We start from the raw sequence: 71,904 nt of genomic DNA, 5'->3' as shown, positions 1-71,904 counted from the left end.
ATATGAAACGGTGGTATTAGAGATGTGATGAGCATTTTGTCACAAATGTGAGAAAGCTGACATTGTTGAGGCAAGAGAACGTAAATTTGACATTACCAGTTAAGAGGTTAATGGATAGAACGATGATTTTAAAATCCCATATAGCCACATTACAAAAAAGGTCTAGCAAGACACCTGTAACGAAGCTGCACATTTCGTAGCCTTGTAACGGTCATTCTCTTCGTGGGGCTTTCCCTCCTGCACATGCACGTGCTAACGTTTATGGTTTTCCCCCCTTCTTTCTCCCTTTTATTCAGTTGCGCTCTCTCTATTATTCACTTACTCTTGCGCTTTCACTTTCTTTTCCTCGCCCGGTTCCCCTTTCCCTTCTTCTCCCTGTCATAAAGAGAGAGTGGAATGCAGCGGTAATGAGTTTTCCCGCCGCGGATGAATCACCCGCAACCGCGGCAACTACGCTCGCAGCTCCGTGGGAGCAGCTTGTGCCCCGCTGGCTGTTTACCCTTGGCTCTCGGCTCACACGCCTCTCAGATTTACTGCCCTCTCCCTGATTAGCGCCATTAACTTCTCCTCTTGCACCCGCCAGGTCTATGAGCATTATTGTCACGATGGGCATTAAAACATAATTTTCCTATGTGTCTCCGTGTTTATGGGTTTGCGACAGGCCCTCCCATCTGTCGCGGAGAACGCACAGAGAGACGGCGTTAGCCTCTTCTGACAGGATCTGAAACGATAGCGTGGGTGGATGTAAGCTAGCGCTGGAGTCCTCTCAAATGAACCTCAAGTAGTCCAGTACTAGTGAGGCGAGCTACAAGTGTGCTTGTTCAACAGCGTTCGGTTATACTTCACAATTTACATTTTATGGTTGTGCATTCTATATTCCAGTGGTCTAACTGGAGTGATTTCTCTTTTAGATTTTCTGCATACTGCTCCCCTAGCATGAAAAAGGAGTGATGTCATATCTTTGTTAAAAGTTTGTCCGAGTATTAGTGTTGTTGCCCGCTAGTATATACAACTACACACTCACACTCACTCAGTTGGCAAAGTTTGAGTTTCCATCTAAAAATGCTGAGTAAAGGCCAGCTTGTTTCTCTCAGTCCAAATTTGCTTACTCTCACCTCCCACTTCCTGCAGTGTGTGTCTGGATTTGAGATTTAATAGGTTTTGGGCGGCAGAGAGATCAGACCTCACTAGTCTATTAAAGCCACTGAATTGCGTATGTGACTGTGCTGCACCAGCACCAAGGCCTTCTTGGCTACAAAGTTTGGGAGTTCCTGGGCAGATACTCCGTGCGGACCAGGGGCAGCCCGGCCACCTCCGCCACCAAGCCCAGAGAGTTTCTGCTGCCCACTACCGCAACAGCAGTTACCGGTCTCCGGTGCTGGCCAGATGTTGGCCATCTGAACCTGGTTTTTCCATCCATCTTTGTCTCCCTCATTCAGTACCTTCTGGAATTTCACAATCTTTTTATAGGAAAGCCTTGTTGTTATTGTTGTTGTTGTTGTTGTTTAAAAAAAAAACAGAATTCCAAAAATATTCAAAGTGTTAACACGATAAATGAAATTAGAATGCACTGTTGACAGGTCCCTAGTCAACACAACCGCCCCTAGTTCCAAGGATGTGCACATCCAGAAGACACCAGCTGTTTTCATTTATGTAATGGTAGGTGCATGCATGCACGCTGTGTGCAGAAAGTTTGGGTGCATAATGCATCAGGTACGGCTAGAGCAAGTTGCATACGGTATGATAGCTATGATGGAGCCTTCTTTCTCTTCCGCCAAATTATCAAACGCCTGAGCCGTGTCAGACAAATCCATCTGTGCGCCTGCTGCAATCACATAATTCTCGCAAAGATGTCTGCATGCCGCATTGCAGTCCCGTCTTCGCACGGGACTCCCGTTTTCGTTGTGCCAACCATCCTGCGTGTTTACTAAAGCTAGTGTGACGGGGCCAATTACATGTCCGCTCTCGCACGCAGACGTTCCACTATTACCAGCCAGCTTTGGAGCTGATTCAGCTGGTACGAGTGACGGATCTCCCGGTGCTGCTCCGCTCGAGCACCCAGTTGGAGCTGTATCCTTTACCTCCCGCCTCTGCCGGGCCTCGCCATGAATCGCCGGGTCCTTAGCACCCGTGGCGTGTGCGGTGTCTCTTCTCGGAAGCGTTTAGAAGGCCGAAGGACGTGCTGTTCCTTTTGTGCCATCTTTCTTCATGACTTTCTGTGTAGTGCATCACACTAGTGTTTCTTGCCTTGCGAGGTGGAATTATTTTGATCAGAAGTCATTTAATAGGGGTCAGACCTAGTTAGCATCGTATATTTATTGGAACACTTAGTGAGTGTTCAAGCCATTTTACCCTGTACACGCCACCACTTGCTGTCTGTAATAATTTAACATCAGTTAACTCTCATGTCGTTACCTCCAAGAATTATTCATCTTTTCACTGAGTCGCCCTCTTGACCGAATGGCTGACAAGGCAAACATGGTCAGCCATTTGTGGTCATCCATTTACTTACTGTAACCTTGATAAATCATGTAGTCACTTTCACCAAGACTGTTCTATTCTCTGAGGGATGATCATTAGCCAGAAATGGCATGTCGTGTGTGTCTGTGTGTGTCTGTGTGTGTGTGTGTGTGTGTGTGTGTGTGTTTTGCATTCTGTTGTGTTAGCATATACCTTGACTTGGATTTCTAGCACACTCTTCAGCAGATCAGCCAAAGGCCAAATGCTCATGGATCAGCTTCGAGCTCTGCGTGGAGAGGTATGGTGACAGCCACCTGTAAGCACACAAACGGAGGCTTCTTACCTCCAAGCTGTGGGTCTTTATCAAATCTGCCAGAGCCTCGGTAAAGGCTCCCTCCATCCCTGCAAAAGCTGCAGACACACTGTTCGGAGTCTATATCCCTGTGTGTGTGTGTGTTTGTGTTCATGGGTTCCTTGTTTGGTTGGCAGGTTGGGGCTCTGTTCTGTCTGTCCTGTGTGTGTATCCGTGTGTCTGCGCATGTGTGTGTATGTGTGTTCATGGGTTCTGTGTTTGGTTGGCAGGTTGGGACTCTGTTCTGTCTGTCCTGTGTGTGTCTGCGCATGTGTGTGTATGCGTGTTCATGGGTTCTGTGTTTGGTTGGCAGGTTGGGGCTCTGTTCTGTCTGTCCTGTGTGTGTCTGCGCATGTGTGTGTGTATGCGTGTTCATGGGTTCTGTGTTTGGTTGGCAGGTTGGGGCTCTGTTCTGTCTGTCCTGTGTGTGTCTGTGCATGTGTATGTGTATGCGTGTTCATGGGTTCTGTGTTTGGTTGGCAGGTTGGGGCTCTGTTCTGTCTGTCCTGTGTGTGTCTGCGCATGTGTATGTGTATGCGTGTTCATGGGTTCTGTGTTTGGTTGGCAGGTTGGGGCTCTGTTCTGTCTGTCCTGTGTGTGTCTGCGCATGTGTGTGTGTATGCGTGTTCATGGGTTCTGTGTTTGGTTGGCAGGTTGGGGCTCTGTTCTGTCTGTCCTGTGTGTGTCTGCGCATGTGTGTGTGTATGCGTGTTCATGGGTTCTGTGTTTGGTTGGCAGGTTGGGGCTCTGTTCTGTCTGTCCTGTGTGGTGAGCTCTGAAATGTTCCCGCCGGCCCCCCAGCTCAGCACTGCCAAGTGGAGGATCTTTGTGGCCACGCGACCCAAAGGCTTATCTGGTATGAACACACAGATTTACTTCAGCACAAACTGCTTGCTGCTTAAAATTTGTGGTCATATTTCAATACAATACTACCATATTGCCAAATAAGGTAGTAATGTGAATAGCTGATCTTTGTTAGAAGTTTTTTCCTACAACCTTTTTGTTCGTGACCACAGGCACATTGTAATGCATTTCGTCTGATATATAACTGTTGTAAACATTTATAAGTGGTTATTAACACTACTCCTGTAGCCCCTGAGGTCGAGGTAAAAGGAGAGAAAGGCTACTATCTGCTCTTGGTCCAGGGGGCGGAGACTGGCGGCCTTAAAGCACGACTCCTACACTCAGCCAATCAGATCAATGGGGCCGCTGCCTTGGCAGTGGTCAACAGTCTTATCCTTATCCGGGGAAAAGTTCCATCATCCTCAGGTAAGAATACCAAACAGACCTGACCATGTCCTTTGTAAATATGTAAGCATGGCTCCAGTAGACAAACTCTGATGTTGTTTTGAAGTGTGTGTGTGTGTGTGTGTGTGTGTGTGTGTGTGTGTGTGTGTGTGTGTGTGTGTGTGTGTGTGCGCGCGCGCACCGTGGCTTTCCAGAGGGCATATCGCACTCCCTTCCGCACACCTCCTCTCATTAGAGTTGGATTGAAGCCCCTCCACAAACATAACATGTTCACAGCAGCTGAGGCTAATTGGACCTCAGCAGTACGCAAGGAGAAAACTTGCCACACCACTCCTCGGCTCACGCGCGCGTATATACACACACACACACACACACACACACACACACCCTTCTCATATATGGAGCTCACACGACCTCATGTCACTTATGCAGCTTGCGTGTATCTAAGCCAGCCATGACTGGACCATGGGCAGCTGGTTATCAGAACAGGTCGTCAAGTGCTGTGTGTCCTCCACACTTACCTGCTATTGTAACAACACGTTTAAATGAACAACTCCCACGCCTTGATAAGCACTTAAAACGTATTCTCTTTGCCCTTTCCCCAGTGGGGCTTTCTCTGTACGTATCACTTTAGACATTCAGAGAAAGGTTGATAACAGCATATTGTATTGTCTGGCTAAAAATAAAGTTGCATGTGCCTCGGAGTACCAGATAATGCCTGTGTAGGTGTGCGGCACTTCTTTGAGTTAATATTGCATGTCAAGTCGAACAGTAGTGCTGTTGTCTGGGTTTCCCTCTGAATAGCCTTTTGTGCTATTAAAGTGTGTAAGCGTTACTGTCGCTGCCTGAGATGTTTTGTCAAGGTAATGTACTGTTTTTTGACCAGAAAGGGTGTGGCTTTGCTCCTGCTTGCCTGCGCCAAACGTGGAATTTTGCCAGTCATACCAGTCATGGCTCCAGCCAGACATCAGAAACCAGAGAGAATGCTTCCAGGAATGCTCCATGTTTAGTTCTCATTGCGAGGATGGTACAGTCTTTCTCCTGTCCTGCAGTGGTTCAGCACTCTGAAAGGAAGTGTATTGTTTTTTGTTTTTTTTTTGTTTTGTTTTTCCATCCACCTGCAAATGTTTTTAGAAATTTATTAGTGCTGATAGTATTCATCAGGAGGAAAAAAAGCATCCCATTCATTTCTGCCTCGCAATGTGGGATCTTGCGCTGAGATCGAGCTCAGAGTATCGGCTGTTTAGAACACACCTCGTGTTGGTGAGCGTTTGGCTGAGAGAATGTGGCAGTGAGATGCTGAACTCTATTAACCTGTCCTCTCTTTTGACAGGGATCGACACTGCTGACTGGCTGAGCTCGCTACCCCGTCTCCGTGGAGACCAACTCTTGCTGAGGGAGAGGAGGCTAGCCAGCATGCAAGCCAAGGTCCTTCAGGAATGCCTCCGTAAGCGGTTACCTGGGCAACCGAGAACCTCTTGCTTGAACCCTTAAATATTCACATGGCATGCTCTATGGCACTTGTGTTGGAGAAGGCCAGTCACATTCCTTTGGACACACACACACACACCCTTCAAGTCCCACCTGAGTGCTTACCTAAAATGAGAGGTAAACAGTGGGGATTTGTTACTCCTTGGCATCTGCAAGTCTAATTGTAGCTTATGAAACATGACTGACACACTACCTGGTTGATTGCAAAGCACAAGAGCCTTTTTATTAGCTTTGTGGCAGACTTCATCGCTCATAGTTCAGTCTCAAACTGTTCCATCCTGTTTCCTAACTGGCGTTATGGAGACCTCCCCCCGACACTCGTGTTGCCTTTAAGCGGGCTCCTATGCGGAGCAGTGCACGTGAATGGAAGATGTTCTAGCCAGAAAAGGGCGGCAGGGGTCTGAGTGTGACCTCGGCAGAGGTAGCGAGCATGGAGGAATGAGACACACCCCCCTCTGTGTGCTCAGGGAGGAGGGCGGAGTCCCACGGGCCTGCGGCACTGCCGCCCAATGATCTGCGAGCCCTGCTGAGGCTGGCCAGAGAGCAGTACCTGAAGATGCATGGCGCCACCCTGCCCCGGGCATCCACCCGCGTGCCCCTGGAGGAAGGGAACCGCATCTCTGTTACCAGCAGTAAACAGAAATCTTTAGGCTTTCTATACAAATATGGAACTATAATGATTTGGCAGGCTGCCTGATAGTGATGTGAGCCACTGTGTTGTTATCGATCAGGCACTAAGCATGGCCCACCCTCAGACTGGCCTGAGAGAAGCGCCCTGCGGAACTACGCAAACCTGCAGAAGGGCCGTCAGAGGACCAGGTCAGTCCTGTCCCTCCTGGACGTCTTACTGGGGTGTTCCTGGTCAGTTTATTATTTGTTTATGCTTTATATTGAAGCACATGACAGATAATATTGCCAGTACATTTGCCTCTAACAGGAGTCAGGCAAACATATGAAGGGCAGAGCAGACTTTGCAGCATTTGCTAGTTAATGAAAATGTATATTAAATCACAAGAATCCTCTTTTCTGACCGTCTCTAGCTTTTGGCCATATTTATAAAATTGTTTATAGGAGTTGTTACATGACCTTGGAGCTGGAGATAAATGTTTTGAGGTGTCAAAGTAAATGGTAGACGCGCAACAGACCACGGTCTACTGCTTCACGTGTGCCTTGTGTTTAAAAGAAACCACGGAAGATGCAATAAGACCCCTCATGCAGCTCTCCGAAGTGGAGTTGGGGACATTTTGTTGCTGGTTTTCGGGCCGATAGTGACTCACCGGTGCCCCCTCCAGGTCCACCCTGTTCAGCGGCAACTCTGGGGAGTGTCTCATGGGCCCGAAGGGAAGCCAGAGGAACAGCTCTGCGCTGATGGACGCCAGAGAGGTCCTCAGACACTTCACGCCTGATGGGCTGCCCAGTGGAGAACTGCAACCGCTGCCTGTCCTCCGAGGGTGAGTACAAGCCTCTCGCTGCACCAGAAGGTACCGGACAGGCTAAACTGCCGTGGCTCTTCTGGCTTGGAGATATTTAACTAACTACTCAGCATCGAATCCAAACTAATCATCAACTCGGTGTTCCATAACCAAAGCAATCAACACCCTAACTTTAACCTCAGCCCAAATCCTAATCATAACCTGGACTCTACTATTGGAACCATGAACTAAACTACAATGCAAGTTCTGTATGTATCAGATGATTTCATGTTTCTTGTTGATATGAGCCTTTGTATGCCTGCTATAAGGAACTATCCAAATAAAATGGCAAAATTTAAATTAAAAAAAAAAAAATTAAATTTAAAATGTACATTTATGGCATTTAGCAGACACTCCTCTCCAGAGTGACTTACAAAAGTGCTTTGTCATTTACTCATAGAATACATCCTGGCCAGTACAGGAGGTTAGAGTCCAATATACCAATGAGCTAGAGTACTGTAGAAATACAGGGATCAATGCTGATGCCTAGACAACAGTAAGTGCAATAAACATTAAGTACTAGTTAGTCAACATTAGTTCAATAAACAATACCCTACAATAAGTACTAGAGTTTTAGTTAGTCAACACAGGAGCAGGGTCAGTGGTCATTTAAATAATACACAAATAGATGGGTCTTCAGTCTGCGTTTGAAGACCACAAGGGACTCCGCTGTCCGGACAGCAAGCGGAAAATAAATTTAAAATAAAGTGTGGATCCTGCACGGAGCTGGTGAATTAGAGGGGTGGACTGACGTGTCTTGGCAGGCTTCATCCTCACTAGGGGCAGGCGGTGCAGCCGTTACCTCTTGGCAACAGTAAGGGAAAAGACTTGAAAATGAGAAGAAAAAAAACACCACATTGGAAAACAGCGACAAGAAAACTACATGAAAATTCTTCTAGAGAATCAAAAGGTTAATGGACCACCTCGAAGAAAAATGTATCCATTTTTATTCCATCGCACTAACCCACAGACGGCTTACGACTGTTCTTAGTAGACCCATCCAATCTTGGATGAGTGCATGAAGGTTTTCAGTTCTTTTTGAGCAGGGAGCACGGCAGTAGAAAATGTACCCCGACCAGACTAATGTGTTCTCACTGTGTAATTCGCCAAGATTCAGCGGCATTACCGGCGGATGGGTAACGCCGCCATCTGGGTGTCTGCATAACCCCTCTCTCTCTCGACTTGCCTGGCACCCCAGCCGCTCTGTTCTTCAATGCGGCGTTTTCCCATCGCAGCCTACTGGAAATGCAGGATTTAATTACATTTCTCGTGTTCAGTAAAGCTTGTTCATATACAAAAATCTAATTACATGTCTCATCATGGACTTGAGTTGGTAATGTGCCATTTGCTTGGGATGAATTGCTAATTGTTGAGCTAAACATGTTTGATAAATACAGTTAATGCCTTCTTAGCCTTCTTATGCATATTGGGACCTTCTCACTGATGTGTTTGTAGGGAGAATGCGTTCCAGCTGTCACGTGATCTCACTCCGCGAAAAGTGACCAACCTCCCGTTCCAGCAAGCCACCAGTGCCCACTACCACGGGATTGAGTGAGTGTGCGCAGACCAGCAAGCAGCGCGACGTTGTCCTGATTGTGCCCCCTGCGTTCGCCCTTACGCCCTCGCTCTCCGCGCTCACGCAGGTTTTGTCTGGACGAGCGGAAGGCTCTGGAGCGGGACCGGGACTTCGTGCGGCTGCAGTCGCGCCTGATCCGCTTCGAGACCCAGACCACGTGCTGCAAGGAGCCCTGCCCGGTGACGCTGGCCCTGAGCCCCATGCCCTCACCTGCCGGCCTGGCCGAGCCGGACAGCGTGCCCAACGACGAGGCACTGCAGAGCGAGCCGCTGTGCCGCAAGCACCGCACTCGCGGACCAGACGCACACGCCCACCAGCACAAGAGGTCAGAGTGCTGCGTGCAGGACTTTAGGCAGGACTATGCATGACACTCTTTTACCAGTTAAATCATTGTAAGGGATAAAAATGAATGGTAGTGATCTCATACTACGACGCTTACTATTTTCGTTGACAGTGTATCCATAATTTTTATTTTCAGACCATGTGGGTGCTATTCATAGCCGTCCCAGAGATGTAAATAGCATATTCAAAACTTCTGAGAATTTCTTTCATGAACCATTGCGTATCTGAGTGATGGAGGAAAACGATCACAGCAGTGGAATTAATCTCCCAGTAGATGTCCTGTAATTAACACCCTCTCCGGCTTTTTCACTTTCCGACGTTTATCACCCCGAGACACAGGAAGCCTTTTGCTCATTTGTTTTCTTTTACTGAAAGGGCTCGCAGATGTTCCACAAGCTCCTCCCCCTGCAGCACCAGATGTTCCACAAGCTCCTCCCCCTACACGTTCCTATTCCCCGCACATCATTCTTGGCAAAATCGAGTACAGACCCACGTTTGATGGCTTTGTCAAAGAGCAGGAAATGAGCAGGCATATAAAACGGTGCCACCTTGAGAAGAAGAGCTGTGGCGAATATCAAACGCCACACGTGGGCATGATGTAATATTTCAGCACCCCCAGAAATGTCAGTTCCCTTTAAATGCCTTTCGCACGCAACACTAATCCCACAGCTCAGTCACTGCACTCTGGCCTGCCGTCTGCCATGATAGGCTGCCTCAGCGTGCTGACTTTATTGCTTCTCCAATGGCAGGCTTTTAGAGGACTCCCAGGGCTTATGGGTTATGTTTAAGACCAGTCATCAGTTTAAAAAAAATCACCATCGAGTGCATTACTGGACTCAGCATATGATGGAACGATATTTCAGGCACAACTGAAAATAGCAAGTTGATGCAAATGGACTGGACAGGACTGAGATGTTGTTCTATCACCACCCTTCTGTCAGGCTTGTCAGACTGAACCCCCCACACACACACACACACACACACACACCCACACACACTTACTTTAATGTGAGCTAGTCAGGACTAATAATGCTTTTAGAATGCGTCAGTGTCCCGTGTGTGTGTTTTTGTTTGGTTGCCCCAGCAACCAAAATGTACTTGCTGTTTCTGTGTGCATTTTATGCTGTTTCTGTGTTGTTTTTCCTTTCTCAGGTTGGCCAAGTCTGAGAGTGGCGAGTCGCTGGGCTCTCAGGGAAGCGCAGGCAGTGGCAGACACCCAGCGACCACGGCCCTACGGCTGCAGCGGGGCCGCTCCCAGTCCGCTGGCGGCCCGGTCGGGCGCTCCGTCGACAGGCCTGCACGTGGCCAACCAGCTGGCCTGAACCCCACCCAGGGACAGAGAGAGTCCCGCTCCCAGAAACACAACCGCGTGAGTGTGGGCACACGCACACATGCAGCACACGAATGCTCGTCGAAAAGGTGCTGGTTGGTGTATTTTATGGTCTTAACCTTCTACAAAATTCAGATTTCTGATTTGTATCTTTGTAAATCTTTAATGAGGTTAGTCAAACCACATTATGTATATTGTAATCAGTCACAGGCGGAGCTGTGGAAAATATTAAACATTTCTCATCAAGTACCTTTCAAGTGCAAATTTGAACTTTAGTCAAACTGAATCTAAGATTAACTACATGGTGGCTTATTTTAAGAACACTCAACTAGCATCAGATTGTTAACATCCATGTTCTTAATGTCTGACATGGAAAGAGAACACGTCAAACAGCGTTCTAAGATGTATGTACACAAACACACACACACACACACCTGTTATTTTCCCTAACAAGCAGCAGTGTGAGACACTTCCTGAGAAGCAGGAATAGGAGTCTGGCCGTGTGATATCTCTTTGTCTCAGCTCACTGAAGACCCATATGGGCTGCGTTATTTCACAGATGCTGAAAGAGGTGGTTGCGAAGACACTGCAGCACTACGGGATCACCACCAAGCACGAGTGCTTCCACGCCTGCAGCCAGAGACTGTTTGATGTGTCTAAGCTTTATCTGAAGGTATCGTTAACTGGGGTGATGGAAAACAATACACGGTGGCACAGATGGAGGCCCGGAGCAAAAATAGTGAAGGCCACGCGATGTTACCACAAGGTTTCGTTTTTAACTCTGTGGTTCAGTGATGTTCAGAGCCTCTGATGGATTTTGCATGCCCTCTCAGGGTTATAATTGAAAATGGATTTTAGTTGTCAGCACATGTTTTCATACAGCTACTCCTGATGGCGCAGTTCATAGGGCGAGCATGTTGTGACTCCATTTTTTTATGATCACAACAGTGTGCGTAGAACTCTGCATAACCTCATAAAATAGTACTTTGAGCCTGTATGTATAGAAGATGCTCATTCAAAAGACCTTCACACACATTAGCCCACCAGACCGGCCACAGGCCGACACACATATCTGTCACGTGATATATTTCTGGAATGTCCTCATTATAGTTCTAGCCTGTTTATGGAGGCCGTTTCAGAGCAAGACCTTTACAAACAGCCGCAGCATTGTCTTGTGGGACAGCTGCAAAAACTAAGCCCTGTTCCAAATGCCAGTAGGTATGGCTGCATCTGTCATAACTAACCCTAGTCCCTGCATCCTTGTTTGGGCCAGGACCTGAAAACCTCACGGGGGCTGCATGAGGAGATGAGGAAAGCAGCTCACCGAAATGCCCAGCAGGTAAGCCGTTCCTCTAACACTTTGATGGAACTACAGAAGGTTCTTGTGAAGGCTGACCAAATTCCTGAAAACAGCCAGGGGCCTGATTTGCCCAAGATTTTGTGTGATGTACGAATGGGTCTAGTGCAGTTAAAAAAAAAACGATTTAGGTCCTCGTGACCCAAATGTCATCAGAGGTGTGGTTAGGTTGGGTTCTGTCTAAACCGCATAAACCATATATAGTTTGTCTGCATGTATGAAAGAAGGATGGGCATCGTTTGTCAGTAAAAACAATGTTATTTTTATACCAAAACTGTCCACTTTGACGTTTACAGGTGATAGACTGGGTTGTGGAGAAAGCCTCTAAAAATGACGTCTAATCCACGTCAGTGTTTTTTGGGGGTTTTTTTTGTTTGTTTTTAAAAAACAAAACAAAAAACAGGTCAGAGGTGCTGATGCTCAAGATACGATCTGATGACGTAGTGCATGTTTTGTCTTGGAATAACTAATAAAGTAAATATCTTTATAAACCCCTGTACAGCTCCCTTGTAATAGTGTTGTCATTGTAAGATATCTTTTGTATTATATGCTGTCATGTCATGCTGTATGTATTAAAATTTTTTATAATTTTTGCATTTCTGCTTTTATCATTCTAATACTCATGAATTCAAGAAATATGCATCTTAGTTTAATAAGATGGGGGAAAATGTACTTCTAGATTTGGTAGTTGGTAAGGTTAACCGCAGTGCATTGAAAAACAAATGAACACTACAGCAAAAAGTGGAAAAGACCGCGACAAGCCAGTCACCCAGGACGAGGAATAGAGCATACTCCTGCGATCGGTGGACAACTGTTTTGTTTTGCTCTGAAGACTCAAATGAGAATTTCTGCCCACTTCATTCTGCCTCATTTTAGTAGCTGGAGTTTGAGTTTCACTCAAAACAGCAGCCAGCCTTGAAATTGGCCACACATGAGTGGTCTGATGAGGGATAAAGCCACTTTAGTTACACTTCTGCCTGATACTCACCTTGGCTTAAATGACCTCATCTCTCTGGTTGGGTATTCAGTCCACGGTGTTGACACATGCACTGTATACATCCTCATATGAACAACTGAAGCATAACTCATCTTCCACCAGCCCCTTAAAGGCTCATGTTGGCTTTTTGTGGTCATTTTAATATGCCTTGAGATCCCATCAACAGATTTAGATGATTCCATTATTCCAAACCTGTCTCATCAGGCTGCTGTTGGCTTTGCAATTTAAAAAAATAAATAAAGTGGACAGCATACCTCCAGCACTTAATCTGTGGTAACACATTTAACAGCTAAACTATCTTGATTAGAGTAACCTCAAAAGGCTGAAGTGCTTATCTACTACAGCAGGAATCTTTCCCGTTTCAAATCAAAAGCTGGTCCAAGGTCAGTCTTAACGGGCACTTTCAAACTGAAATAACTGCCCCCTGGTACCCCCTGCCAAGGCATGCTGAGAGGGTCTCTCTCTTGGCAGTACAAGCGGGTGCATTCCAGCCCCACAGAGGTCTTTTGTTTTCTGCCTAAAGCCTATTGACGCCTATTGACCCCCTGAGGGACGATGGGAAATTGTACCACACTGGCAACCTGAACTGCCCTTAAAGGCAGCATGCGGTCTGAGCTGACTGGCTGTGGGAGCATAATCTGAACGCCTTGTTGAAGGGTTGCAACATGCTCCTTACTGGAGGATTTTTTTTTCTTTAGACGTAGACTGGGAATGTCTTGGGTATTTCTTGGAACAATTTGTTTGTTACCTTTGGGCATTCCGGGATAGTCCCTGGTACATTTTTCACAGCCAGACTACACCCCTCTCTAAGTGAATACAATGTGAAATTAAATCATCTGATACTTTCCTAGGCCTCTTCTGCCGATGCCAGTGACATGTAGGAGCCTGTCCTGTCCTCAGGAATGTTGGAGTGACATCCCATCACAGATGGGACAAAAGCCATCACACTGGGGGTCCCCCTCCCAAAATCCATAACCACAGTGCTAATGCTAATTGCTGGTTGACTCTGAACATGTCTCGGTCTCCTAATATGTTGGCATGGCATGGTATGTGTCTAAGAATAATTTAAATATAAATAACTTCAGATGATTTACAGATGGCCTGACTTTCTGCAATGGTTGGTATACCACTTATTTACAAAGACAATTCTTACAAATGCTGAAACCAGCATCATTATGTTTTGGCTTTCTAATGGCTTGCTCACTGTCATTAGAAGATCATGTTTTTGAATGGTGTTTTGCAACTGCGTCTGCATGTTAGGGCAGGCAATCCCAGTTGTTTGTGAAATCTGCATTGATTTTTCCTAATGGAGATTTTGTTGATATGCATTGTTGGTGACTGGCATTCAGAATGGCCTTGTTGACAAGTTCCCCCAAAAGCAGCAGACCTCCTGATGCTCAAAAACGAAGGAAACATGCACACCATTAAACTTTTATGTGAATTCGTAGGGCTTAAAACTAGTTCTGTCTAACCAGTATTAGCTGCCAAAGTCATAAGACAATAATAACTATTTAAAGACAGCCGTCATACATATAAGCCTCTTTATCATCATGTTAAGATTAAAGTTAACATTAAGTGCATAATACTTTGCAGAATAGAATGGGCTCTTAAGCAATGCTTTGCTCTTAATATTCCAATTATAAGTTAGTGTTCATTTGGAGTTAGATTTTAGTTTAACTAAATCATTGTATGTGGAGCTGATTGTGTTTCACTGTAACATCTCACAAATAAGACTGCAGCTAAAGTGATGATGGATATCTAGCATTTAAGCTTTTACTACTAGTCCTTCAGATTTTCTCTTCTGTTCTGGCCCTGTCCTCTCTGTTCACTTGAGACCTGAGTCCTTGTTTCGGAATTGACCGGTTCATGTCAGCCCATCAAGCCCAGTCTTGTGATCTTTGCTGAAAGGAAGGAGTGTAGGATGAACACTATGGGCTTGGGACAGGAGTGTAGATCCAGCTGCTGTGAACAAAACACAAGAGAAGCACATGATCTCACAAGGGAAGTTCTTGCTGACGCCAAACACTTGATGAGACAAAACATGGCAGTAAAGATTTTTTTTTTTTAATACGCCTTTTAACAAAATAACATTGTAGCAGGGATGTGAAGGTCAGGGGATCTTAAAGGGATGTGAAGGTCAGGGGATCCTAAAACTAGACGTGAAGATCTACTGCCCTGTGGAGTTTAGTCCCAATTCTATTCCAAAACAAGATCTAGTTAATCAAGCCATTTTAATATAAGACTATACAACAACCTAGACATAAAATATCACAATTTCACAGTTCATGGTGTTAACGAACAATTTAAGAACAAAAACAAAAAAAAAGAACAAAATTTATTGCAAAATCCTTTTACAAAAGCATCTTTGTACATCCTTTGTGCAAAACAGCTATTAATTGGCTGGCCAGCCTGCTTTTGTTCCAATTATGCGTGATCACAGTGTGGTCTACCAAAACAAACCGAATAGCTGCAGCTGGAGTCGGGCTGACGTTTAGAGTTTATAGTTGAAACAGAAAACATTTGCTTTGTATATCCAGTGAACGACGTATAGGACAAAAAGGAGTGGGGGATTTGCGGCTTGTGGGAAAAGCACAGTCCTGGTTTATTTTAGACTGACTTCAAAAAATTTATCATAAATTAGCTTACATTATCAGTATTCCACTGTAGTGGAATAAATGAAAATAGTGTCTCTCAGCAAAGGCACATGTGCTTTAATGAATCTAACTTCAAGTCTGTGCCTAAGCTCAGTTATGCTCAGTAATGCCATGTTCTAATGTATTAACAGCCACCACGTACGGTGGCTACAAACATGCTAGAAGGGGTAAGTAGCACTGTAACGATTACACAGGCACTGGTGTTTTCCATGCACTCAACCCTGCACAGAAAAAACAAAACAAAACAAAACAGATTACTGTAGCGTGATTTAGGGGATATCTAAAAGGAGGTAAACACAAACTGACCTACATTTTTGGGCAGTTGCTAGACAAAAGGAGAACTGGTGTAAAGAAAAAATATGAATGAGTAGATGTTAATAGACAGAAAAACTTATTAACTGGCATCTTGATAAAGCTGGCTGTGATAACTGTCCAAATCATACGCTGTGAATAACCATGACACTGTGACGCTATCCTAATGAAACCCTTCAGTAGGATCTGTATATTACAGCAAGGTGTGTTGGAACTAAACTCTCCAGGGTCGTACATCTCCAAGGCTGTAAAGAATCCCTGATCAGATGTAGCTGTCTAATAATTATAATTGTACTCACAATTTCACCTTCTTTGCCTCCAAAATGCAAATAGAGCATTCGTACTCCATCATCAGAGGACATTCGGAGTCTCTCAAAGGGGTAACTGAAGAGGGGCTGGCCTGCAGAGTCCTCCCTCTCGGGGAGCACAGAGAAGCCCCGCTCATAGTGGATCACCAGCCTGCAGTCCTGGCCTCCATACAGGCAGCCTGAAACAAGGCCAGAGTCATAATCATGTCTCCCAAGAGTGCCACAACCTGCACAGTCTCTTTCTAAGAGGCTCTGAAGAATACTCTTTCTAGACCTGTACAGTAATTAGCGTTACGGTGCCTCTGGGAAACAGCCTGCATATTTTAGAAAGACCCACTGAAGCTACTTAAAGCACTAAAAAGTCATTATAAATATAAGTGCTTGATGGGTGCTGAAAAGAATGTACAGTTCTGATGTTTTCGCCATAAAAACACAATACTACCCGCAATCCCTTTCATTCTGTTGAAAAGGGTTCTGTAATGGCCCGCTACCTTGTTAAGTCTTCATCTTAAACCTCCTTGGGTAGTCCCAGAACCTGGTGTATCCAGTATCTCCGTTCCCATGCTTCAACTGCCTCTCTCTGTACTCCTCATCTAACATCTCACGTGCTGAAACATTGCATTACCAGCTCTATTGTGTGTGTGCCAGTAAGCCACCTGCACAGCTACCTCAGTTCACCCCTGTAAAGCATTCTGAAACGCTCCTTGGCTGACTAATTGCAAGGCTTCCATGTCAGCTTTTCCCAGCACGAGGCTCTGTGGAACCAAAGGCCTTTAGGCCAGGTTATTCTGTTGCCCATCCCACCGTGCCGGAAGAGTATTTCGCCCTAGCTGCCTGTCAGAATGCGTCTACATAAAGCTTTACTCGAATATCCAGTGGGTACGCTTCTGAACAAAAAGAGGAAACCCAGAGTCCTCCAGAAGATGAGGAGGTTCTAATTCTCTCCTCTCACTTTCACCCGTCAGCCCGGCTTGACAATGCTGTAACCTTACTCTCTGCCTGAAAGCCTGATTGAGGTTTTCCCCGCCACAGGGTGTTCCCACACTCTAGCGTTCATCCCAACACAAAGACCCCACCCCATTTAACCACAGCCACAAACAGCCTGGCAAAGGAACAACAGCCCCAAGGTAGCCAGGCAGAGCATAACCAGCACGTCTGCAGTAACGCAGCGATGTTCCAGCTGAGGCGCTCAGCCGGTGTTCAAGTTATAGTGCATTATAGTGTTTTGTTTGGTCTTGTTTCTGCACCGGTAATAGTTGGGTAGGTATGAAGGGGTGGCTACGAAGGATTAGTGTCACATTAATATCCTCCAACAAACACAATGCCGTGTTATTTAAGCTTTGGCGTACACATTAGACCAGTCTGTCAGAACGTTACATGTTTGGTCGGTTCTCCTTACTTATACATATGTACAACTCATATATAAGCAAGGCAGAAATAACATGAGGTGATGTTTGTGTTAACACAGTTGTCCATTTAAAGTGATTCATGGTTTTACAGTATAACTAACACCATATATATATATATATATATATATATATATATATATATATAATAAAAAGATTTGCAGTTAACTTACCTAAAAGTGACTGCTATGTGCACCAAAAACTCAACCTTTGTCAAACAAATCCTTATAATACTGTTTTTAAAAGGCAGGGGTTCTATTACTGGCAACAAAATTACTCTAATGATCAGTAAACTGGGGCAAATAAACTATCGAGGGTTCTTGTCTAAACAAACAGAATTACAGGTTCCATGGGCCCTGAGTAAATCCCACCATCCTTCTCCATATCAAAACAGGTAGTGGAACACAGCCTTGGGTTCCACATGACCCTTTGCTATAAAACTCCCAAATATGGTGAGATGCCAGACCCGACTGCAAACTTAAGCTCTTTCATGTGGAAAAAAAAATGGAATCGAGTCCCAGCTGTTATACACTTTAGAACAACTTTATCAGGTCTGTTTTGAAATTAACCATCTGTTACCTTTTATTTATTATACTGGAATGTCTAATGATGATTAATTGGTACCATTAGAAGATACTGGCATGTCAGAATGTGTACATTGTCTAGGACAGCTTTTAGACCTCACTGTGTTATGGGAGTCCAAGTTTCTCTCCTCTGACCTTTTGGCCTGTTACTAGTTAGACCTGTTACCAGTTAGAGCCAATCAGTTATGGTCACTCGTTTTGGTAAATTCTGATTAAAAGGACCTCTACCCATATACGTACCTCTGTCAGAAGGGCAAGTAAGAACAATTTGTTCCAGAAAGTAGCTGGAGACCCTGAGTAATCAGTAGATACTAATAGTGTCATTTTAACAGAATTAGACATTCTTTCCTAAACTAAAACAAACACAAAACAAATGAAAGGCCTGTTGTATCCTGTGCTGAAAATCTGCTGTGTCTTATCAGCCTGAGCCTGAGCGGCGGAGTTCCTGACATGCTTTGACGTCTCTGCTACCCTAAAAGCACACGTTCCCTTTAATACACTTGATATGAATGACACAGAAAGTTATTCAGTCCCTGAAGGGCAAGATGTACTGCGGAGTACTTTTGGTAATGCCAATCACTGTGCAATCGAGGAAACAGGAAATGAAGGCTGAGAGCGCAAAGGTCACGAGCTAGCCAAAAACCCAGTAATCTACCAACTCCTGGGGATTACCACAGCAATTCCAGTTGCTGATGTCTACATACAGAAAACATGGTTGGAGCATGTGATTGCTTTTTAATCAAACCTGCAACCAAATTTAAGCCCAATTATTAACCAGACTCGAGAACTAACGTGCAATGTAATGCATGTATGTATGTAATACCGGATGTAATACCATTATGGCCATACTCACTGGTAGTGACTTCTTTGATCATCTCGGCTGACGCGTGGCAGCCCGTGACTATGTGTCTGGTCCACAGGGAGAGGTCCTTGCAGGTCTCGGCTCGGAACACGTGCGTCTCAATGCCCAGCCTCGTGCCCGTGCGTGTGACGAAGGAGAGCTCCCCACCGGGCTGGGGCAAACACCGATCCGGACCAGACTGCACCAGCCTAAAGGCCCAGAGGAAGAGATCAGGCAAGCTGCAACTCCCATTTACTAATGTGATGCAAGGAACATCAAAGAACATCCAGGAATGGATGTGAAATGTACAGAATAAAGAACAGAAGAAAGACCCCTGTTCAGTACAGGGCCAAATACTGGGTACTTCCTCTGCCACAATGACTGAGCAGATAAGAAAAGGCTCTGGTTCTTGTTTGAGGTTATCTTAGGCCACACAATGTCAACAAAATATTTCCACAGGCTCAGCCAATCGGAACTGCACTGTCAGTTTTACTTTGAGCACTGAAGTGTACTCTAGTTTACAAGTAGTAAAATGTCATCCCTCTTGTGTCTGTCCCTCTTTGGCTTTGACACAGAGGCCTTGTGGTTTGAAAAGGCATTTGCCATGTATGCTAAAAGATTGACTTTCCCATATGAGAAATCTCTACTGAGAGTTTTAGCCTTGGACTGTGTATCCTGAAAAACTGGATGACTGAGAGACAACATATGCATTCTTGTGTGCTGGCATCTATAGCGTGCAGCAGAGATGCTGTGTAGTTCAGATGCCTGAAGTATCCGCCCTTCTGGCGTCTGGACTATGGGTGTGTGTTGGTGCAGGGGCTGAGGGTTTGTGGCGGGTGCGCACTGGGTGTGGGGGCTGCCATTTGGGAATACCGTGTGGCCAGCAGGGGGTACGTGTGAGCAGGGCTGAGCCAGCTCTCCTTCAAGCGTGCCATGCTGTCATACAGCATCAGGTCCTTCTCTGTCACCACCACCACCACTGGCTTCCAGCGCTGCCGCTCGCTCTCCGTCTGAAACACGTGTTAGGCACATCAATGCCGAACCCGAGCGCCATGGCCGGGAGCCTCTCCCCACAGACAGCGGCTCTGATGCGCGTGGATCTGATATGAAGCGAGGAAGTTATGTGATCAATTCATTCATCTGAAAGATTGCTTGATTACATGTCTGTCTGGGGGGAAGGTCTGAAGTCTGGCGGAATGTCCTGCGGAGGCTACAGTCGCAGAAGGTAACCCTGGGCAAACTCAGCTGCTCACTTTCCAATAACAAAGTAAAGCCCCAAACTATCTATTTTTCCTGCCGGTGATGAATACCTCAATGAATGCAGTGCTCGTCTAATAATAACACACATTTGAAATGGAGAGACTTGCACTGGCTTACAGCAAATCCAGATGAGTGCAACAGCAGTACTGTGTGACTCACCCCATCAGAATGATGGTTCGCCACAGTGCTGGCTAGTCTGGGGAAGGAAATTAGCTTGCATCCCCACAAGTGCCCGAATGAGCTTAAAGCTCCCGGCTCAAATCTCAAATCTGTCTGCAATCAAAAGGCTGCGCTGAGCTAAAAATAAAACCCTTGCCCTGAGTAAATGTAAAAAACAAGCAAGATTTAATGTGCGTTTCATGCTCATGATAGATTGTTTCTCAGTGTACTGAGAGATGGCCTAGTTTAACCCGGACCTCTCCGATTTCCCACAAATCACCAGGCTCTACCCTTCAGAAAGCTGCGTGCCACGGACGAGCTAAAAAGATCACTGACTCACACACACACACACACACACACACACACACACACACGAAGGCCCCTTGTTGTGAGCCACAGCCGCAGAGTCAGTGACACGTTGGAGGCTTCCCTCCCTTTCTAAGCTGCTAATGAGAGACAGCGCTCATTAGCGGGCGGTGAGAGGAGAGGCAGTTAGTCAGGCGGCCCAACACACTGCCTCGGACCTCAGCTCCCCATGAGCCACTGTTAATGAGTGCTGGAAAGAGGAGTCCAAGATGAAGACGGCCGCACGGCCATGCCCACAAAGAGCTGCCCATCGTCGGTCGTTGGCAGAGATGGCCATTGCTATGACTGCCCATTTTGTCCAGAATGGTGCTGTATAGTTAGGTGTGGCTGTGGCCTGTAGTACAGGCTACGCAAAGTAAACCACACCGCATAATGATAATAGTATAATAAATATACTCATGAAGTTGATCGTACTCATCTTTCAAGGTGCCCTTGGCAGATGGGCAGCGTTACACAGCCCCAAAGTTTAAAAGTGACTCCAGAAGTTGTAAACCACAGCCTGAAGGTTCAGATCAAGGCTAGAGTACCTGGAATACTTCCAAATGGGCCCCAGCATCTGGATCTGTAGGCTATAAACTACTGTGGACCTGCTACGACCTGAGCTAAACTCTGCACATAAGACACTGGCACATCTGTATTCAAGGATGATAAAAAGACTTGACTTCCAACAAGCATTTCTGTACTAATTCTTTGTAAAATCAGCCAGAATATAGATAAACATTTTTTTTGTCTGACACTGTCAGAACATCACACAAAGAAAATGATCTGCATATCGGGGTCCGGGGACCACGACTCGTGGTGACGCTGACCTTCTCTGCTAGCCAGCCAAGGTGGTGTATCTCGCGACGCCCTCCAGCGCCGTTCCTGGTCGTGTGCTCCCGGAACTCGGCGACGACCTTGTCCGTGATGCGGTTGGCGGCTGACTGCAGGAGCTCGAACCAAGCCTGGGCGGTGGGCGGGTCTGAGCAGCGCAGCACGAGCGTGTGCTTCGCGTCGGGCGAATGCAGTTCCAGTTGCCTGCAGGACAGAGAACACATCAAGGCCGGATCGGTTTACCCGTGTTAGCAGATGTTTGTTTATTCTGAAAAATCCCTGTAGTCTCATGTAGCCAGCAACTTGTACATGTCATGTTCCTTCTTGTTTCCTGTAACTTCTGAATCAAGTTGAAGACTCAGCAAACTGGTTCACATCTGTGTGTTTTTCAAAAACCAGGAATTTTGAAGGGGCTCCACAGTATTAACTCAGGTTTCAGATATGCTTGGCTCATAATGGCCCTAGTAAATCTAACCAGTTTCACTGTGCTTACAGTGATCCATACCTCACTCATACATCATCCTCTTTTGTAGCCTTAACCATAGCAATCCACAATATCATTTCCAGGTGCTTCCTGATACTAAATATAGCTCCACTTATTAAGATGGAGTTTTAAGTGGGGGTGGTGTGAGTGAGCAGAGTCCAGATGGAGCTGAATGGAGCATTTGCGTTTGTCCGAGGGAGAAAGACTCTTGGAGCACACCCAAAGAGTTCTCCCCCATACAACCACCACATGGGAAATTTCAGGGCCACCAGGGACGTCTGAGCCATGTTTAGAAAGCACAGCAATCTTTTTTATGCTTTTTGTGGTCACAGGAGAGGCTGTAATTTCAGTTTCTTAAACTCTCATTCGAGCAGTGTAAGAAGGAGTGCTATCAAACTTTGACAAGCCAAAACCAGAAGCCAGTTCCATCCCCAGCCCAAGAATATCCTTATGCAGTAAGAGTGACAACCAATTACAGATAAGAGGGATATCTGCATACCTGGACGATTGTGCTCTGATAAGTTTCTGTAAATGCAACAGGCACAGCTAGAGTTTTGACCCGTCATTTTCTGGGGTTGAGAGCTGGGCTGAGTGGTCTACCCTACATATCACCAGTGATGGTGTGGTTAGAAAGTGACCGAAAGGACTGGAGATTGACTAACCCAAACTATGCATGGCAACAGATGGCCTGTGGTTTCTAGTGGCACTCCTACACCTTGTTTCTGTTTAATAAACATCTTCAATGAAGTGGGAGATTTATGTACAGATGGCTGCTGTGAGAGAAATTTCAGCTGATTATTCTGATCCTTCCTTCTCAACTCTGGCATCACAGGAAGCACTGAATATAAGGGGGGGGGGGGTTACTATTCTTAGTTCAGATTCTAACAAAACACGTGGGCAAACCTACCAAAAGTGGCAGGTCGGTCGATGATGACTGTCAGAGGAAGAGCAGGTTCCATCCCGCCCGCCACACCCGTTCACAGTTTTCAGCACAAAACAGCCGTCTAAATTTCCATCTGCTGCTGTCAGCCACATGGCACATGTCAGAGGAACGGGGGGTTAGCCAGAGCTCATGGTGATGAATGCTCGTGTTCATGCTAGATATATTCCAGTGGTAGATAAGCATGTGACCCGTGGTAGGAGGTGGGTCTTATTTGCAGCAGAAGAGGCTGCCATGTGCTGACGTTGAAACGTGGTCCATCAGTGGTGGGACTTGACAGAATAAGTATATTATGGCAGATGAGCATGTGCATGAGCGGGGCATGTGTCTCTACACACAAAACTAAAGACGAAACTACCACACAGCACTGAGCTCCACGACGTAAGAATAAGCATCATAAGACACAAGACACTGACTGCTATACTCTACACACATGTACACAATCTGGATATATGGTATAATTACCTGAAAGCTGAACTCATTCAACCAGAAAGTCAAATACGGATGTAGCTGTTAGAGAACTTATATGTGAAAGTTTCCAGAGCGAACACACAACAAAAATAAAAAAAAGGTTTTTTTTTAACAGAGGGAGATTAAAATGTTTAGAAACCAGCTTGGCCATGGAACATTACTTCTCACAGACTTCCTGTTCATGTTCTGCTAAATCTGACAAAGCACCATACTCATTTTTCAAGCTACCACACTACACAGAAATAAGAGGCTGTGTGGAGGTCAGAGAACATCAGAGAGAAGAAAAAGCAAATCATGTTCAGTTTTCCTCTTTCAGCCATTCAGATTTAATAAGTTTAAATCACCATCAACAACATTTGGTTTTGCACATGTTCACTTCCTCTGTATCCTACCTCTTTTTCTGTTGCATTACTCAGGACAAGGGAGATTTTTTAAATTTAATTTGTTATATTAGTCTATTTGTTTTTCAAAGAAAATCAGCCACTTTACAATCCCAACACATTGGGTAGCTATGAAATCCCAGGTTAACATGGACTGTTCAAAGGCACTGGTGTTCCTCTGTTAACTTCAGGCACATTTAAAAGGTGGATATAAGATAAGACCAAGTGTAGTGTACAGTGCATTATCTGCACTCTATTTGTGCTTTGTGACCATAAATTCACCTTCCAAGTAATTTCCCCTCCATAGTTAATATTTACACTGCATCACAAAGAAATGGAGATAATCATAATCCATCATTGTTAATCCACCTTTATTGAGGACTGTATAAGGGAAAAAGATCAGTTTAAATCCCCAAAGGATAAATCTTAAAAATTAGGTCTAGAACGACTCACTAATTGTTCTAATTATAGCTAATTATGTTTTGAACTGAATTTAAAGCATTAAAATTTTTCAACTCTTTAGACACATGAACTTTAGTACATGGAAAACCTGTGATGCCAAATGACCTCGACTGCCACACTGAAGACGAGAACCTCAGAATGGGGATTTTACCTGTTTTCTGGATCAGGGGTGGTCATGGCCCGGGTGACGTAGCACATTTTGAGAGGGATGCGTCTACGGTCACCCTGCAGAGATAGCGCAGGAGAGGTGGAGACTTCACAGGGTGGGCTGCCAAGTCGAGGAGATTCTGGGGGAAGGGTCTCCCATCCGATCTCAGCCACCGGAGAGCCTTTCTTCACATAAGGGGTGGCTTCTCTCATGTACTTCACTGTAACACAAGCAGAAAGGTTCTGTGGTTACGAAATGTCATCTTACTTTAGTACAAGTGAAAGTAGGAAATTTTTGTGCACCCCAAGCATTTTTACAGCTGCCATTGAAACCAAACCCAAACATATTTCCACTTAACATGTGAAATTGCATCGTTCTCACATAGTCACATCCGTGTTCAGCAGTTCTGTACACCGTGTGGCGGTGCTGGTAGGCCAGTAAAACCAGGCACAAGACCGCTCTCGGTGATGGCCTGAACAAGCCTTCTGTTAAGGATTATTTATTATGGCCCTGAATCTCAGTCAGGCCAGAGACTGAGGGCCAATTATTCCAATTCCACCTGACAAACTAATCTTGAGATTGGTGGCCTCCAGAACCAGGCAACCTGTCCAAGCATTTTGCCAGGACTTGTGAAGAAAGAATATCTCAGGAACAACAATAATATGAGCGCAAAAGATTAAACAATCCATCTAGCAATTGGGTTACTAAAATCTCTTAGCATGAAGCGAATGTCACACATCCACTGACTGAAACACATCCAACTCAATATAACAATTTTTTGTGATATGCTAAATGGTTAGTATTCTCAACCTTGATTTAAAAACTAGATGAATACCATTTGACTGCATTTACCATGAAGGGAAAAAAAAACAGGCATTCTTTAAGAGAAAGAAAAGGCTCCTTTGTGATTCAAGTGGTAGGAATTATGGAAAATAAATCATGGCCAGAAGACTGATTAGTCATTTAAACATTTACATGTGTCGTGGTCAAAATGGCCCTTTCTGCTGTTAGTCCTTCACATAACACTGAGGTGACTGCTGGCATGCAGTGTCCTTACTGTATGTGACTGCAGTCTCGTAATCATCAACGAGTAGTTTGTAAAATGTAGTCTGTTTAAGTAACATCTGACCTCCCTCCTACAGATGGGACTTGGGCACGCATGAACTATGCGACAGTGCCCAGTACATTCAGAGAAATTCTCCACAGGGCATTGCTGAAAAGCAGAGGAAAGCTATTATAGGCTGGTACACTCAAGCCCAGCCTGCATGCTCAGTGACTCATCAACCATAGACGAAGGGTTGCACTTCATTTAGCTGGTCGGGTTTCCGCCCCCAACCTTGACTACCTCCGTTTTATATTCAGAGAGTTAATATAAGTTAGCCCCACAGCCACTGGAGCGTTTAAATGTGCACAATGCCTAACAGAAAAACGAGCCTGATCTGACCTGATGCGATAACCATGATCTCAATAGTGTAGCGTCAATGCATCTTGACCAAAAGCAATGCCAGTTAGTCCGGCAAACCAGCCAATAAACCATCAAATAGATACACAGGCTGTCTGTTTTGCGAGACCAGCTGCAGACAGAAGTAGAGGAGACACGCTTGACATTGTACACTACCAAAAACCAGAAGTGGTTACAGCTAATAACAGTTTTGACCTTTTAGTTTCCCTTAGAAACAGCGACATGCCCCCTGAGCTTTGCTTAGTACCTCCCCACAGTTTCATCGGGGAAGCACCACACTTCAAAAGCCAGATTAAAGAAGCACGGCTGACAGCAGCAACGTGGATCAGCAGACGTTTCAGGGGAAGACGGATGATACATCTGCGTCCTAGTTATAAAGCACTCTGCCATGTGCTTGGGAGTAAGGCATGGCAAAGCAGTCAATGGCTTTCATATTTGTCTCCATTAACGCCAATGAGGCCATGAGTGCACGAGGGCCTAATATATTCCCTGCACTGGAGAAATGTGGACTCGTATATTTTTATAGGTGGGCTTATGTGCTGTGTGTTCTGTTGCAGGCCCGCCGAGGCCAGGCCGTGCTTATGTGCAGCGTGGACTGTAAAAATCCCACACTGCACAACCAAGCATAAAATCTCACCTCTGCTCCAACACTCACAATGAGTTTCTACCTATGGGCCACGTTACAGAGTGTAAACAAACACACAAGCGTAAATCCCTTGATGCGTCATTAATGAGAAGCCAGTTAGATGGTTGTTTGCTGGTGGAGAAATGCTGCCCCAGAATTCAGTCGCCTTAGTGTGAGCGTTTATGGCGAGCACGAATCGGTGCCAAGACTCATTCACAACTCTGCTGCCAATCATCTGGCAGGTGACAGTGAGATTCTGTTGCAGTAGTAAAAACAGTAGTGTTTTTTCATGACTACTGTTGCCAACCTCAAGGGATATTCTGAATTTTCAAGTGGCAGTGTGAACAAATGATAAATATTTCGATATTCGATAAACTAGATATTCTTGTCCTATGGATTCTTTGCGAAAGCCAGACTTTACTAAGAACTATGACACACTGCTTCACATATACGTTATCTTTTGCTATCTATGTTTGTTTAGGGGACGCTGTATGTGCACGACATCTCAAAGGAAATGTACTAGCCTTGACCACAGGCACCACGGTATCATTCACCCGTCAGCTGCCTGCCTCTCATACCCTGCAGTGTTCTTGTCTGCTTAGGCATTCATGGCAGGGTAGGGTCGGATGTGTACCTTCCGAAATCTGTGCACCGTGTTCTGCTGCCCCGTACGACACCCCTAGGAGGTGCTGGGAGTGGCACCGAGACTAATGTCACCCAGCGGTTTGAGGACCGTTCCTCCTCACTCTGTTCACACCTCGAGCCTCTCCTCTGTATTCCTCGTTTCTTCTTCCGCTTGATCCTTTGTCTGCCATTTGCAGAGATCTGGACCTGTATTACCCAATGTTTCATTTTTACAGCTACCTAAAAGCTCTTTGAGGTACACAAACGGAGCCAACACTGACTGCCGCAGGTGCCAATCACTTGCGGAGCGAATCCCAGGCCAGCCCAGCTCGATTCCTTCGTTTCTCCAGCTTTATTCAGCCACAATTGTTGTCACACTTGCAGTACTATTATCATTACGGAATGTGGACCAGGAGCCCCAGAACGTTTCATCATCCTTATTTCATTGTTAAGGCCTCTATGGAATGTTTTTCACTTCATGCTGGAACTGAATGTTTGCTTAAACAGCAAATGGTCCTTGCCTAAGGCATATCTACAGGTCCAGATGCTCCAATCCAATTTGTTTAAAAGAATCCCTGGCCTATGGTACTACTAATCTCTGACTAATTATTTCTTGGACAATAGACAGTACTGTAGAAGTCTCTGTGCCTGAGCACTCACTGAACCTATCAGACTGAAACATCAGGTGTAGTCATAACCAGCACTTTATGTTCTGTTCTTCACTGGTCAGAGACATTACAGTGTATTTGATTCATGCAGAACAGGAGGCTTGGTTTGCAGAAGTAAAAAAGGTACTCATCGAGCTCCAAGTAGAACATTTGAGATATCTATCATTTGGATGCAGACTATAGCAGAGATACAAAAGACACCTTGTCCCAGCTTTAATTGCAGACTGTGGCTCTTTCTCTGATGCACTGATAAGCAGATATCACATCACCAAAGCCCTGTGTGTTGAGCTTCTTTTAAATCTTGCCACATATTTTGACTTGGATGTTCTGTTCAACGTTTTAATAACACTCCTGATGACTAAGATGTTACTCAATTAGGACATGCATGTGCAGTACTAATATTTGTGTAAGGAGTCACAAAGGTAACTCAACAATAGTGCTATCGTGCCAACAGCATAGATCCTACTGATACAGGGCCAGGAAAATACCCTTTGTGTGTGTAGTAACCCAAACTAAAAGAGATGTGCAAACATTTACTGAGAAGTAAAAAAAATTACTATTATTATTATTTCACCCATGTTTGTGCCTGCCAAACATAATACAATCTAACAATTATTCCAGTTTGAAGTTTAAACCACACAAACACACCTAGTTATGATCGCTGACATATACTGACAGTGATTCTTGCAAATAATCATCTACAGATTGTGTTGAATGCATATCAGACCAAACAGAAAAACAAGTCTGATATGAACTGATCTGATATTCTCACTGTCTAGTAAAGTGGTATACAGCATTATGACCAGAATAAGTCATTAGGTCAGGTTTCTACATTCCTGGGGTATGCCATCACCTGTACATCTCCCCGTCATGACTAAAGCATGGGTAGACCTGACACCAGAGAGAAGAACCGTCTCAAAGTATGTGGTAATCAGATTGTGGCTAAACAATGAGCAGGACACATCTGTGTTTGCTGGACCACAAGAGGAAGAACAGGTGCGGAACTCGGCTGTTTTTTGAACACTTCCACATAGCTCATGGCCAACGGAGGTCAAACTGTAACAATACAGTAGGACGACTGATCACATGGAAACAAGTCCCTTTCCCCTCATTTGCAGGTTAGACGGCAGATTTCTTTCCTATCCCAAGTGACTGTGTACAAGTCAAAGTTTCAGTGAGAGTGATTAAGTGCAGTTTAAAAATAAGAATCTGAGAAGTCTTGTGGAGCCCTTTTCTGGCACTACAAGCCATAGACTCCAAATCCAACCCAACCTCTAAAGTAGGTACCTAGGATAGCAAGAGTTACATTTCATTTAATTTCACTGACCAGAGAACAGTGAACCCCAATAGAAGAGTACAATTCCATTGACAATTCATTTTTATGCTGTGGCTGAGATGACACCCTAAGTGCTCTAAGGGCTCATAACCCTTAGCACCCATAAACTGCAGATTCAGTCGTGTTATCTGGCACTCTCTCAATTGTAATCTCATTTAGATGAAAGCAGGATATTAGGTTACTGGTATGTGCCCCAGAGCTGACCGACACTGAATGCTCTGAATGCATTGAACACATCCGATAATGGCTCGTATTTATCTGTAATGTCGCAACACTTGTACCGCTCCACGCGGCTGAAACGGTGTGCGCTGCACTGGCGCGCTCCTGTGCGCTGTAAAACCTGCAGCGAACACGTGTGAGTAAAAGGAAGAAAAACACCACAGGACTTGCTCAAAGCATTTTAACCATGAGGAAACATCCGATGCCCTCCACCACAAGATCATGTTGATTAGCCTACTTGTACTGTTTTCGATCACTACGGGGTTATTTGGGGTGCTAAATCATGTTTCCACAGCGTTGCACGTCTGCAATCCTGATAACCAAACAGCGAAATCACCTCATGTGAAGCCTGCGCTTCTCCCGACGGCACCTTGTCTTACCTTCAAGCGTCACTTCTCTCCCAGCCCGTTTCAGCCCCTGAACGGCTTCGTCGTGGGTGGCGTCCCGAAGGTTTATTCCGTTCACAGACAATATTGCGTCTCCCACGTAAAGCGCCTGCGTTTGATCGGCAGCGAGATCTTTAAAAATCTTGCTAATAAGAATTGGCATCTTGTTCTCTTTGCCCCCTTTGATGCTTATACCCAGTCCTCCTACTTCTTGCTTCACAACTTTGACGCATCTTTTTCTGTTAGCAATCGCCTCTGGCACTTGCTCCGGTAAATCCGTCCTCACTCCAGTTTTGGAAGTGTTCGTGGGGTCGGGGTGATCCCCGCCGCTCCTGTAACATCCATTGCTAATGCCATTCAAGTTGCCGTTCTCGCCTGTGTCCTCACAGCTCAGTGCGAAAGACTCCTCGTTTAAGTTTGCCAAAACTTTGTGCCATCGGTCTCGCACCAGGACTTCCAAACATCCACTTTTCTGCATACGGTGACCAGAAACTGCCAATGCTACAGCCATTTTAGGAACATTCTTATAATGCCAGTGAGTTCACACACTGTGGACTTTCAGCCCAAGTTAGTAGCGCTTTACAGTAACTTTAACTCGCTTCACAGTCATGCTGGAAGAGCTTTCTGCGCTAACGCCACCTTTTAGGGTGGAGCAACTTTATGGGATGTCCTAGCAGCCCAACCAAACGATTCAAAGCATGCAATATGCGCTGTCCGGAAATGTAGACGTGAACTAAGGTGTGATAATGACTATGAACCTACAGCACATCTCCAGAATTTCTCCGCTGACGAAATATACGTTCTGCGTTTGCGAGGGTTTAAAGCCGCAGGTAGTCGATACTGTAATACTGCAGAAACGCCAAATGTGATTGTTATTTTTTTTTTTTAAACTTACCTAGGTAGAGGAAAATATACGTAATCTTTCCTTTTACATATACCGTAACTATGAAACAAAAAATATTTAGTTTCACCTGTTATTGTGGATTTAACTGCGGTAATCTTTACGCACTATCTCAGTGGGTTTAAACAGAATATGGATGCCCTGTAAAATTCAATCGTATAACATTAACATATGCGGTATGTAAGGCAGTGTGTATTGATATAAATATAAAATAGCTAGTATAACTGTCAGTGTACTGTGATGCTTCCTCATAAACTGCTGGGTTTATGCAACTGGTTTTTTAGTTTTTTAGTGCCATCTAGTGTGTCAGTTACTGTAGAAGGACGCACCGGTTTTTATTGGCGCCGCATGGAGAAGTTTACAGAACCACTCCATTTCCTGCCCCAGTGAAACAAAACATTGTTTTCCTTCCATATGCACATAAGATCTTGGTAACGCTGATAAGAGCCGTGAATTCTAATTCACTTATGTAGCACATATTTCAAAAAGGTGCTTTTTTCAGTGGTGTTATTATTGACTGTCAGATGGGGTTAACACTTTAAGTCTACAGGTTTTAGGATGGTTTTAGAATTATTCTAGAACTATTATTCTAGAATGAAAAACTATTCCAAGGTAGATCAGATAAGCTTATTTTCACCTTCAGGTTCTGACTAAAGGCTCTGTAGATGCGCACCAGTCTTTAGAGCAGAAATGCCCCACCCCATCAGCTACACACAGAGCACAACTGATTATACTTGGTATGGTCTAAGTTGTCACTGGAGCTACTTCTAGGTTTTACAGCTGCATGCATGTCCTCCTTTTATAGGCACACAATAGAGAGCACCTTCATCTGTCTCGCAGTCTGGTGTGGCACTCTCAGACAACAAGCCCCTACAGCTGAGAAGATCATCTCTATCCGCCATCAACACCTCCTACCTGCACCTGCAAGTTTGCCAGCATTGTAAATAATCTCTCCCACCCCTCTCAGAGTCTGCATCCATACAATCTCTGCTAGACTCCACAATAGCTTCTTCCCAGAGGCAGTCAGAATACTTAACACCCCGCTACCCTGCAGCACCTACCTGGAATAATCAAGACTCTTTCCATCACCATGCCAACTACCAAGACTCATCGCATCACCCACCCCTAAGGGAACATGCACTTTTCTTGCACACCACAGCACATCTGCATTTTAAACCAGAGAAGTATCCATTAGAGGCAATGTTTAGTATGCTGCTACAGACATTTACTGCTCATTCTGCTGCTCATACTGGGGTTATCCAACCTTCCCATCCATTTTTATGGCAATGTTTACAGTTTTTGAATTACAGACCTCTTCAGTTCACACACATGCAGCAGCTAAGATAATCTATGTTAGGTACATGTAGGAATGACAATAAACTTGAACTTGACTTGTGCAGAGGCAGAAGGCTTTGTGCAGCAGTTTTGCATTGCATCAGGAGAGCGTCTCTATGCCTGGCTCCACCTGTGTAGATGGCAGAGAAATGTTGAACAGTGTGTACTGCCAGTAGCCCATCTGAATGGGTGATTTAGGAGACAGGGGCAGAGTCTCATGGAACTAAATGACGACTGCACTGTTCTGCTCCGTTGTCCCAAGAGAACGAGGCACAAATGCTTGCAGACGGTTCCATTTTGAATAAATATTCCTAAAACTGAGAAAAAAATAACTAAGCCCTGATATTTTATAATAAAGCTAGATTTGTTCCTAAAGCAGACAAGGGGTGAATTCTCATGTTTGTCCTCCAAACCTTAGAGACTGTCATCAAATTTTTACAGACAATGCAAGTAGGGTTTGTGTTTTTGTGTTTTCATAGTAAATTTATGTAAGTAGGTTATGATATAAATTCTTACCTATTGCCTCTGATGAAAAACTTGACAAGAATAAAGGACTTTAGCAGTGAATAACAAAGAGTAAAAGAGATTCCACTCCGCTCCAGTACACCTCTTCTGTTGGTCTTCTCATCAATCTTCTCCTTTTTATTACCCACTTTGAATCTTGTCTTTCAGCCACATGACAGTCGCTCTCCCTACACATATACAATCTTTGAGTTTGTTAGACCATTCTAAACATCCACTCATAACAATTCTGTTCACTTACTTGGAGCCTCTCCAATGTTCTTAGTGTGTGAGTGTGTGTGTGTGTGTGTGGGGGGGGGGGGGTCGGTATTCTGTTGTGATGGTGTAATTGTTCTTAATTATTGTCTAGTGTGTCTTAAGTATTGTCTGGTGATTCCTTCACCCTTTCCCTGCAAGTAGTCCTTGTGTTTTTAGAAAGTTGCAAATATTTTTTTTTTAGTAGGAGGAGGAGGAGTATTTACCTTTTGACTGTCTTATGGAAAAGCAATCTCTCATTACAGAATTGAAACCAGAGAGCATGTCTGGAAGAATGCCGTCTTCACCGAAGAGAGGACATGATCTCAACTGATCTGGAGGCATGCACAGCTGATCTGGAGGCATGCACAGCTGATCTGGAGGCATGCACAGCTGATCTGGAGACATGCAGTGCTACCTGTCATGGCTTTTGACCTTAAACAGCCAGGTTTAGGTAGAGGCTGTTTTGTGACCTGAGCTCTGCTCAACCGCAGCACAATCCTTTCTCCTGTCATCCTGCAAATGCATATTTACTTCTATGCCAAATACAAATGAATTATCCAGGAATGAGTTTCTCAGAAGCGTCAGAGCACAAGGATTATTTTAAGTAGAGAGAATATCACTTTATAATCTTTGCTATAGTCGAGATGCTTTGAAAACCTTAGTACTTACCAATAGTGCATTTTCTGTATTTTACTTTATCAGGTTCACAATTCCATCTTTATGCAGGCATTGCGTGACTATGAAAAGGCTTTCTGAGATCTGAGGTAAGGGAGAAGCCTAATGAATCAGAGTCCACTCAAGGAAAGAGCAAAGAGGGGCTGCTCTGCTCCTCCTCAAAGAGAAGCTGCTCTACTCCTCCTCAAAGAGAAGCTGCTCTGCTCCTCCTCAAAGAGAAGCTGCTCTACTCCTCCTCAAAGAGAAGCTGCTCTACTCCTCCTCAAAGAGAAGTTGCTCTACTCCTCCTGAAAGAGAAGCTGCTCTGCTCCTCCTCAAAGAGAAGCTGCTCTACTCCTCCTGAAAGAGAGGTTACTCTATTCTTCCTCAAAGAGAAGCTGCTCTGCTCCTCCTCAAAGAGAAGCTGCTCTGCTCCACCTGAAAGAGAAGCTGCTCTACTCCTCCTGAAAGAGAGGTTACTCTATTCTTCCTCAAAGAGAAGCTGCTCTACTCCTCCTCAAAGAGAAGCTGCTCTGCTCCACCTGAGAGAGAGGTTACTCTATTCTTCCTCAAAGAGAAGCTGCTCTACTCCTCCTCAAAGAGAAGCTGCTCTGCTCCTCCTGAAAGAGAGGTTACTCTATTCTTCCTCAAAGAGAACATACTTGGTGAGGAGCCAGTCCCGGTTCAAATCTCCCTACGTGATGACTTCATTTCAGGTCTCTGATAACGTAGCTCTGCACCATAGTGATAAGCTTTTTAGAATGGTCATTTCTAAGAAAGCATTTCAATTTCAGGATGGTGTCGGCCTACTGGCAAGCATCCGTTTTCCACTTAGATAAACATGATGTGAGTCTAATGTTCCAAATATAAGTGTGAGGGTGGATATGAAAGTCACAGATGGTTTAATCCTCCAGAATCAAACATTCAGTAGTGCTTAGTAATAATAAATGAGGGGGCTGCTAGTTTCAGTTTTGATGAAAAGAAGATAAAATGTACACACTGGGTATTTTTGGGTGTGTGACGCATTTTCCTTAATAACAAAAATAAGCAATGCAGTGTGGAACAAACTGGAAACTGAATTTGTTTGACTTTAGTGCGTGTTATCTTGCTGTGGACGTGTCTCCTTGAATGAAAGACAAAATACGAATGAATCGAAATTCCATCCTGGGAACACTACTAAATGTTATAAAATAAAGAGACAAAAGAAATCAATGCTTTATATTTAAAAAAGGAATAATGTAAGTTGAGTAGATAAGGAAACAGAAGCCCAAAATGTTACTAGGTACAGAATCTTTTACAACCAACGCTACTACATTTATTAACTGTAGATGTAAGACTATTGCCATGATTTCTATATTTATATGCATCATTTATATAGGCATCCTCCAATTCCTCATAAATGATGAGTTTCTGAGCACAGCTCTGCTGCTGGCTGGATAGTTTTTGCATGGGGGATTACTCTCAACCCAGCAACGTCATGCATGCATATAAAAACCCCAGCAGCACTGCTTTGCTAAATATATTCATACCAGCACATCACCCACAGCCTTGTCGCTATGATGCAGTAAGCTGTGTTGAGAATGGTCTACGACCCAAATCAATTCCAGTCAGCAGAGCTCCTGTGGTCAGAATCTGTTCAGTGAATAACGGGGCGGAGGGCGGCTGACAAATTGCGCATGATAACCGATGGGCCATGGATGGGTAAATGTACACCCGTAAACTCCCCTATAAGGCAGGTGTACTCAATAATGTGGCCATTAGATTCAGGTACAAGATATGTGTTTCCAGTACAGTTGGTGGTGAACGTGGAACTTACTCTGTGTCCTTGGGATCCTAATGCGTGTTAAACGATTATTGTTCCACTGCAGAGTTTGTCTTTCCTGTGGGCCATATAAACGCAGCGCCTCTGTGGTCTTTGAGATCACGGTAAAGGTGTATGCATGTGAAGCAGTTTCAAAGTGAGTGTATGAATGTGTGCAGAGTTTTTCTTTCATCTCCATGACCTAACCAAGTTTAAACATAAAGCATACTTCTGTGCCATGCTTGGTCGCAGGGGTTGAAGTGTGTGAAGACATCCAGGCATGAGGTTAATGATTTCATTGGTGTAACAAAAGGTGAACAATATGACATTAACTTATTCACTAAAACCAACTAAAACTACACTCAGTTTTTTTCAACCTCTTCTCATTCTGACACTCCTCATGTCCTCTGAGACAGGCCCAACTCAAGTGGACAAATGAAAGAAGCTGTGATTATGGGTGTACACTGTTATGTGCATTTATTCCTGATCCACTGCCTCAGCTCCCAAAGTCTGGATTTGATTGCTCTTCCTGGGTAATAACCAGAGATCTGCTGTTCCCTCTGCCTTCCCTGGCAGAAAACAGCTGAATCTGTCCCTCCTGATATTGTCTTCCCTGCTCAAGAAGTGCAGGCGGAGGACTCACACGACTCCCCAGAGCCCCGTCAGGCTCCCATCCCCTCTTCCGCTGTGTTTGAACATGGCCGCAGTGTCCTCACACACCTCTGGAGAGGCTCGAGGTTTGAACTGAGAGCAGGCCCTTGGTGTCCCAGGCAGTGCCCAGGCCTGGGGCTCAGCACGGGGGCAGGAGGGAATGATTAAGGCTGGGATTGTGAAACAGAAGGGGCCCTGGGTTCATGCTCATCATGCTCATGACCCATCCACCCCCACTCCCAGTGTCAGACAGGCCACTGCATTAAAGCACCCTGTAGCCAGATGCTCCAGGACTGCACACGTGGAACCAGTATGGCTGCTGGGATGCTCGCCTTCACAGAGGGGAGGGTGGTAACATTTAGCACATTGTGCTGTTGTTGTAGAGAGAGATGCAGCTGTAGAAAGAAAATCGCTATGTCCAGGCACCTTTCCATGCCTTTTTGTGTGTGTGTGTGTGTGTGTGTGTGTGTGTGTGTGTGTGTGTGTGTGTGTGTGTGTGTGTGTGTGTGTGTGTGTGTGTGTGAGAGACAGAGAAGATCGCTATGTCCAGGCACCTTTCCATGCCTTTTTTTGTGTGCGTGCGTGTGTGTGTGTGTATGTGTGTGTGAGAGACAGAGAAGATCGCTATGTCCAGCCACCTTTCCATGCCTTTTTGTGTGTGTGTGTGTGTGTGTGTGTGTGTGTGTGTGTGTGTGTGTGAGACAGAGAAGATCGCTATGTCCAGGCACCTTTCCATGCCTTTTTGTGTGTGTGTGTGTGTGTGTGAGACAGAGAAGATCGCTATGTCCAGGCACCTTTCCATGCCTTTTTGTGTGTTTGTGTATGTGTGTATGTGTGTGTGAGTGAGTGAGAGAGAGAGAGAGAGAGAGAGAGAGAGAGAGAGAGAGCGAGAGAGAGAGAGAGAGAGAGAGAGAGAGAGAATGAATGCACTGTATAAATGCTTGCATCATGTGTATACTGTTTTTCTGGACACATGTGTTTGCACCGCTAAGTGAAAGTATATGTTATAGTGATGAGTGATACTGGAGTCGGTAATGTTTGAAACAGAACAAAGGCCCTTTAATGGTCTTGTTATGAGTGAAGGCGTCTCCAATTCAAAGTGAAGCTGATTAATATGAGCCAGCATAGTAAGCTGAGCATGGAAGGTTACAGACATATTCCTGGTGTCTCATTATTGAAAGTTTATTGGTCAAGGATCTGAGCAGAAAACCAAGCATATAAAGTTACTTCTGGCAATGCTGACATTCTAAAGCAGCCAAAACAAGACCTCAACTCAGCGACTCACTGAGATTCAAGGCTTCACCTCTCAGTTTACTCTGATGGTTCTGTTTCAGATGTTTCTGAGGTTCTCATGTAATGAAGGTCTCCTAAGCAACTGCTTGCTATTGCAACTACACACCTTTCTTGATTGTAGTGTAAAGAGTCCATCTTAGTCTGTTTACATGATCTTGGTAGTTAATGTACTTAGCATACTTAAAATGTTGAATTATGTCTGATACAAAGACATGTGTTATAAACTGCCTGTGTTCAAAGCTGTGTTACACTACTAATGTGGTGCTAGATTTGAGTTGGAATTCATCAGCATGCAAAAATACTATGAAGAAGGATTTTATAGTTGTATGGTGAGGTCTCAGCCGTATGACGATGCCTCAAAGTCAAGATCAGTTTCTCAGAAGTATTATTGTTGCACTTACATCTTGAAAGTGTAACGAGAAAGTCAGAAGTATTCTTCAGAGACACCTCCAGGGTATAGGCAACCTCCAAATTCTCCAGATCCCTTCAATTCCAACCCTCCTCCCATTCTGCATACAGTCAAAAAATGAAAATCAAAGCAAACAATAAATCACACCATGTTGATCATACTCGAACTGAAGAGCTTTTATGTCTTAACAGTGTCTTTTCATGTTTTTGGCCGTGGACAGAGTTTTTGCAGTGGACAGAGATTCAGCTTCAGATTTTTTTTATTTATTCACTCCAACCCCCATAACCCAGTCCGTTGGAAAGTATTAAATAAATGTTGTTAATTATAAATAAATGTGTCACTGACAGCATGTATGAACAGGAATGCATGTTTTTTTTCCCCATTAGAACACCGATAAATTTCCTGTCCCCACAATGCAGCTGTGAGGAACAATTCGGCAGCTTTTCATTTAGAAAGTCAACAATGATTTTTTTTTTTGTCTGTGATCATAAAGCTATCCACTAGAGGGAGCAGCGCACACGTTCTTTCACTCCTTGTAGGTGCCTTGCAAGTAAGCGTAAGTCTTGCGTTTAGCTCTGTGCCAGCCAGCACAGATGTGCTCTCATGCTTCCTCACGTCTTCAGCTTGTGACGCCTGACATTGAAAATGTGTGTTTGAGACTGAGAGAGAGAAAGGAAAGGAATGCAGATGAAGAGACAGGACAGAAGAGAGACAGGACAGAAGAGACAGGACAGAAGAGAGACAGGACAGAAGAGACAGGACAGGAGAGAGACAGGACAGGAGAGAGACAGGACAGAAGAGAGACAGGACAGAAGAGACAGGACAGAAGAGAGACAGGACAGGAGAGAGACAGGACAGGAGAGAGACAGGACAAAAGAGAGACAGGACAGGAGAGAGACAGGACAGGAGAAAGGGATGACAGGGCTTTTTTCAGCCATGCCCGCACAACAGAGTACCATGCAGTCAGGCCTTGCCCAGCAGTATTGACACAACACCCTGCACAAGCTCCTACACACGTAGCTGCACTGTGAGAGCATTTTAAAAGGCATTTTTCCTCCTCAGCTGGATTTTCCCTCCGTAATGGGCCAGCTGTAAATCACTGAGTTCAGTGTTGGCCAAAAACACATTACCAGCACGTCTGCAATAATGTCAGACAAGAAATCGCATGTAACAAATAGCATGGTGTCAAGTGAGGAACAACATCCTGCTTCTTAGTTTCCTTTAAGTCATGTGACAGACACTAGCGCTCCCCTGCAACATGAATGGGGTGGCTGTGGCTCTTTTGCACAGCCGGCGGATTCATTTGAGGTTTGATTGGAAGCCTAATGGCAGATGTTGTCAGCTTAGTCCTTTGTAATACCTTCTGTGCTTTAGAGTGTGTGCTTGTGTTTATGGGTGTGGTTATAATTGTATGAACTCAAATTGTGAACTAATGCTGTGACGTGGCAACACACGTCACACATCTGTTGCACACACTGACACACATGCCCACCCCTGATTTGCCATTACCTCACCAGTCCCTGCAAGGGCTGGGGGTGAATCAAGAGGGAGGGGAGTCTGGAGAGGAGTGTGCTGCCTCTACTCTTAATGTGCCGTGAAACACAGAGAGCCAGGCACAGAGGCAGTCATTGTTTTATCCCTAAGCTTGTGATGTTAACAAAGGAAATAGCAGAGTGAGTACTATGCCAAGGGAGTGCCAGTCAGTCTTAGGTAAAGAGGGTCATCTGACTGGCCACGGTCAAAAGAAGCCATACCAAAGTTTACACTGAAGGCAACGTTAAAATGATCAGAGTAGACAACGTTTCTTGCATTATCTGGATATATATATATATATATATATATATATATATATATATATATATATATATATATATATATATATATAACTCATTCACAGAGATGTGTGACAACGTCTAAATCCTTTAGCCATGTATATGCTTAAAGATTACTACCTAGTGACAGTGGATGAATACATGTGTATACACAGAGGCTGTCTGGGTATACAAAGTGACTTCCTCTCGAAATTTATGGCAAGGCCACCCAGTGTGAGTGTGAGGAGTGTCTGCAGCGCTCTCCACCAGGCTGCTCTTCTCAAGGCTTTGGGAAAAGAGCCAGCGTAGCACCGAACGCGCCACTTCTGGAGTGACCCGCCGGCCTGCCAGCACCAGCACAATGGGAAGTGTGTCGGGGGAGGGTGAGAGGCACTCTCCCATGTGAGGCTGGCTTTCAGAGCAGTCTCCACGCCCGGCCTTGGCTCCGGGCTTCCAGCAGAGCCGCCCGGAGTGAGCCACATTGCTGCGCTCCCATGATCCTCTCTACGTGTGGAATTGCAAGGCAGCGAGGGCCAGAGCCCAGCTTTAACAGCTGTTCCTATGCAACCCCCATCCCTCGCTCTTCCCCTCTCCCCTGCTTCCCTGCGTCTCCGTCTGCGTCTTCCTGCAGTGTCCGTTGTCCCCTGCCCCTCCCGTGCTCCCACCAGCTCGTCTTTGTTTCTGTCTCTCTAAATCTCTTGCCTCCCTCTATGCCTTATCCCAATTTGTTTTTCAATAACCACTACAGCTTGTTTGAATTTAGAAGAGGGGAAAAAAAAGTATTAAGTCATTTGTCTCCTCCTGTTGTCCACAATGTGGCTGCACGGATCACGTTTTGTTTTGCCGCTCTCTTGACCTCTGCTCTGGCAGGGTGGCTGTTCGCGAACGACTCGGATCCCAAAAGGAGGGTCTACTGGGAAAGTTCTTGCTGAGAGCTGGGCTCTATGACCTAGTGGCTCCATGCCTGCAGGAGTAATACAGAGGCAAGCATGTGAGGGAACTGTAGTGGATTCGCAGTGTGTCCGTTACTAGTCCTCAGTACTAAGTTCTCCCACTTCCCCATAGCCTTCTGGGAATGCTGTAAAGAGTGGCTTCCTAGAGATAAACGTAGGCTGTGGACCAGGTTTCTGCTCTTAAAATTCGCTATCTACAAGGATTCCTTAATGTAAAACCATGATTTCTTTCCATTAAATGAGGTGGTCACACTTTCCAGACAACTCTCTAGAACTTTCCATAGCTAGTTTGATACAATATATGATGAAATTCTACTTTCACAGGTGCACACCAGCTCTCAATGCTAAATAAAATGTTTTAGCTTTATTTATTTATTTAGACTCTCCACCTACCAAAGTAAAGGCAAATTCTTGAAGAGGAACATATTGTGGTTTTGGCATAGATGAAGAGCCAGAGAATGCCATTTTCAATACAACAAACACACTGTTCATTGAGCAATCAATACAGCAAAAGGAAAACTAACAGGCAGAGCAGGCGAGGTAAGAAAAAGGCATAATTATATATTATGTGTACAACAACTGTTCCCAGTTTTAGGTAGACTAGGATTGTCTAAGTTTTTGTTTTGACTGCAAAAGATTTATAAGGCAAATTATTTGTTTTACACATTGCAAGAATGAATGCACTTTTGTGGTTTATAGATACAGCCTAACAATCTCTGAAAGCAATAATTTATTGGAGTACACATACAAACACACGCACATATTTTCAAATATTACATTGTCTACAGGTGTTTACAAGGCTTTAACTGCACCGCCCGCGTACATGCTGGTGCTATTACAATGTACGAAGAACGGTCATGTTTGTTTGTTCTAGTAACTAGTTTTATTTTGTTTGAATGTAATATAATAAAGTATTTTTCATTCATTCGTTCACTGTTTATTCATTTAGTCCATCGTCTAAATGTTTGTTCACTAAAATGCATGTTGTTTCCAGAAGGAGGATGGCTTTCTTTACGGGCTTCGTAATACAATACACCTGTTTGTTTTTCTACCTGTAAACTCCTTTGAAACAAACTAGCTCATATAAGACAAGGTTATCTATGTATTCCATCATTATGTTGTTGTTGTTGTTTAATTTAGCTGATGATTTTATTACTTGTTTTATTTTATTGCTTATAAATATGGAGATATAGCATTAGATAGGTAGCTACAAAAATGGCAGCATGTGGTTACCTAGCTAGCTAGCTAGTTAGTTTTAGCTTCTGACCACTATAACATTGCTTAATGCCAGTGGTGATATATATATACACACACTGTCCAAAACAAAAGGTCACCACCTGGATTTATCCAAGCAAATAGGTAAGAGCCTCCCATTGGATAATTACTGCATGGGTGATTATGTTTTAGCTGGCAACAAGTTATTTAACCCTAACTAATGCAGCGAGTAGCTTCTCACTGGTTAAACAACCACGTCGAAAGACACATCCTGAGGTCATGAGAAAAGATGTTAATCTGTTTCAGAATTCAAACTGGCATGCATCAAGCGGAGAACATCTAAGGAGATTGCTGAAACTACTAAAATCGCGTTAAGAACTGTCTAACGCATTATTAAAAAGTGAAAGGACAGTGGGGAAACATCATCTTCAAGGAAGGAATGTGGTCAGAAAAAAATCGTGAATGATCGTGATCGGCGATGACTTAAACGTGTGGTGAACTCAAATCATAGAAAAACAACAGTAGAACTCAGGGATATGTTTAATAGTGCAAGTAAGAGCATTTCCACACGCACAATACGAAGGGAACTCAAGGGATTGGGACTAAACAGCTGTGTAGCATTAAGAAAACCACTTGTCAGTGAGGCTAAATGGCAAAAACGGCTTCAATTTGCTAGGGAGCATAAAGTTTGGACTCTGGAGCAATGGAAGAAGGTCATGTGGTCTGATGAGTCCAGACTGACCCTGTTCCAGAGTGATGGGCGCATCAGGGTAAGAAGAGAGAAGGCTGAAGTGATGCACCCATCATGCCTAGTGCCTACCGTACAAGCCTGTGGGGGCAGTGCTATGATCTGGGGTTGCTGCCGTTGGTCAGGTCTAGGTTCAGCAACGTTATGTGCCAAAGAAACAGGCCAGCTGACTACCTGAATATACTGAATGACCAGGTTATTCCATGAATGGATTTTTTCTTCCCTGATGGCACGGGCATATTCCAAGACGACAATGCCAAGATTCATATGGCTCTAATTGCGAAAGAGTGGTTCAGGGAGCATGAGACATCATTTTCACACATGGATTGGCCACCACAGAGTCCAGACCTGAACCCCATTGAGAATCTTTTGGATGTGCTAGAGAAGACTTTATGTAACTCTGGACAGAAATAAATGCTGTGACATTGTAGAAGCTTGTGGAAACGATGCCACAGAGAATGCATGCCATAATCAAAGCTAAAGGCAGTCCAACGAAATATTAGAGTGTGTGACCTTTTTGTGAAAGGTGTATATATATATATATATATATATATATATATATATATATATATATATATATATATATATATATATATATATATATATATGTATGTTCGTGCAGGTTATCTGTGCTGCTCTTTAATTGCTGGAAAGATGTAATGGTGAATCTCACTATGATCTCATTTAAGTATCAATGTTGCTGTAGATGTTTCTCCTAAAATCCCTTAGAATAAACAATGTTGGTGAAGACACAATAATAGGCTGCTGAGATAAAGGAATTCAAAACTGAGAATCTGATTTGAGAAACATTAAGACAGGGAAATCTTTCCCTGCTTTAATCCCGTTTAAGAATAACAAGTTTCTATCAATGTGGCAATAGTCATGTAGCCTAGAGCAGCAATATCACTTAGTTAAACACAAAAAAATGTATTACTTTTATACAATAAAAATGCATAGTACTATAGTTTTCCTAGTACTATAAGTATACTAAAAGTTATTTTTGCATACAGTACAGAGAGAAAAAATACTATTAAAATACTATAGAGATCTTATTAATACAATATACTGTATTAATTATGCTGTATTACATTTTAGTCTCTCTTGCAAAAAAACTAAAAGAAAATTGTACCAATTGTTACCAATGCTAGTTTAATATATGGTTTATTATATTATACATAAAAGTTTTAACAATTTGGAATAACCTGGGTAAGTTGTTCCTCATGAAATATAACTCATTTAACTGTTTCAAGATGTAGCTTGTCAGGAAGACGAGCATGGAAGCACTTAAAATCTGTGCACTGTATTTCATAAACCATTTACCTCAGGTACTGTAAAGTAGTTGGCTAAATCTGTTAGGTACATAACTTGCAGTGTAGATAATTTTTCATCCAATGTCTTGCCTGAAGTTTTTTTTTTTGTTTTTTTTTCTGGGAGCAACAAACTTTAGATGAATGCCATTTTAACATAATAAATGCTCCACCTTGACAAAAAATGTTTTGAATAAATAAATACTGGCATATATACCCCCTCTTTAGCTTACTCATTTGCTCTAGTAGACTATAGCTCTACATGCAGTATTTCATTAAGTTAGACCAGTGTAGTAAACAGGCTTGATGACCTTACCAAGCCAACCAGCCTGACATTGTCATAACAGAAGGACAATGAATGAACCGGTTATCTGGTTAGTACTGAAAACAAGTTATCATATCGCTCCAACAATGTGACCTATTTTTGTAATGCAAGCCAACCAGCCAACCAGTTAAGTTTTATGTAAAATTCTGTCTTTGTGTGAAATGCTGTCAGCTGGCTAGCAACTGCTCCTATTCAAACTCTGTCTTGCCCAAATGGAATCCTCCAGAACACTGGTCTTACATTTCCTGGTCATACTATAGTACTGTTCCCCACAAGTATGCCTTGCTCAGACGGTTGCTAATACATGATAGCAACTTCTAGCAAATATTTATTAACAAGTGTAAGGTAGTTATATCCATTTTGTTGGCCTCTAGTTGTTTATCAAAAATAAAAGGATTCTATTTGCCCTTAAATATTTCACTTTTTCCAGTGTGTTACCAGTATGTTGTAAATAGGCATGGACCCTAGCTTGTTAGCTGTCATTAAAGGAGACCTATTATGCTCAATTTCAGTGTTCATAATTTCATTTTGGGGGCCTACTAGAATAGATTTGCTTGTTTCATTGTCCCCAAAACACATTCTTTTCCTCATACTGTACATCTCTTTTCACCCTTTGGAAAGAGATATTAGAGCTGTTAGAACTCTTGTGTCATTAACTCAGGCTTCTCTGATTGGTCAACTTATGTGTAAAAATACTAGGGGCATTAGAAACTTAGCTAGCAGAAACCTACAGTGCACTACAAGCATAACATTACAGTTTGTAATCATAAATCCACCCCTGCCCTTGAACACTCTTTGACATCTAGGGATCGAAAAAAAAAACCCCAAAAAACCATTGCCATACTCCAACACAATATTAGGTAAAAATGGGCCTGCAGCTGATTAGCAAATCCATTATAACACATTAAGATTAGTTGTCAAGTTAGACTTGTTAGTCAATAAAACTACAGCTGAGCACCGGGACTATGGCTTAGCTACAGCCAGCAACTACACACCTGAACACTTGTAATAGCTACCTTGTTTACTTAAACATCACAAATCCACAAATAATTTTAGCGGCTGGCACTCAGCACCAGCCTGGCACAATAAGAGGGAGACCACATGCTGCAAATTAATCAGTTCTGATTAGTCGGATCTCATACAGGTATCCACACTCTTATACAACAGCCACTGTTTGCAAAGCCTTGATGTGTGCAACACATGCAACCACTTTGCCAGTATATGGTATTCCTGCAGAACTCTGCCCTGCAAGAGTGATTTTCCTTTCTGAGTTTTCTCCGGGGGACTGTTGTCTCCTTTTATTATTTTCCGGTTGTTCCAGAGGAGAAATTCACCTCTCTGTGTCTTTCCTGTCTGTTGCGAACGGCCCTTCTGTCGGTCGTTCAACAAGTGGAAGGTTGCGAAGGTTAACCCCACCCCTAACTCCTCGCCCCCGACCATTACATTTAGCGTTCTCAAGGGTGTGCATGGTGTAGCAGTTAGACTCATGACCCCGGTTTTGCATGGACCCTTGTTTGATCCCTGGACGTGGTGAGGGTTTGACTCTTTCCTTTTTCGCTTTATGGAGGAGGCTAGTATTCCTACCTTGTGTTCATCTGACTGGGCAGGATCCTTTGCTTCCGCAGTCTTTGCTCCCCTTTTGTTGTAAGCACCTAGCCCCCTCCCTTACACTTCTCCACCCTAAGTCATTTTTTCCTTACCGGCCTTTACAGCCCCTATAGCGTAGTGGGAAGTGCAGTCTGCAACTTTTTCACAACTCCCTTGCTTTGAATGCTGCCTCACTGGAGTTACATTTTTGTTGCCCTGCTCCCTGTCCATCCCTTGTTCACTTTATTTGCCAGTCAATCCCACGATGTGAACATTCCTGCTTAGAGATGGTAACAGGGGTACAGCCCGATTATTCCATCAGCCTGCTGCCCCGTTAGAATAATAATGCATGCTTATAGGGAGTGAACTTCAATGTTCCGTTGGGTCATACAAAGTTGGATCTGCTCTGTCATTTATGAATAAGACATGGGAAATCCAGCTTCAAACTATGCAGACTTTTTGAGGCAGTCCTTAGTGAAGTGCCATGCACACAAATAATTGGAACAGTGGAAGAAACAAAGGTAAAAATTAATTTCATCCACTGACTTCTTTGTGGTTCTACCTTTGGCATACAAAGCATACAAAGAAGAGTTCCCTTTACAGAATACAGTGTTTTCTCGACATGGGTACAAAACTGAACAAACTGTTTCAGGCTTCCAGTACTTGTTATATGTTGTGTAAGGGTGTGCCAGACTTTCTGGTGGGCAGGCAATATGGAAAGTGTTACGAGATTACATCACTTTATAACAAAGAATATGGCTGAAATTCAAATGAGACATTTCAAGCAGCTAAGAAAAGTGGTTTCTTTGGGAGAGTGTTACTCACTCTGACATGTACTTTGGGCTTTGTAAATTTGTAGACCATTTACATGCACAAAAAGCTATAAAACACATTAAAAGAAAGCGGAAACCAGAAAAACATAATAGGTCCCCTTTAACTATTCCAGTTTTTCCACACCATTCCTTTGGGATCCTCATATGATCAATGGTTTTCCTCCCAGATGGTCCCAGAGCCAACATACCAATCAAGCACTCAAGAATATTGAATACTTTTAATGGCAGATAGGATAGAGCAACAACATCGACTTTCTGGAGGTGACAGTCTGAAGAATGACTTGAGAAACACTAACATGCACAAGTGCTGCTTTATTATATTCAAAACTACTCACAATAGCTAGCTAGGAAAGTTAAAAAGTAGCTAACAAAAAGCAGATAAAGAGAAGCATTTCCCCAGTTTGTGCTTATTAAAAAACATCGAGGACTCTGTGTGTTTAATTCTAACATTAAGATTCTTTAATGGCCTTTTGTACAAACGGAACCTAGCATGTCAGCAACATAAAACATAAAACAGTCACTGCAAGTAATTAGAAAATTATCATGACAGCAAGGTGCAATATTACGCAGTGTAAAGCTAAAAACAGTGCAAGCACATTTGAAGGCCGTTGCCTTCGATTCAAGTTCTTTGACTTTTCATTGCTGTCAGCCTCTCTCTTTCGGTCACACGCCATTTCTTTGTTATTTTGTGTATCTTTGATTTACTAGAAAGCATAAATAACTGGGTAGACTTCACTTTGTTTTCTTGACCACTTTCCCAAATCTTGCACTTTCTGTATGGCCAAACGTATTTGGACACCCCTCATTCTTATTAAGTTCAGGTGTTTCAGCTATAGCCTTTGGTAACGGATGTAAAAATAAATAAATAAATAAATCGAACAGTTAGCCATGCAACCTTCAAAAAACAAACACTGGCAGTAGCAGGAGCCATGAAGAGCTCATTGACTTTAAATGTGGTACTGTCCTAGGATGCCAACTTTGGCACAAGTACATTTGTGAAATGTCTGCCCAGCAAGATCTACCCTGGTCAACTGTAATTGGTATTGTGAGAGGCAAGTGTTTGCAAGTAACAACAGCTCAAGAATGGAGTGGCAGACCACACAATGTCAAAAGAAGGACCACTGAGAGCTGAAGTATGTACCACATAAAAACTTCCTATCCTCTTCTGCCTTACTCACTACAAATTTCCAAATAACCTCTCGACGCAACATTACCACAAGTATTTTGCACCCGAAGCTTCACAAAATGCATTTCTGTGGCAATGCCGTCATCAGCTGGTGTGGTGTAACACATACAGTTCCACTGGACTGGAGCAGTGGAAACATGTTCTCTGCAGTAATACCTCACATTTCACTATCTGGCAGTGTGATGGCATGGTTTGGTGGATGTCAGGAGAGTTCTATCTACTGAAATGTGTACTGCCAAAAGTAAAGTTTGGTGGAGGAGGTATAATGGTCTGTTTTTCAGGGTTTGGGCTAGGACTCTTAGTTCCTTTGCTGTGTTATATTAATGCTACAGCATAGAGAGACATTTTAGATAATTATAAGCTTCCAACTTTAAGGCAATGTCTTCGGTCATGTTCCAGCACAACTGTGCCCGTGTGCAGAAAAGGAGGTCCATAAAGACATGAGTTGTCGGGTTTGGAGTGGAGGAAATATAATAGCCTGCATGGAGCCCTGGTCTTAACCCAACTGAAGACCTCTGGGATGAAATGAAATCATCAATAGTGATCCAGATTCTCATGCCCTACACCAGTGCATGACCTCACAAATTCTCTTTTGACTGAATGTCTGCAAATTCCCATAAACACACTCCAAAATGTTGTGGAAAATATTAATCCGCATATTAATCTTCATAGTTTTGGAAAGGGCTTTTCAACAAGTCCATATAGTTGTGATGGTCTGGTATCCACATTACATCAATAGCATTAGATTTAAAGATGCACTCAAATTTGCTCTCTGAGATTTACATGCATTCTGTTAGTCTGAAATCTCATGGAAATAAAGTATGTTTTGATATTTAGCATAATTATGAATAAATGTGATAAAAGGGTAGGGTACCCTATTTGTTTTTACCTTGCTGTGCTGCACAAATCAACAAATCTAAATCAACCTGTATCGACAATTCTTGTCATTGGTATTTGGACTCTAATCTACTGTATTGGCTAGGTTGTATTCTATGAGTAAATGACCAAGCACTTTTGTAAGTCACTCTGGATAAATGCCGTAAATGTAAATGTAAATGCAATGCCAAAAGCCTAGTTACTGTCACCCATACCATTCCACATCACTATATGTCTGTGAAACTGTGCCATGCTTGTTAATGTGCAAATTACAACCTGCACTATTTGACAGTCCTTTTCAGGAACACATAGCATCATGATTATCCACTTATAAGTGACAGTGAGCTATTGAGTAATTTCAAAATGTCTAGGCAAAAATTCAATAATACTAGCTACTTTTAGATTTTTATAAATAGCTATAGCTATTATGGTAACAGGGCTGGTGTAGGCTTTACAGTCACCCCACTGGAATAAAAGCTTGTGACACTGCTCCCCTCAGAAACAAATTCAATTTCTGCCATGCCTTTAATACAGATTTTTTGTAATCAGCTGTCAGAAACTAAAAATATGCTAGCTAAATCTGGATTTTTGATGTAGGATTTTTTTAAAGGTTTGTTGAAATTGCAATAATTTCCAACAAATACCTGTACACTTCTGTAATGTTATACAAACACACATTAGCTGATCTAAGCAGATGTGCATAGTTTTTCTTAAAGCTGCACTGTGCCTGTTTGGTGAATTATGTAATTGCATGAAATGGGCATAAGAACATTTTGTAACAGGTTGTGCCATATTCTGTTTCCACAGATTTATCTGGTGATTGCAAGCGTTCACATTGAAGGAGTTATTCAAATAGAACTCAATCAGAACTTGATGATGGATATGTCTTCTGAGGATGTAAGTAAATAGTCTACTGTTATAATCATGTCCTTATCAGTATAATGTTGGATTTGCATTTGATACCATTCAAATGCAGATATGTATGGAAATAAAAACTTCATATTCACAAAGTACTAGATTAAATTTCAGCTTTAAGAGTGACTGGTCAATCTCTCAGTGAATATGTTTATCTGCGCTGCTATTGTCAATATCGTGAGCAGTTTAGCTAGAAGAAGGTACTGTAAACGTCACCTAAACAATATGCTTTTACTATGCTTTGAAACTAGCCATTTGGCTGAATATGCATAGAATTGACATTGTCTGCTATTAGCCATCTACATTTCTGTCAAAAGTTAGGTAATGTAACCTTGCATGAACCAGTAGACTAATGCAACCCCAGGAAACATCGGTTAAAGTTTTTTTACAATGGTGTACACACTACAATTAAAAATAACTCCCAGTTAGTAAAACCTGACACTCAAGAAGCGATATCTTAACCCAGATCTGCAGAACTATAAGCACATTCTCAGCCTCACACAGAAATCCATTTCAAGGCACTGCCTTTCAAAATGCCCCACTGACCATTCACCAGCTGTTAAATGTACAAATATATAGATGATTCATTGTAAACTCATCAGTCAGGCATAAACATTGTAAAAATGCCACAGATGAGATTACCTGTCTACAAGTAAAAGACCTGTAGTATAAATATGTGGAATTAAGTAATGCACACTTCTGTATAGTTTGTTGCACACAACCTGTAAATTTTTTAACCTGTAAGGTACAACATGTAAGTTTCTAATAGGTCTGAAATGCTGTTTTTATTCAGAGAGTTTTGCAAATGAATACTGATGAAACCTCACGAGAATATATAGATGAGGCTGGATTTACAGTAACCTGAAAAAAATAAGAAGAGGGAGAAACATCATTGGTCACAGTGCTATTTTGAATGTCCCAGGCCATCTTGATGGTAACATCCCAGTGTGCGCTGTGATCACACAGAATGGGCTCCTCCATCACTAACTTGGGTCCTTACAATATTACAGTCCACACACTGATGTTCTTAGACTCCACACCATCGTCACAGCAGAAGACCATGTGGATGTGGAGCAGATGACATACATTGACATCCAGGACCATGTATCTCTCCACGGCTCTGCTCTGGACCAAACCTGATTTCAACAGCATCCACAATTTTCACTCCAATACATCCCACCAGATTCTCCCTTCCTTAACCCCACTGAGGAATTATTGTCAGTGAAAACTATATGATTCCCGGCCAAGGAGCCACGGAGGAAGCCTGTGACCAAATTGATGCAGTGTCTGTACAAGAGTGGATTTAACATTCAGGAAGACCTTACTGTCTTGTGAGAGAGGACATAGCCTCTGATGTGGATGAAGTGTTATGGCCAGATCCAGCTAGTCAAAGAGATGATCAGCTTCTTTTATTAAAAAAGTTTTAAAAAGCTTTATTTTTTTTGTCTCCATAAATGGAAATATGATGTGTTTACGTATCGTATTCTATGTAGAATATGTTCTGAAATTCAGTACAAAATGCAACCTTTAGAAATGCATGGATGTATTAACTGGTATTACAAAGTGAAGAGGAGAAAAAATGTCAGTGTGCAGTGTTGTGTTTGATTTTTATGTACTCTACTCTAACAGTATCTCTTTATAAAATCAAACCCAGACTATATAATTAGAAAAGCAGAAATGTTTTAGATTGAGCACCAGTGTGTATCTTGTTCAAATAATCAGATTGTATCCACCCTGTGTGTGCCATATGATGACAAAAATGGGTTTTTATAAATTATTGTATAGTTTTAATGAAGTGTTTTATTCTGCAAAAGATTTGAGGTGTTATGCTACTTATGTATATGGCTGTGTAAGTATAAGTATAGTGTAGTGTATACTATAATAGTGTACACTATAATAAGTATAGTGTTTTAACAAGATGAACCCTGTTTTCAAAATCGTGCTTAATCAATTGTAAAAAAAATGTAATTTAACAATGTATCCTCCATATGATCCTCCATATGTTTTAATTCAGGGTGAAGAAAAAGTAGCTACTTTTTGTGAAAATAATGTAACTACATTACATAGCTGTAACATTGTTTTTACATTGACAAACTGATGGCAGCACTGGAAATGATCTGAGAATAATGAGCAGCATGGTTTTCCAACATCAAAGGATGAATTCTGAAGCACAAACATACCACTAGCAAAATAATATGCTAATAATAGTGAATTAGCCAGCTAACGTTAGCTATACAGCAAAATCAATTTCACAATTAAGGGTACGTTACATTACAAGCGTAACATCAAATTCAATAACAATAATAATGTGACTATGACTAAACCACAAACATAACATACCTGTTCAGCAGTAAAAAGCTAACTTGGCATCACTCCTGAACTCCAACAGCTCACACGGCTGTTGCCACCTCTGAAAAAACCACGCCAGTGTTTATGCTGGGTTTAGTTTGAGCTCTGTCATTCTTCCTTTTAGCCAGCTGTCTTCAGTTCTGTGGTTCATTCCTTTGTCCCTTGGTAATGCCACAGAGCACAACTAGTTTTGTCAATATGATGTCTGGATATTCAATGAGATCTCTCTCACTAATTTTCAATGCTGCACAGATCAGCACTGTTAGCCACGACCCCACTAATGTTACTCAGGTAACAAGCCAGAGCCTGTGTATGTGATGTTTTACATTTACATTTACATTTATGCCATTTGGCAGATGCTCTTATCCAGATCAACTTACAAAATGCTTTGTCATTTACTCATAGAATGATCTGATGTGGTCTGAAAAACTCCACTATATTTATACTATATTTTATAAGATAATTGTATCCTCCTGACTCAGTAATGTGACATTTTAAGGTTTTAAATTTGAAAAGCTTTAGCTTTTATTAATATTAAAAATATTAATATTAGTTTTAAAAAACTATATAATGTCTCAGGCTAACTTGAAGTGACCCATTTCCCCAAATGCATTGAAAGTTTGAATGATGAACTACGCCATCAATGTTTTTTTTACTCCGGCGTTCATCTTTAAGTGGTTCTTCCAAGGGCAAGTTCAGAGGTCATGTGCTGTAAGACTTGTCATTTCCAGAATTTGATATGACAGTAAAGTTTCCCTTCTAGTTAATCCGTTGCATAGATGGCATTGTTTAGTGGACAGATAAACAACATGTACCCGTGTAAAGCTTTTCTGTGGGAAGCGGTGTGTATAGAAAGCAGGATCCAAGAGGAATTTGTGAACACAAGCCACACGCTTTGTGTCTCTGTCTCATCGTTATGCCCTGTTTTAGGGGGTCCATAATCTGTTCTCACTGGCCCTGAGCCTGGGGAATGTAACATTTTAGAAGGAACACTAAATAATGTGGTACTGCATGTGGCACAGAGGTCTGAACAGCAGATCTATGGCATATACAACTGTGGGGATAATCCAGTAGGCCTGCAGATTGAATAGGGAACAGGACTTTGAAGTTCTTAGTGATAATATTGGCATTATTGAATCATGGCACCGCTCAGTACCATGAAGGAAGAGTAGCCTTCTCTCTTGCTCTCTCTCTCTCTCTCTCTCTCTCTCTCTCTCTCACACTGTCTCAGTTCCAGACCTTGTTTAGCTTAGCCACATGTGCCCCATCTCTGGCTGAATGGACAGGCACAGAGTCTTATTTCACTCGAGTGTGTCCATATCCCCCTTTTCCCTTTCTTTCACTAATGCAGAACAGAGGCTTGGCTTCCACTGGCCAGATCAGTACTCTCCCAACTGCTGTTCTTGTCGTCCTTGCTTGGAACTTCAGAGATTCCCATGATGTGAGCTTGCTAATCACTGCCTCCAATCAAACAATGCTGCCTGATAAACTTTGCGTGAACTTGGCGTAGTGACCCTTGCAGTCTGGATGACATCAAAGATACTGCATGTCCTCTTCCTCCTCCTTGTTGGTAAGAATAGCACTGGAGGTTTAATTGTGTTAATTGTGCATATGTTCCTTTGGTAGTAATATAAAAATGTTGGGTCTCTGCATGAGATTCTGCCTAGAGCATTTGATGGATGTCTATGGAGCATGGAAAATTGCAGTTTGCGGTGTGAGAAAACTCAGTGCCTTTACCACCTGCTGCCTAATATAAATGTGGTAGAAATATGGCAAATGCCATCCATCCCTCTGACCTTAATTGAAAGTTGCTCAAGTCAGGGGAGGTCATGCAGCTTCGTTTTGTACTGCAGAATTATTTTCTAGTGTTATCTGAGCACAGAAGAATGGATGCAAGAGTGTCAACCTCCTTCCTTCTATTCTATTTGTATTGTTTGCATTACAAGCCATGACCTCCATCAGGGGGCAGCAGCCATCACACGTACTCCTGTTGGGAGGTTCCAACAATGTGTCCTCTATTACAGGTCTAGTGCATACTGGCAAGTGGGAGCTCAACATGCCAGACTGTGCAGAGGCTCACTGGCAACGCCAGTTCTGTCATTCATTCCTGCTGTCCCACAAACATTTTCCCTGCAACAGAGGCGTAGTGTGGACCCTACAACGACCTGCCTGTGTACGGGCTCCGAGCACCACAGCATCAACCCCGTTCTCCCGGCATGCCCTCCAGCAGTGGGAGCAGTGGCAGGAACTGTCTGTCTCTAGTCCATCTGTCGCCCTGTACTCCACAGAGGAGCATCCCATGATGCTATAGTCGCTCAGACCTCACCCTCAAAAAGCCAACGCCATTTTAGCAATACGGGCCCAAGGTGGGTAGTGCATGAAAGGCTGTTCTGTGTCTGGACCTTGGCCATTGGAGCTCAGTATTGGTTGCATAGTTGCACATTTAGTTTTCATATGTGGGCGGGTTGTAAATTGAAATTATGAATAGACACGGAAAATGGCACTGGGGGTTGAGAGTAGGTAAAGTATGCATGTAATGCAAAATGCACTTAAAGGACACTGTATTAGCCGGTGTCTGCAGTCACTTGGGTTGAGCTTCGCTGGTTGATGCTGTGCATAATAAGGGGTTGGGAATGTTTTCACCATTGGTTTGGTGCTGGGAAGGTTGTGATTCTTGGTTCTTCTTTCTCTCAGCTGATCCTTCTTATCTCTTCATCTGCCCTAGGAGAAAGGCTGAGAAACATGGATGCTCATCCAATCAGAGAGGCTATTGTCAAGAAGTGTGAAATGTAAGCGAGAGAAGAGAAAAGAAACCTTAAGGTCATTGTCAGATATTCAAATGAAGAAGACTGAGTAGGCCTGAATAGGCTATTGCTCATGTATATGTGAAAATGTAAATGTAGTAAAGCTGTTAAACTGTGGCCTTTAACACTATATTCAGACATCTAAAAACACTGTCTTAAAAAGTAGCACTTTGGTTGTAAAGTGAATGAATGACCATATAAGTTTAGTGACAATATTTACATGTAGGCTTCCATTAGATAATTGCCATCATAATGTTTTTCTGTAGTAATCTATTAAACACGGGCCAAGGTTTTCTCATTTTATATAAAAATGATTATTTTCATCCACAGCCAGTCATAAACTTATGAGAACCACACACTTGAACTCACTGTGTATATGACAGAGGTAAAACAAAAACATGTGTCACATCCTGTGGTACATTCATTGGAGCTTAAGTAAAGTCCCTGAAATGGTATTTCAATTGGTGAAACTTTATGTAAATAATTCTGAGGAACAGGATCCTCATCCAGGCACTAAAATAAAAAAGTATTTGGAAAGAATTTACTGAACTAATTATTCAAATGAATGCAGTTCATGTAAACCCTGCCTGTCATGATCCCTGGCTCTTAGGCAAGGTTTATGCCACAATTTTGGCCATAATAATGCTGTCAGAGACAAAAATAATTCATAAAAGTATACTGTGGTATGTGCCAGAAGGTGGGGACTGCTATGAGGCACATGTTAAAAAGGATGACTCAAGCGGAATGTCATCATCTGTACACATCACTAAAGCGTTAAAGTGTCTTTACTATGTCATCTGAAATGAAAGGATGTGAACTTAAATGATATTGCACAATGTGATGAAGAATTTAGCCAAGATTTTACTGGCATCCATGTTTGAGATTCAGTAAAACTGGCCCTCTGTTCCACTTCAGGTCTGAACCATTTCCAGCAGCATTCCCACATGGACAGAGCTTGGCATGGACGGATTACAAACTGAGCCCGGTTGAGCCCAGTTTCCTCAGCTTGGTCCATAGTCCAGAAGAACAGCTCGGGAGGACACCCTCTGTGACATCGTATGACACAGAAATTCGCTGACTGGTTCTACATTTGTGCCACTTTTGTGCTGCCAAAACCTGGTGCCTTTTTTTCTTTGAATTAAGAATGGCAGAAATGGTGTCCTTGAGCGTGTTTTCTCATTCACATTCATTTGGCATTTACTGTTCTGTGCTGCTTTTTGCGCAAAAAAGTTAATACAACACAAAAACTGCAAACATGCCTAAAACTCATACTTCAACTTCTCTGTATTTTCAGAAGCGTAGAGTGAAGACATACTTAAAAAAAGGAATCGGGTGATATTGTGAAACTATCAAATTCCATATTCATTGCCCCACTGCTGAGCTTGTTATGTTTATTCAGCATTGTAATATAAACATCTTTTGTTCTGCTTAATCACCCCCCACCCCCCCCACCCCCCCGATACTGCCCTATAGCCTGTAGGTCCAGCAGCAACAAAATGTAAGAGAAAGGAATTCATAACATATCATTCATCCTTTCTGGCTGGGAAACCTGTCTAATAAAGCAGATTTTATTCAATGAAACATCTCATCGGTACACTGTGTTATTATTTATGTTTACGTCTTTTGCCAAGAAAGTGATCCATGTCTTAGGACGCATCTGAAACTGCATAGTTCTATACTAAACAGTATGCCAAAATAATACTTCTGGGATGTTGATTGTGTCTGAAACCTTAGTATTCATGGATAGTAAAGTATTATAAAGTATTATCAGATTATATACTACGTCAGGTGAAAAGGTGCGAGAACCATGGACACTATTCAAACCTGTGATTCCAACATCAAAGAAGACGTGGTTTTTGAAACCAGACCAAATAATCCAAAATGGCGGCAGCTGATGAAGCTGTTTTCAAGTGTAAGTATAATGCTTAATAGCATAACATAACATTATTGATTCCTGTGCTGATTACTCTTTGTTTATATGTTTGAGCATGTATTTTTTAGCATTATGTGCCAAAAACTAAGGACAGTGTGCTAAAATGTTGATTTCAGTTATCTGATTAGCATGATCTTATGTTATTTGAGTAGCTATTTGCTAACTTTAGTTAAATAACTGTTAACTAGGCCAACTATTGAATCATTACATCAAATATGATTTTTAAAATCAATTCAAAGTTGTGTCCTGTCAGCTGTATTCCATTGTTTCTCCTCTCAACAATTTTAAGTGTAGTAAAAAATGTTACATTTTGGTCTTGTGTAATTGTTTTTTGAACCATTGCCCTATGCTCTTTAGTTTACCTCAGCGCATCAATTTGAATATTTTTGTCATGAAGTTCAGAGGTCATGGGATGTTCAGCTGTAATGGTAAAGTGTGTCCAAAGCTTCCCACACTAATTTTTAAGTAATACTAAATACATTATAAGAATAGTATGTACAACCATTACAAATAAATGCGTAGTGTGTAGTACCTGATTTTGGACACAGCCTTAGAATCTTGGTGTTGTCTCACAATTTAGAGAATTCTGAAATGATAGTACCAAACATTTGTTCTAAGACAGTATTTTAAACTGAGAGTATATTCACAAGATCCAGGTTATTTATGTAGGCTGTTTGAGGAAATGTCTAATTGTTTGTTAACTCTTAATCCTTTTAGTTTAACATTAGTTTTGTAACAGCCTAATACTGCTTCTGATGAACTCCAGACATATTTTAGAGCCACTGTAATGCTCTCTGTGACGTGCAGGCACATTTCTAGAAGGAGGCCCTCTCTCATACGGACGCACTTTAGGTGGGCTTTTACAAGCCTTGAAGACGTTTGGTTCTCATGGCGATAGTGCTGCTATGCTAAAGCAATTGGAAGGAGTGTGTAAGTGAAGAACCAGGGCGAGCCCAGAGAGCTCTGAGCAGCTGTGCAGCCCCACACACCCTGAAAATGACAAGGAAATGACATAAATAATGGCTCACCGACCACTCCAAAACCTTGCCACTCCAGCAGCATCTGAAAAACCATTTTGCCTGCTGTCTCTATGCCCTCTTTAGAGAGGATATTTAGGCACAAAAATATCAATTGATCTGAGCTTCTAATGTAGTTCCACTTAGTGGGATCCGCACCCTGTTTGGATTGACCACTTCTAGATATTTATCGGGGGGTGTTTTGTGAAGACGTTGGACCAAGAGCCTCATACAGATGAGGGACTTCCTTGTGGTTCTGCTAAACTACTAGGCATGTTTGACTGTGCTGGTGATGGTCTTCAGAGGCACAGCATCATTTCTTTGTTCTCCGAATGAATTCTGCGAGGAAGAACATTATTTGTTTACATGCTACATCTTGACATTATACCTCCTTTGTTTCTCAAGTCCCACGCGCCCTATGACGCAAAACTCTAGTGTCGATGTCAAAAAGCTTGGGAGTGCCTATTAAATCATGTGTTTTGAATCAATTACCCTAAGCCCCACACAAACTGGGGACAGAGAGCATGGTGTGCACGATTTAACTGCAGGTTCATGTGTTGCGCGGTGATGAGGTCATTCCAGCACATGGAGCACAGAGCAGAATGGCGCTGGCTGATGACCCTGGCCCACCTAGCCTCAGTGGAGCTGGACGAACGTGGTCCCCATGTTTGTGCGCAAGGAGTCTCACAGGGCGTTCACAGGCCAGCTCCAACTCAAGGGCTTCGTCCATCCTCAGTCTCAGACGCTGTAAGTGGAAAGATGAATTTTCTTAAATCATTAATTAATTATTTTTTAAATACAGTTTTTTTTTAAGTTTGAAATAGTAGACGAGTAGGCAGTTCTAGTTCTTTAATGTCCTGTGGTTTAATGAAAATAACCAGCAGTGAGGTGTTATTTTTCTTTATTTTTTGAAGTTACCAGCTGTACCAAATTATTCGTAATTTGTCACATGAATAATATTCAAATCAGAATTTGAAGGTTGAATGCTGAAATGAGTGGTTGTGTTGTGTTCCATTGATGAAGATTACAAAACTACAGCTTGCTTGCATCACTAACCAGAGGAAGATTCCACGCCATGCTGTGCAGAGCTCATTTGTTTTCCTTTGTTTATGAGAACTCAAGCTTGCAGGATTTTTCTCACAAGCTAGCTAATGTTTCTTTCCTCTTTTGTCATCAGCACTTGATGACAGTTTCTTGCTCTAAATCTCATGTAGGATCTTGGACTGCATCGAATATGGCATTGATTTGTTAACCACAAAAAAAGAATTGCAAAGTTGATGTAGTTGTTGTAGTTGATGCTACAAAGTACAGTACATGCACAGTACATAAGGAGTAGAAATACAAGCATTTTGAAAATCAGTTTCCTATACCAACAAGTGTCGAGCTTGTACCAACAAGGTCAAGGAAATGACTCAGTGAGTTTAGTAATCAATGTTTATTTCTCGGCAATTGATTTACTTACAAAATAAACTGAGTTGTTTGAAAAATAGATGTAGTTACTATGAAACAAAATTGCACTGCACGTTCTGTGGAAACACACACACACACACACACACACACACACACACACACACACACACACACACACACACACACACACACACACACACACACATTGAATGAAACATGAGAGAACCTTCCATGGCAATATCTAATGGAAAATGTTAGTTGAGTCAAATTATATTTAATCCAAGTATTTTGCTTTTCCTTCCTGCATGACAAGCTATTTATCATCCCTTGTAAGTGTGAGCACATTCACACTTACAGTGTCAGCGGGGGGTTTGCAGTCTCAGTCTACCTTCAATGGCTCCCAATGGAATTGCCATGGTTTGGCTGTCTGGTCCTGTGTTAGGAGAAAGCAGAATTTGCAGTCTCTTTTAGCAGCTGTGTGAGTTTTACATGTGGTCACACTGCTGCTTTGTAGGTCCGTTTCCGGAGAGCGCTGGGAGTTTGCTGCCATTCATGGGCGATAAACAGGGAGCAGCAGCGCTGCAGACAAGTTGATATATGTTTGCCCTCAAAACTGGCTTGCCGAATGGCTGTAGAAGACAGAGGTGGAATATTTAATTTAGGGGACACTGCATGTTGCAGTTTTCATTGCTTCATCGCCCATGGCGTAGCAAAGCACAAAATCTAACTAGCCGCTGCTTCCAGGTCCACCTCATACCCCCATGTTGTAATTAAATCTGTGTGTGTGTGTGTGTGTGTGTGTGTGTGTGTGTGTGTGTGTGTGATTATGAGCATGTATGTGTGTATTTGCAGTGTGGAGGGATCTGGTATGCATGAACGGGTAGGAGTGGATATGGGGGAGAAGCAGAGAGTAAACAGTCTAAGCCCTTTGGGGTTCTTATACTGGGGCACACTGCTGAGAGGAAACGCAAGGGTGGCCTTCCTTATACTTTTTTCAGCAAGATTCGTCTCCCTGTCCCTCCTGATTCTCTTCAGCTTTGACAAGCCCAGCATTTTATGGCCAAATCTGTGGATGTGGGTATAAAACACAAAACAAAACAAAACAAAATAAGACTTCAAGTCTGGAGTGATGACCATGGTCAATTTAGGAAAATCAAACCAAGTGAATTACCAAATAACATTTGATCACAAGAGTAAATTGTGGTGTTAGTAAAACAGACAATGAATGCATGTGTTTCTGCAGGGTTGAGTATAATACTGAGGTGCACACGCCACAGATCTTGATCTGTGAATAAAATTACACTGATGGAGAACGCAATAACTCTTTACTTATGCAGTGCCAAAGTTCACACTACAATTGTTTTTACATTTGTCTACCATCTATTACTATTGTCAGCAACCCACAACAATTATCCAAACACAACAATTATTACAACAATTACAACAATTATTAGAATTCCGATTATCCAAATGTTCAGGCTTCCAAAACGTGTCATTCACATCTTCCACCATGGTTATTACTAGCCAGCCTCATGCGGTCTGTGAACATGTGTGCTCACAGATCTGCACACTGAGCCCGTGGCATACAGCCGATGACATCATGTTTGTTTTACAAACACGATTTTCTTCTGTGCAGCCCCCCCAAATGATTGCTGTCAGAACCCACAGATCTAGGCAGGGGTCGGGGGTCGGGGGGAGCCTCCAAAAGTGGCACTACTGGAAAAGTAGGGCGAGGTTTATTTGTCTCGTCTGTTCTATATCCCCCGCTGTGCCTCCCAGTTAAGAATGATTTATAACTGCGCAGAGAGAGCTGTCAGTGTGCTGGGTATGGATATGCTCTTGAGGTCTTCCAGTGGCTCCTGAAGGATTAGGACTGATTTGAAAGTTTGACCTTCTCTGCCTTTGTGTCACAGGTCATTGCCTCCGATAATTTAAAACCCTACTCATGTTGCTGCCCCACACCCACTCTACTTAACCTCTAATTATTAGATTTTACCTAATTGTGAAAATGGGCCCTTGTTTGGGAGCGACAGGGAGAAATGTCTGCTTGATGACGTTTGAAAGAACTTCCTTCATCATCAGGCACATTTGTCTGACAGCCTAAGGCTAAGAGCCATCCCTGCTTTAATGGTGTGTAACAAAACACCCCTCGAGGTGAGACGGCAGACACTTCGCTCCAGTTCAAACACCAAACTTGGCTCCAGCCCACTTTGATGTAAATGTAAGCGATATGTATTAGACCAGAGTCACAAAGCGCTGTAGGAGACGGGGGGAAGGGGTGTCTCTGAACATCTCGCACTCTCTCTCGACCCCTGTGGATGGCAGTGGGTCCGCTTTCTTTCAAATGGAACTCCCAGCTGTTAGAGGCTAACAAGGGGCGCAAACAGACGCTTGGAGAAGACGGTGTGGTGGTCAGGGGGGAGGGTTTGAGGGTTTGTTAAATTTGGCCAAAATTTGTTCTGAGCTTGCAGGAAAAAAGAAAGGAAAAAATGGTCCAGATAAAGAAAAGTTTTGCTTGAATTATTAAGTCAAAATTAGTCAAAATTGCAGTGAAGTACACAAGGTTTCCAAAGAAACATCTATCTATCTATCTATCTATCTATCTATCTATCTATCTATCTATCTATCTATCTATCTATCTATCTATCTATCTATCTATCTATTTTATATATATATATATATATATATATATATATATATATATATATATATATATATATATAGGATACTCAAAGAAAAAGACCTGGTTTTTACTCTTTAGAACCCCATGGAATGAACGTTAAGATTTAAACATCTACTTTTTCATATATATAAACTGGTTCCATCTCTTCAGAACAAATTTGCTTGCACAACTGTTCTTTAACTCCTTTGTGGGACTGGACCAGATGGGCTAGCTTTCACTGTGCACCCATTACCCTGTTATCGGTTCGCCAGTTGTTCTTCCTTGGACAACTTTTGGTAGATACTTACCACTCCATAATGGGAACTCCTCAGAAGATCTGTTGTTCTGGAGGTGCTCTGGACTAGTTCTCTAGCCATCACATTTTGGCTCCTGTGAAAGTGGCTCAGATGCTTGCCAATTTTACCTGCTTCCAGCACATGAATTTCAGGACTGACTGTTTATGTGCTGCTTAATGTATCCCATTTTTTGACAGGTGCCATTATAATGAGATAATCAAAGTTATTCCCTTCATCTGTCAGTGGCATCTATCTATCTATCTATCTATCTATCTATCTATCTATCTATCTATCTATCTATCTATCTATCTATCTATCTATCTATCTATCTATCTATCTATCTATCTATCTATCTATCTATCTATCTATGTGTGCATATGTACTGAATAGGTCTTGAACACAAACAGATGTTTGGGTTTGTTCATGAATGTGCATTGTGTGCATTAATGCTTTAGGACACCTGACTTTTCATCTATGTATCTGTCCTTGTATTATCAGTTTAAAATGGTCGGTTTATAATGAAGGCTTTAAGATGTGAAGGCAAAACAAAACAAAACAGGCCCACTAGTTTATGTGAGAGCCTTGTTCCCACTGGTTAAACAATGAAACAATTAAAATAAAGCATATGCACATGTTTACTGAGGAGAGGGATATGCTTTTAAACTTTGTCTCTGTAGCCATGTGTCTGAGACACCCTTTGGACATGTGGCGTATAAGGTTAGGTTAGATTGTGCCATTGTCTTATGTTTTTTAAAGTACTATATGTCGTGTGTTTAAAGTATACTATACACTTAGTTAATCAGTGAAACATGGTAATGCAGTCAGTAATGCATCAAGACCTTTTAAAACATTTTTTGACATATATAATCTAACAGCTCTACTTTTTCTGAGACTACTAAGCTTGCTCCTTTCACAAAAAAAAGGATTTTATGATATTAAGAAGATATAAGTAATTAGGAATGCCAATGTACAACATGGATGCTAGTGGATGTCATGCATTAGGGTTTCACAGGGAACTCGGTAGAAATCACAACTAACAATTGTCAATTCAAGTGAAGTCAAATTTATTTATATAGCACTTTTACAACAGTTGTTTTCACAAAACAACTTTACACATGTCTGAGTCCAAGCCCCCAGTGAGCAAGGCGAGCACGACAGTGGCAAGGAGACATTCCGTAGAGCAGGAGGAACAAACCCTGTGAGGAACCAAGACTCAAAAGGGGAGCCCATCTTCCTCTGGCCGACAACAGACACTACTATAGCAACAAAATAGACAATAAGGAGCAGAATAGGTAGTGAGAGAGAAAGAGAAAATATTAATAATACAAATAAGGAATAAACAATTCTCTAGAAGTCCTAGTCTGGTTTGGATGGTGTGCGTGCGTCCGAAACCCCACCTTGCCTGGGAATGCCTGTCAAGGGCAACGGAGAAATAGTTGCTGGGGTGGAGGTGTGGTGGGCTACAGCAGGGGGCATCAGGGGGTGGTGGGAGGAGCTATAGCAGCTGAGATGGGTGGAGGCTCAGTTACAACATGACATAAGGAGTAGGATGTCAGTTGGCTCATATTTGGCTGAATCCCTTTATTTTGGGATTCTAGTAAGTCTCATGGTAGGTCAAAATATCTGATCATTCCCATTTAGACTCAAGTCTCCCCCATTAAGAAGTTCAGCTCAAATTCTTCAATGAAATCTTCATCTCAGATTGTAGCCCATAGACCTACCTGTGTGTTTCCTCACTCTGGTGGTAATGTTGGTAATGTGGGGACCCCAGTGTTAAACCTTGGGATACTTTCTCATGGTAAGGTGATCCCCAGACCAAACCTTCTATAGAGATCATTCAAAAATACAATGACGTGCTCTCTCCATGCTGCGAATAACAGCTACGATGTGGTCGTGACCAGCCATGCGGCTCCACTGAATGTCACAACCAAATGGCTGTGATATGGTTAAGTTGATGGAAAAGCATCTTTCGATAAGAGACCATGATTTGTGACATGGTCTATTACCATGATCCTCTCTCTCTCTCTCTCTCTCTCTCTCTCTCTCTCTCTCTCTCTATCCTCCAGCTAGTGACTACAAGTTTGTTCTAACACCATTATTGTTTCTGTAAGGTTTAGATGAAGCCCAGTATAAAATTTGTGGCATAACAAATTACTATCCATTTAAATTTTATGTCAGGTTTTGAACTTGAGTTTCAAAATTACAAACATGTGTAAAATAGGCTGTAGTAAATTACAGCTTGATTAAGAAATAAATGCAAGAATTTTGAAAACTGTACACTGCTTGTATTTTGGGTCGAAGGAGTGAAAAGAAACATTCAGGGCTCAGCCCACATAGTGCTGCTATGCCACCTGTGTGGAGAGGTTTGAGAAAGTGAACTCAGAATAGAAGCCTTGCTTGTTACTAGTTGCAAGAAAAACTGTAAATCACTTTTCTCTTTGCAAATTTAGTCCACACTGAATCTCCAGACCTTTCCAGTATTTCAGTAGACTTGCAGGTTAATGGAAACAAGCCGTGAAAAAAAAAACAAGCACTGTACACGTGTCTTTCAAAGACTTAAGGCTATTGCATCATTCAGCACTTCTCATGGTAAATATATTAACATTACCGTCACTTCGACATGTAGTTTTCCCAGCACGCCATGACCAGTGGGGAGCAAGACATGAGCTCAGACCATTTCCCCTGCAGGGAGCACAGCTCTTGCAGCTCAGTGAGAAGCAGCTCTGTAACCTGCATGCCAGAGCTGTCACTTGGCATGTGAAATGCTGTCGACATGAGCTGCTCCGCCGAGGCAGAGAAACTGAAGCACCGTGACCAGATGCCGAAGCAGCTCCGGTTTTTCTCTCCATGACCAGCTACGATTTGGAGCGTTGCTCCAACAGTCCAGGAGCACAGCCAGGGTAGTTGCCAAGACTGCAAATGGTCTGAGAAAGGGAGTGTGCTGGATACTGTTGTCCAACAGCTCCTGACATTTAGCAGTCGCCAGTTAATAATCAAGCTGCATTTCCAAGAATTTGGGCACATTTTGGAAGTTCTGGGTTGATTCGTAAAGATTGAAGGAACTGCTGTTGAAAGGTATTTCATGTAAATGTGGGCTAGTAAGATGTCACTTTAACAGATGGCATCACCTCAATTTAGAGGCTAATACAGCTCATACACAGGTTACACAGATTTCTCCTAAAGCAAAAAAAATAAAATAAAATAGAAGGATTAGTTTAATTGAACTTTTGCGTTTTTTGCTACCTCCACCCTCCTGTAGTTGTATACCATAAACAAAGACCTTCACCATGGCAACCCTCCCCTCATGATGCAATCTGAGATGAAGCACTCTGTTCTTTTTATCCACCACTGATGAAATCACATGGCCCTCACATGTAAAATGTGATCTAAGGCCAAAGGAAATCCCCCAAATACTGTGCAAATAAACCTTAATGCTCAGTTTGTAAAAGAGCTGGTATTATTCCAAAACAAAACAAAAGATGCATTCACAATCAAGTCAGGTCTTTATTTTTCAAGAACACAATGTTTACAAAGGAAATAAAAACATTATGTATGCATAGTTAGAAATAGGTCTTTAGTTTTGGCACAAACACAAAAGTGCTTAATTACAATACTGCCCAAGTAACATTTGATATAATTAAAATAGTAAGAAATAGTTTCATGTTAAATAATCTTCATTTCCAGCCTTAAGTTGATCTATTTGCTCTCAGACTCGATTGTTCAGAATGACCCATAACTGAAAAAACAAGTCTGTTCCTTTGACAGGTCAGATTTGGTACTTTACATATCACATTTCAGCATTAACATAATGACGTTGCTTTGACCCTTAGATATTTGCCGAAATGTTTATTCAAAACATAAATAATAATATATGTTTTTTAACAACTTGTCACATTGGAAAGAGAGTCATGGAGTCAGAATGCATTATTTCGGATATTTCTGAAATTTTGCCACTCTAAAAAAAGTATTTTTCTGTGCAAAAACTTTGAAATCTGTGCAGTCTTGTCAGGTTCAATGAGCATATATCCTAACCTACTGACAGATGCCAATTAATCATACCTTGAGGAACTGTCATTCAAAATGACCAGGCAAAAGTAATATATCTAGCAAAATACAATTAATCAGGTACAAACGTTATGAACCACAGAATTTTTTTATATATAAATATGCAATTTTCTTGTCATGTAATACTTTTTTGAATAACACAGGTTCATCATTTCTTTGTAAAATCAGTAACTTATCATTAAAATTGCATTTTATTGTTATTAATGCAAAAACAAAACTCCAGCCTCTAAATTTCACATTTTTGGTCAGATGCACAAGTCACAACAGTTAAATGCACAATGCATTTTATCATATATATGATTGAAAATAAAGAATCTTTGGTGGCTAAGCAAAAATAAAAATGTCTATATAAAAGGCAATGAAGTACAATATGCAAATACAAAGTACAGCATGTTTTGTTTTTGCTTTCATTTTAAAAATGTTATATATATATATATATATATATATATATATATATATATATATATATATATATATATATATATATATAATGTTCAAAAAATACAATAAATTATTTAAAAGAATGAGCCTTATGTGACTGCATCCCAATCATTCACACAATGCAAACATAACCTGTGAGGTATTTTTGTTCATCCAAGATCTTTGTCAAGCATTATGCACGATGAGAGAGACATAAAAGTGCATATAGGAACTGAACTTACATTAGTTTCCTGGAAAAAAAAAAAACAGCAAGTTCAGTTGGTGGTTTTTGGAATACTAATCGAGTCAAAGTTCACATCAACAGTCTGAACCTCATTACAACTTGTTAATTTTTTTTTTACTTTAAAGAAATATTCTTAAGGTCAGTCACAGCAGCAATAATACCTCTCTCCTGACGGTGTCACTTCCTGTAACCCTGGGAGATCGCAAAGCAGAGCAGTCTGAGACTGTTCACAATGTAAACGTCGAGAGGGGGAGGGGTTAACAGGGCATCACTAGACGTCGAGCACCATGTCATACTGCTGCTCTTTCTTCCTCTTACCACACTTCGCTATGAGGACCATGTACAAAGTCAAAAGCATGACCCAGTAGCTGGCATAGACTATTGCACCAATTATTAATACTATCATTTCCGAATCTGGAAATGGCTTCCGTGTCTCTTGAATGATCGTGTACATGATGCCAATGAACAGAATAGTGAACCACACTGAGATAGGGATGAGCCCAATGAAGTTCACCACTATCGTCTTCCGCCCCGATGTGCCCCAGCCTGATTTGTTGATCGTGGCGATGGCAAACATCTTTGCTGGAAGCAGACTCGACATGTATAACACTGAGTAGAACGACATGAAGACCATGACCACATTTCCACGGAGGCAGCTGGCGAATGTGGACTTGATGAGCGCCACCGCCTGGACGATCAGCAGGAAGAGAAGGACGTTCCAGATCCTGCCGTGATAGAAGAGCTGAATGGCTGTGGCGATGAGGAAGAAAGGGAAGAAGCCAGTGATGACAGCTTCGTAGGTCATCCACAGGTGGTGCTTGTGGAACCACATAGAGTTGTACAGCCACTCCCTGAAGTAAGACTTGCTCCAGCGTGTCTGTTGGTTGAGCCAGCGCAGGTACGTGATGGGCGTCTCGGTCAGGCACTTGGAGCGGGCTGTGTACTTGGTGGCATAGCCCAGGCTCAGGACGCGGTTGGTCAGGTGGCGGTCGTCGCCGAAGCTGCAGTGGCTTCCCATGAATGTCTGGTTGTACCAGTCCTCCAGGAACTCGTGGAGGAGCGAATTCCTGTACATGCCCAGCGGCCCGCTGATGCACTGTACGCAGCCGAAATAGGACTGGCACGCTCGCTCGATGTTGAACGCCATCCAGTAGCGCACGCTGCTCAGGAAGGAGATCCATGACTCATATTTGTTCAGGATCTGAGGAGATGTGGGGACAAAGACAGAGGACACAACTGAGCAATGGCCCCGTTGCCTAGTCCTGTGTTGATGGGATTGCTTAAGGTGCATCTTGGCCATATGCCACATATGGAAATCACATTTGGAGTGTACAATCAATGGCAATCAAATGGAAACTCAAAGCTGAGGGGACACAGAATTTTGGGAATCTTATCTTTGTGTGAGCTGTGTAGAAATAATATGCATTTCAGATAACTTGGGAAAATAGACAGTGAATGTCTGGTGTGGAAATACTGATGTTCCTTGAGCATCAAGCGAAGTTAAGCAGTTGTCAATCCACCCACTATACCTTACTCATACACCAACGGGCTATATACAACACTGAAGGCAGAGAAATGTTCCCATCGTTATCAGACTACAGAAACTACAGCTTAGTTTAAAGGCTATAAGAGTGGTTTGCTGTGTTCAGCATTTACACTACTACACTGTCATAGTAATAGTTAGTTAATAAGAGTAGTTATAAAAGGATAGGTACCTGTACATCTCCCCCAACTCCACCCACCATGGGGTCTTCCTCCAGAACCTTCACCATCTCCACTGAGGAAGCAGGGTCCAGCATGGTGTCCGAGTCACACACCTGACAACACAGGGCAAGACACACAGGCCTGTTAGACACTGCTTGCTGCACTCAGGGAAGACTGAACTCTCACTAACCACACCAGGAGATTCATTTGCAAATATTCTTGGACACGGGCAGGACATGTTGCTAATAACTTCACGATGCTGATGTTAAAACTCAATCAAAGGCTGAAATGGTGAGATTTAACACTGAGATTTCAGTCCAGTGTAATTGGTTTCCCTGTTGTCTGAATGTTTGTTTCCTGAAACACAAATGTGGCAATCAAAGAAATCTATAAAATATTTAGTCAAGTAATTCTTCCAAAGAATGTGTTATCACCTGCACCTGAGGCAAACTTGGCCCAAAGGTCCATACAAATGAAATACTACAAGATAAGAAAGGCTTAAGTTTGCTGAAATACAGCAAATAGCTTCAATCTTTAAAAGCTCCCAAAAATAGCACAAAATAAAGTTTGAAGACAAGCATTCAATAATGCCTTCATTTGTTAACATATGAAATCAGTCTAATCCAGGATAATGAATGTTTTTGAAACCACTATTTAAATGATGCAATTTTGATGTCTTAAACTATATCTCCAGCACACAGTGTTGCCAAAGAATGTAAGTTCTCAGCCGAACACAAGTCTCTTTGACAATACATATACTCCAAGCTTTTTAGCAACTTACCAAACACTAGTCAGCAGGAGGTTATTCAATGACAATTAAAAGAAGTACTTCCTCATAAGATAAGGTGAGGATAAGAGCAAGATTTCCAAAAAATATTAGTCCATGGATAAAATTAAAGTTTAGTGGCATGTGGGTATTACTGTATATGCAATCAGGCTCCTTCTGGCTCCTTATGTATAATTTTGTATTGGTTTGGTATATATTCAGCATTATCAATATATTGAATTGTATTGGTTTGGTATATAATGAGTACTGTCTCTTTCTGTAAACATTTGAATATTATCTCACATTATTTTATATGACAGCCCTTCAACCTTTAAGACCGGTGCAAGATAATAAAAGGTGCTCAGTTGATATTAGCTTTCTCTTCTTCTGATGGCTAATTTCACTTACTTTGCCAGTCACCATTTTATTAGTAATCTAGGCTGATCAAAGACAAAAGCCATTGATATAGGGGTATACAACCAAGGTGGTTTGACAAAAAGGTTGTGACCTTATTGTTTCCAGACTGATGCTGGAACAATCTCATCCAACCAGAACCCACAATGAGAGTAACCACCAGTCTGGTAGTCCACTATGACAGACTGGTGATAAGCTAAGCGCAATTACGGGTTTCCTCATGGAGCAGAGGTCAGGAACTTCATTAGAACCAGGTGGTGGGTGGATAAAATCACACCATTCGTAAAGTTTCCCAAGAGGTCCTGACATGATTACTCGAGTAAAAAAAAGGTTACAGGCTTTGCAGAAACAAGGCCATTCTTTCATTAGACTGATTTTTCATCTCAGTGAGCTAGATTCCAACACCAGACAGATCTAAAGCAAAAAGCAGATGTTTGCATCACCACCGAGGCTTGCCTTGAATATTGACACCTTTGTTATGTCTTATGCTTCACAGGACTAACTCTATGGCCCATATTTGTAAACCAAGAGCTGGAACAGTATGGAGAGGTTCTCCAGTCAGTAAAAACACTGAATGCTCCATATGTTATTCAATAACACTTAGTGAAGTGCAAAATGAGAGAATAACTACTAAGTAGCTAATGATACATGATAGTTTTGGATTGCGCCACTAATTTGAAGTACATCCCCGCTGGTGTCAAAACAAATTCAAAATAAAGAAAACTTCAGGTCATAAATGTAAGGTCACAAATCACTAAAGCTAAGCACATGTTTATCATCAAACATTATACCTTTATAATGTTTACATGTAAACAATCTTTAGATTTGAGCTGCATGTCTAATCCTGTGATTGTGCCAGTTGTGCATTATATATTGTGTTCCTTCAATCAACCATTAATTCAGACAGTCATAATTTGATCAAACTGTACTTCCATGTTCTAAACTTCATGACATCATGGCTATGCTGGTAGAATAATCCAAATGAGCCTGAAATCGCTCTGAGATGTGTGAATAGTGGCGCTCACAGATCGCTGATGAACTCCATCACTGTTAAACAAGCAGCTACTTCCCTTACCTCTTAGTTTTCTACACACGTTACACAGGCACCTATTTCAACAGGCACAAAAACACCTTTGTATTCCCCAGCTACCTCTTTCGGCTCAGCGTGGCCCGCGTCGCTGTGGAGACTCACCTGCACGTAGTCCACGCTCCTTCCCAGGGCTTTGAAGGCCGTGTACATGACCTCCCTCTTCCCCCCCCACTTCTGCATGATGCAGATGCATTTATTGTTGAGCACCAGCTGAGAGACATGCTGCAGGCTCTCGGCGTACGACTCGTCGGTCTCCCCTGATGCTTGCTGGTGATAATTGCTCTTCCAGACGTAAGTGGCTGCCTTGTCTCGGCCCATTATGTCCCGAAAGATGTCCATCATGTAGCTGTCGTCCTCATTATTCCCATCGATCACCATGATCACTTTGATGCCTGGGTATGTAAGCCTCTTGACGGATATTAAACATTTTCTCAAGTAGTTTGGGTCTTCTTGGTAGGCAGCGATGCAGAGGGCTAGCGACTTGTTCAGTTTGATCGGGGTCTCCATGGAGCGTCTCATGTTTCTGCGCTCAAGCAGAGCAAACAAGCTCTGGATGATGAGGTGAACAAGCAAAATGGCCCCATAGAGCCCAAAGGACAAGTAATTGCCTGTAGTGGAGAAGAACTGATAGCCCATGATGTAGGCTGTAGAGATTCCTACAAGCAGCGAAACTCCAAACAGTGTTGTCCCAATAATCCTCAGGTAGGTGATCACTTTATCACATCTCATCTGAAAACAATAACAAAGACTTGTGGTTAACAATAATCCACATGCATAAGAACAGTGGAATAATACTTGTAATATAAACTGATAGAGACGTTATGGAGGGGAGACTGGACAGATTGGGGTCATTTATGTGCAGCTACTCGTGCATCATGAAAACCGCATAAACCTTTCCCCTATGTGCTCCATAAGCAGCTGAATACTTCAGACAGCTATATTTCTCTCCCTCTCCTCTCCGTTTGAATGTCAGAACAATCTGTGTCCATTTGTTCCAAGTTTCCTCACTAATGCAGCTCACCATCTGCTTGGCAGACCCTGTAGCAGAGCACCACCCTATGACATCATCTGTTTATATCTTCGTGGGAAGACATGAGCAATGAAATTGAGATTTTTCGGGGGACTGGGCTAAAGACCCTCTCCATTGTTTGCCTGGGGAGAGACCCTTTTCTTGAACAAGCTTTATGCACTGATATCTTTCTCTATGCCCCAAGCGGATGGACGCGTAGCACCGTCCCTCTCTGGCCTCGGCCCTTCTGAAGCGAGGCAGACATGGCGAGGTCGAGCTCTGTGCGAGGTGAACTCTCACGTGCCGCTGCCTTTAACGTCATCATCGTGGTTTATGAGGCCCTTGCTGCTGGTGCTCTCCACCTTCCAGACACCACTTTGACACGTGCAGACACGTGCAGGCCTGTTGGAAGGCACTAACATCTAAAGAGCTGCTCGCCGAGCATTGCAGACCCCTTCAATTCCTGTCTCACCATAAACTCTGGCTGGACCACAGTGTTCATTTTAAAGACTGGCTGCAGACAAAGTATGGCTCATGCTTATAAAGATGCAGGGATTAGTCAAGAGGACTAAATGATATTGAAAGTAACACTTTCCTGCATTACTTAAGGCATTGCTCTTGTTTATCCAA

At 42.7% G+C, this 71,904-nt stretch overlaps 3 protein-coding genes across 7 annotated transcripts in view; 1 reads left to right on the top strand and 2 right to left on the bottom strand.

Moving 5' to 3' along the window:
* Positions 1-12,224, top strand: part of mtbp (MDM2 binding protein) — a 17,417-nt gene extending 5,193 nt beyond the window's left edge. For 2 of the 3 annotated variants that reach the window (XM_081696135.1, XM_026999237.3), the window contains 13 exons: positions 1,976-2,070; positions 2,692-2,758; positions 3,551-3,668; positions 3,905-4,081; positions 5,394-5,507; positions 6,019-6,183; positions 6,283-6,370; positions 6,844-7,002; positions 8,479-8,574; positions 8,667-8,924; positions 10,094-10,310; positions 10,831-10,944; positions 11,545-11,960. In XM_081696135.1, coding sequence (XP_081552261.1) covers positions 1,976-2,070; positions 2,692-2,758; positions 3,551-3,668; positions 3,905-4,081; positions 5,394-5,507; positions 6,019-6,183; positions 6,283-6,370; positions 6,844-7,002; positions 8,479-8,574; positions 8,667-8,924; positions 10,094-10,310; positions 10,831-10,944; positions 11,545-11,769 — 1,893 coding nt within the window. In that variant the 3' untranslated portion in view covers positions 11,770-11,960. Of the gene's footprint in view, positions 1-1,975; positions 2,071-2,691; positions 2,759-3,550; positions 3,669-3,904; positions 4,082-5,393; positions 5,508-6,018; positions 6,184-6,282; positions 6,371-6,843; positions 7,003-8,478; positions 8,575-8,666; positions 8,925-10,093; positions 10,311-10,830; positions 10,945-11,544 lie in introns of all 3 variants that reach the window. The other variant, XM_026999238.3, reaches the window with a different exon arrangement.
* A 1,820-nt stretch (positions 12,225-14,044) lies between these two features.
* On the bottom strand, positions 14,045-30,173 carry sntb1 (syntrophin, basic 1). 3 transcript variants are annotated; one of them, XM_035530677.2, is made up of 7 exons: positions 29,528-30,171; positions 24,217-24,433; positions 21,325-21,532; positions 19,604-19,740; positions 18,743-18,939; positions 15,891-16,078; positions 14,045-14,584 (listed from the first exon to the last, which is right to left on the bottom strand). In XM_035530677.2, exons 1-7 carry the CDS (start codon positions 30,042-30,044, stop codon positions 14,495-14,497), a joined length of 1,554 nt encoding a protein of 517 aa, XP_035386570.1. In that variant the 5' UTR covers positions 30,045-30,171; the 3' UTR covers positions 14,045-14,494. The 3 variants fall into 3 exon arrangements, with proteins under 3 accessions (XP_035386570.1, XP_026855067.2, XP_081552262.1); XM_026999266.3 differs by having other exon boundaries at positions 14,045-14,587; positions 29,528-30,169; XM_081696136.1 differs by lacking the exon at positions 15,891-16,078 and having other exon boundaries at positions 14,045-14,587; positions 29,528-30,173.
* A 35,950-nt stretch (positions 30,174-66,123) lies between these two features.
* The window catches only part of has2 (hyaluronan synthase 2), a 9,436-nt gene continuing 3,655 nt past the window's right edge, over positions 66,124-71,904 (bottom strand). The window contains exons 2-4 of the mRNA XM_026999094.3: positions 70,368-70,994; positions 68,007-68,108; positions 66,124-67,492 (exon numbers count right to left, since the gene is read on the bottom strand). Of these exons, the coding sequence (XP_026854895.1) occupies positions 66,563-67,492; positions 68,007-68,108; positions 70,368-70,994 (1,659 nt within the window). The 3' untranslated portion in view covers positions 66,124-66,562. The remainder of the gene's footprint in view (positions 67,493-68,006; positions 68,109-70,367; positions 70,995-71,904) is intronic.

The sequence above is a fragment of the Electrophorus electricus genome, chromosome 14 (assembly GCF_041902795.1).
Source record: "Electrophorus electricus isolate QZ-2024a chromosome 14, ASM4190279v1, whole genome shotgun sequence".
In the NCBI taxonomy this organism is placed as follows: Eukaryota; Metazoa; Chordata; class Actinopteri; order Gymnotiformes; family Gymnotidae; genus Electrophorus; species Electrophorus electricus.
The sequence above is the reverse complement of the archived record's forward strand: the minus strand, read 5'-3'. Positions and strand labels throughout refer to the sequence as shown.

Bases quoted from the DNA above. Each gene is read 5' to 3' on its own strand.
- sntb1 (XM_026999266.3), bottom strand. From the start codon at position 30,044: ATGGCTGTAGCATTGGCAGTTTCTGGTCACCGTATGCAGAAAAGTGGA. The intron at 24,434-29,527 runs GTAAGACAAGGT...CTTGTGTTACAG, and splicing joins GAGAGAAGTGACGCTTGAAG to TGAAGTACATGAGAGAAGCC. The intron at 16,079-18,742 runs GTGAGTATGGCC...GCCTTGTTTCAG, and splicing joins GATCAAAGAAGTCACTACCA to GCTGCCTGTATGGAGGCCAG.